The sequence below is a fragment of the Corvus hawaiiensis genome, chromosome 2 (assembly GCF_020740725.1).
Source record: "Corvus hawaiiensis isolate bCorHaw1 chromosome 2, bCorHaw1.pri.cur, whole genome shotgun sequence".
Classification (NCBI taxonomy): domain Eukaryota; kingdom Metazoa; phylum Chordata; class Aves; order Passeriformes; family Corvidae; genus Corvus; species Corvus hawaiiensis.
In genome coordinates, this window is record NC_063214.1 from 105731809 (window position 1) to 105792756 (window position 60948).

The 60948-nt window shown below is 42.0% G+C and overlaps 1 protein-coding gene across 1 annotated transcript; it reads right to left on the reverse strand.

The window, feature by feature from the left end:
* Nucleotides 1–36379: 36379 nt before the first annotated feature.
* On the reverse strand, nt 36380–52658 carry ASB9 (ankyrin repeat and SOCS box containing 9). Its single transcript, XM_048286751.1, has 8 exons — nt 52161–52658; nt 47023–47102; nt 45766–45873; nt 44697–44847; nt 43997–44131; nt 42435–42626; nt 39138–39302; nt 36380–37960 (listed from the first exon to the last, which is right to left on the reverse strand). Exons 1-7 carry the CDS (start codon nt 52252–52254, stop codon nt 39178–39180), a joined length of 885 nt encoding a protein of 294 aa, XP_048142708.1. The 5' UTR covers nt 52255–52658; the 3' UTR covers nt 36380–37960; nt 39138–39177.
* Between the last annotated feature and the right edge of the window lie 8290 nt (nt 52659–60948).

Consider the following 60948-nt stretch of genomic DNA (forward strand, 5'->3'; position numbering starts at 1 on the left):
TTCAAGGATTTTTGTTATTTACCTGCTTCTTCATGCTACTTTTATCATTGTTGCTTTGATTTGTTTTCCTGTGAAAAAGCAGAAGTTATCAGACTGGGTAGGAAAGAGGAGGTAGGGAATGGAGACACTGGAGTACACAATGTGGGAATTGGGAATAGATAGCATTTTTTTCTGTTTTCAGACATAGTCCTCACATTGCTTGGATGTTTTCTATCTCATTTCGATTCTATTTCATTCTATTTCTATTACATATAAGTCAGCTGGTACAGTATTTTGATGCATTTGTTTACAAATAGATTTTAACTGTGAAAAATATGATCTATTCCATGTATAATGTGTAAGCCCCACTGCGGCTTAAAAAAGGAAATTATAAAAGAGGCACCTTTCCCATGTACATTTGATAGGCTTTCAGAAAGTGTCCTTCAAATGTAAAACTTTTGTCCTTAAAATCTTATTCTCCAAGCAGTGATAAAAACTCTGAGATAAGTGAAGCTGGGAGTTTGGGGGATTTTTTCAAATGCAGGCCTTTAAAAGTGTTTGGATAATGGATGAGCAGTTTTAGATAGTCTGTGTAAAGGCAGACCTTGAATTACTTAGGAATTGGTTGTAGTGATTTTGAAAAGAAACTTGAAAAGTACTAGGTGATTGTATGGATAGAGACTTCATCTGGCTGTAATGCATGCAATATTCTAGCAGTGCATGTAGGAATTTTTATTAGACTGTCTTCATTTCCAGCTTCTTTCTGCTGTGAAGGGATCCAGCTGTGTGAGCCAGTGGGGAAAGGGTGTGTTAATCTTCCCAGCCTCTGTAATCAAGTGACCCATGGCTGCCACAGCATCAGCTGAACCCTGTCTGTGGAAGAGGGCATCTCAAATAGAGTACATGTCATTTCAAGGGATTATTAATTACACTTAAACTAGGTCTTGAGTGGTCAGCAATGCCTACATAAAGTCCTGTTTAGATGACTGAATATCTTTGAGGATATAAGCCTCATAAATGATGTAATTTCAAGATCAAAGCATCAAGGTGTTAAGTTGAAAATGGTGATTTTTTGCTGGGGAGCTGAAAAAGAGGTTTAGGATTGTTGTTTCTTACCACTCAATTTAAAATAAGTCGTGGTGGAAAAAGGAATCTCCATGCCAGCTTACTTTTCTTCACCTTTGTGAACATTGCCTACTTCTCCAAAACCTCTAAGGTTTGAAACCTTATAATCATCAACCTGGTGGATTAGTGTTAGTCTCGGGGGGCATCTGGACATAAACTGAGTGTGAGCTTTGTTCCGGAAAGGGAATGAATCACATCTGAAGTCTCAGTCCTAGGCTGATGGATTTCTATGAGGGGTCTCAAGTTAGAGACCAATCTATGGTTATATCTCCCTTCCATCTAAACTGGTGAAGCACCTGGGGGTTACATCAAGCCTTGCAGATCCCTCAGCACTCCAGCTCATAAGCATTCTGTCTGCTTAGAAGCTGTTAAGCACACGAGGGTGGGCTGCCCACAGGCACACACACCACCAGTAAGTGGATTGCCTGTCCACCCCTGCTGTGGAGGGAGAGAGTGAGCAGCGAACAGCAGAGGAGACTCCCAAAGCTCCTTGAGAGCAATGCACCCACTCTGCTGGCCTGAGGAGAGAGCAAATGTGTGCTGAAGCACTGTGCTTGCATGGGGATGCTGCTCTGGCTCAAGGTCTGTGTACTGACAGAAACCCCTCTGGGATATCTTTGCTGTGATGATCAGCCTGGGCCTCAAGGAAAGACTGCAGAGGGAAACGCAGATGCTCCGGAGCCTTTCAGGGAAAGGGGCACACCTTTCACGTCCTCTTGCCTTTTTGCTGACTAAAACCTATGATTCTTGTCTGAGCAGTCTTCAGCCTCTTGAACCCTTCCTACACGGATGTTCTTCTGACAGAGGGTAAATTTCTATCTTGGTTTGAATCCCTTCAGTTTTTATCTAAAACCTTTGCTTCCCACAAATACTGAATATTATTTCAGATTCAACAGCAAAGTATTAAAGGCAAGTGAGATTTAATACAACTTTTCTTTTAATCTCTGACAATTTTTTCTTATTTTCTAACAGGCATGACAAATCTTACAAAATCTCAGTTTCAAGCATAGTTCATGTAGGGATGAGAGCAAACTACTCCAAAGATTGCCTTGTTGTTTTAAAGACATTGAATTAATTAGAGAGATATTCTTGTTAGTGGTGGTTCGTTAAAAGATCCTTCATGCAACTGAAATGTTAATTTTAGCAGAAATGATCTAGGGGACTCAAATTATTAATTGATGCATGTTTAATAGTTTTTTAATTAGAAAATTTAACAGCAGAAATAATACCAAAACTGCAGTGACTGCCACTAGATTTTTAAGAGTTTGTCTGCATGGGGTTGGATTCCCTGACTGCATTACTACTGCCATCTTATTGCCATTCCCAGGCTGCCTTCACTTGTGCCCAAATTGCAGTGACCACTCTTAAAAGTGCATTTACTTTGCAGCCTGTGATCAGCAGGGCACAGTGCTCTGTAAGAAATACTGGGGAGCGAGTCAGGAAAGGAGATGAGAAAGCCAGTAGGTGCAGAGGCAAAGCACTGGTGAGCAAATTTTACAACAGGTATGGGTGCTTTATGGAGACACAGAAGGAGAAGCTGAAGAGGGTGGGTCTGCTCAATCTTAAGAAAAAAAGGCCATGCCCAAGCCATGACAGTAACCAAAGAGGTGGATTGTAAATTTACTTCCCAAGGAGCAGACTTACTTTTGGTTACAAATGAGAGGTCTCAGCCACAAAGATGTAGTACATGCCTTCTTGGGGATCCCACATTACAAAATATCCTTATCACGTGCTCAAAGGTATGTGTTTGTTCACCTGTTGTTGTCACTGGCCATCTCTTCTGGTGTTCAAACATCTGATTCTTAAATGTGCAGGCAGTGGACTGACAACCACATCAGCTCACTAAAATATCCTGGGGGAAATAAATACAAAACAAAACAGAAAAATGCAGTAATATTTTCTGGCCTTATGAGTTCAGGAGCAATGACACTGCTTCAGTTCCTGTGGCCTTGGAAAAAGTTGTCAAGGTCTAGGAAAGCACTCTTGTAATGCAGTATTGAATGTGATGTGTGCAGCAATGAGATTCGATTGTATTGCAAACATATTCTTGGTAGCTTATGTCTCCTCTGATGCTGAATCAGAAAAAATCAATGCCTGTAAGCCAGGACTCCTGTGTCTGTCCTCAAAAATCTTATTTTCAGCATTCTTCAGAAATTCATATTAAAAGAGGTTTGTTAAAAGAAAAAAAGAGTGAACAGTCAGATCATTAGTCTTGTATTACTCAACTGAAGTTAGAGTTGTTCCACATTATCAATTTTCCTGTATGTTCCTTCTGTTTCAGGAGGCAGGGTACAAGCAAGAGTAGTTCCCCATGAGTGTGTTAAGAGTATTTAGGGAAAAGAATAAGTCTAATATTCATCTTTAATGGATGATTTTAGTAGGTTCAGAGGCTAGAGAGAGTATGTCAACTAGCTCTGTTACAGGATACGGGATGGAAATACAGGAAACTGCTCTAGAGGAAAGACATGTATCCCAGTGGATAATTTTTCCCCCAATTGAAAAACTGTGATCTAATTGAGTAATGGATGCAGATGGTTTCATTCAGACTGTGCCCAATATTTGCTATTAGCTGAGGAGAAATTATGTTAATTTCTAAATTGGCACAAGCATTAGGAGAGGGGGCAGTTTGTTGTTCTTTTTGCTGTGGTGCTGTGCAGTTTTGGGATTGCCTGTCTCAACTGTCTGATGGGAAAGCTTTGTCAGACAAGCTGAGAGAGCTGCCTTGAGGGGTGGCCATGGGGGCAGGATGCAGGTCCTGGATGATGATGTGGAGTCTCTCACATGCTTCTGGCAGTTTTCTGTGCTTTGGCACAAGCTATTGATGGGTTTAGGTGGGTAAAGACTTTTGGAAAGCATGAAGGCCAGTGCTTGTAGCACATGTATAGATCTGGCCACTTCACAGAGATCGAGGTGAGGCGGTGGTAACCAGCCCTCCCTTCCTGAGCTGTGATGCCGGCCTGCCCTGGGCCAACAGGACAGGCTTCGTGTGTGCTGAGACCTAAATTTTCAACACAGATCTGCAGTGCTTGGCCACAAAATGAGAGGGTGTATGCCTGCAGAGGCATGTGTACTGCTGTGGCCTGGCAGGAATTCTTGGGGCTGGCAGGGATGCTCTGGGCTGGCAAAATGAGCACCTACCCCTGAGGGGAATAAGCAAAGAAAACAAATATCTTTTTCTCTTACCCTGCCTGAGCCCACAGTAGGATTCTCTGCCCAGGATCTCCCAGACCCCAGGCCATCACGAGTAAGATAGAGGTACTTGTCCCCAGCCCCACCCTTACCCATGGACAGAAGCTCAGCTCCTGTTCTCTCCTTCACCTTCAGAGACTGCCTTGTCTTCTGCTTTTGCAGACTTACCTGAACACTGTCCCTGTAATGGCACAATAACAAAACCAACGTGGGGATTGGCTGATTAAATCCCAGAAAACTCCAGGTAATGATGCACCCGACAACATATACTTTTGTTTATTACTCTCTGTGAGTCTTACGTGGCAGATCAAGTTCTACATTTTACTTTTATCTGCAAGAATATTTTTGCAGCAGCCAGCCTTGGGCATTGGACTGAAACTAGCAGCTGAGGAAATCATTTGCCAATAAATAAAAAAGCTATTCCTACACCACTAGTTAGCAAAGCAATTGATTCAGTCAGTCAAGCAACAGTTTTCATACGCTGGCATCAGAAGGTAAAGCTTCAGACTCATCTGGTATTTTTCCACTAAGACTTCTGAACTCAGAGAATTCCATTTGCTGATCATTTTACCAGAAAATTATCACTTCTGAAGGAAAGTTATTTACTCCAACTGCTGTATTAGCAACTGTAGCACAGGCCAGGTGTGCATAAGAGCTATGAAACAGTGCCATCTCCTGGGCCTCGGGCTGCTCTGGGAAATCTGCATTTGCCCATCCTGGCATGGGCACATCGAAGGCAGCTGTGCAAAAGCTATTGTGCAATTAGTGGATAATGCTGATTCTAGGAGGGGAAGGAGGGCAATTTGTTAATGTCACCATTTAGTAGTGTGTTCACTGGGCAGATAAGCTCCGAGACTGTCTAATTTAGAAAAAAAAAAATTGGAAATTAAGAAAACTCCCACTGTGTTAATACTGCATAAGCCTGAAGAATTGCAGCAATTACACTGCTCATGCAGCTGCCGTGTTAGGGAGATAGGTTGAACGGCAGGTGAAGGGATAGTTTTCACTGAGCTATCAGCCCACCAGCATTTTGAAGTACCTGCAGCAGCTACACCAATCAAGCTGCGGGGAAGTCAGATCCCTGCCCCTTTCTTTGGGGCTTTTGGGCGTGGGGACCTTTTTTGGATGCTTTTTTTGGATGTTTTGCTCTCTTCATTTCTATTAGTCTCTCTTCACATGGCTCAAATGTCCTTTCTCAGTAAGTGAAAAAACACACAGATCTGCTTACCCTCCTTTTAAAATTCCCCAGGTGACAGAGCCAGGCTGGAGAGGAGAAGAGTCCTGAGGAAATCTGTAGGTTTGTGATTTGCAAAGAACAGCTGAGATCTTCTGCCTTGTGCCCGAGCTCATACTGCTGTACTAGTGCAAAAACAGCTGATATTTTAACCCCAGTCTTAAGGAAAAAAAAATAATAAAACCAAAGGGGAATATTATTTAATGAGACGCAGTTGCACTCAGGGAGTATCCTAGTTTCCAGGGAAGTTAAGCTATACTTTTTACTGCCTGTAGTTTGCCCACTTAAGCTTGAGAGGGCAAGCACTTTTCTGTCCCCATTGTTCCTATATGATGGTGGACTTCCCTTTACTGCAATAAGTCACGTCATTATTCGAAACTATAATCACCTGCATAAAAAGTATCTGGTGCCAGTAAGCAGCATAACCTATGTTTAATGCTTCAAAATCCTTTCCCATCCTATCTAAGACATCTGTTACCTGAACAGTTGTTTGCTTATTTCCTTGGATGTCGTGGCTTACCCCTGGTGAGTATCTCAACCACACACAGCTGCTCCCTCCCTCTCACTCTGGGGATGGGGAAGGAAGTCAAAAGGGTAAAACTGAGAAAACTCAGGGGTTGAGATAGTTTCATACAGAAAGCAAAAGCTACACACAGCAAGGCAGAACAAGGAATTCATTCACCACATCCCACAGGCAGGCCGGTGTTCAGCCACCCTCAGGAAAGCTGAGCTCCATCACATGTAAGGGTGCCTTGGGAAGACAAACACTGTGTCTCTGAATATCCTCTCCTTCCTTCCTCTCCCCCAGCTCTCTAGGCTGGGCATGATGCCCCATGGTGTGGGATATTCCTGTGGTCAGCTGGGGTCAGCTGCCCTGGCTGTGTCCTCTCCCAACCCCTTGTGCACCCCCAGCACTCTCACTGCTGGGTTGGGGTGAGGAGCAGAAGAGGCCATGACTCTGTGCAAGTGCTGCTCAGCAGTAACTGAAATATCCCTGCATTATCAATAGTGATTTGGTCAAAAATCCACAACATAACTCCATATCAGATACTATTAAGGAGATTAACTGTATCCCAGCCAAAATCAATATATTGGACTAAAGCCAGCTTTCTCTTTATTTTATATCCAACTTTGCATCAAAGAAAGTATTGATGGGGATTGCAGTTTTGCTGTCTTCACCGTGTCTTTGAATTTCCAAGACTTTTCCTTTACAAGTGATGAAAGATATTAATTTTTTGGGTCCTTTTTTCCTATTGCCATTTGCTTCTTTTTGTCAGATTTTTCCTGAGCTGTTAAGATTTTGTGAAGTAGAAAAAAACCCAGTAGACATGCATGTGCAATGGGTTTGATAGGGAAGACTATTCTGTTTCTAACATTATTCTGTCTCTTCATTTAGAAATTCAGTCACAGTCCATTTGTCACTGCACTTAGCATTCAGGACATAATGAAAAACTTTCCAAGGATGTTTTTTCATTCTGCACTCTCACAGCTGTGCTCTACCCTGCAGGTCCCAAAAATACTACTAAAACAAATCATGGAGTATTTTATTCTTAGAAGATATAAAACAGTGCAAATAAAATAGTATTAAATTATAGTCTTTTCTGATACATGGAAATGGTTAATAATAAAAATATAAGCATACATCTATTCATCAGTATATACTGGATATACATTTCTAGAACAATCTGATAGAAATTTGCCAGGACAGATGTAAAATGTCTTTGCATTTTCAATATTGAAGGCAGCCTCCAAAAATCTGCATAGTTAGAAGTACATCCTCTTCCTGTCAAACCAGCTGGCAGGATCCTCAATTCCAACAGGAGGAAATTTCAATTCATTCCTGAGCTGCACTGAAAAGTCAATTGCATTTATTGTTCAGTCCAGTGCTTTACAGTCAGTGTTCATTTCCTAGAAAAACTACTTGGGCTTCTCAGTCTAAGACCTGTCAAACTCTGTCCAGTCTTGCAGTACTATGTTACACTCATGTACTTACATCTCTTTATTCTTCTGAGAATGATACAAATGGCTTGACTGAGTGAAATAATACAGAAAGTACACTAATACCAATGAATTACATTGGAGTCAGGTTTCTAAATACTTATAAGGAGTTGTCCTATGGTGTGTCATACAATGCCACCTCTCTTGTAATTTATCTTTAGAATTGCTCTGTTGAGCAATTAGTTTTATTGCTGATTTTGTAGAGTTTTGTAACAAAAAATATTAAGATTGACATGGAGGCGGAGGAGTGAAAAGTTTTGTGTTTAAGCAGGGAAAGAAGCAGCTGAATGAGGATTTTTAAGAAGGTCTGTAATGACAACAAAGGGTACTGTGCTTAGCATACTGTGCCTAGGACCTTGTTTGCAGCAGTAAAATGGGGACACATTGTTACACCAAGCACAGAAGGTCCGCACTATGAGAAGACCCCATCCCAGCTGCCTCTCCAGCAAACTGCATCCCAGCAACAGGAGGATGACACCAACATGGTGACAGATTGCATATAGCACATGCACCCTTTCCCATCAGCCTAGCAGGAAAACAGATATTTTCCAGGCAAAGAAAAACAGAGAGTGAGCAGCAACCCTTCCTAAGATTTATAGTCCTGGAGCCAGAACCATGCTGGGGTAGACACTGCTCCATAAGAACTCACGGTTCCTAAGGGGTATAAGAGGTCTGTCTAGACTGTCATTTGCTGTCACCAGGCAAAAGAAAGACCAGAGAAAGACTCAAGAGGAGCTGATAGCCTCAGGCCTTCCCGTTGAGTGCAGGCCACTGGCACACACACACCTTGCTGCTCACTTGACAGGAGGGTGGCAGCACAAGCAAATGAACTCTGAGAGAGAAGGAGTGCAGATTCATAAAAACCGGATTAAGGAGTTTGCAAATAAATATCATCTTCCCTTCCGTACCACCTCACACTGAAGTTTTTCCCCCAATTCTACCTATTTCATACTGATGTTACTGGTTACCAAGAACACCACATTGTGAAGATTAAGTTCTTGACTGAAGGTCCTGATCAGAGCACCTGCACAAAAACTGTGTATTTTTTCACTTTTTGAGTGTTGATGGCTTGGGAAGGAGTGCCTGTATGGACTCAAAAGGGTACAGGAGCCTTCCACAGCATCATTTGGGGTCAAAGCACAGTGGGAGAGCAGTGAGTGTTGTGTCCCCAGGGGTTGCCAGGGTGGAGAATCCAATGATAGAACCTCAAAGATGATACAACCAGTCAAGGGGGGGTGTTAATGTGAACACCAAGAAATATGGAGGAAAAGAGAAGAGAGAAAGTTGTCCATATGTGATAGAGGACACAAAGAATAAGGGCACAGAGAAGTGAAGGAGGTGGGGAATCTGAGGATACAAGTAAATATATCACATGAAGAAGATTACAATACAAAGATTATTAGAGGAAAGAGAAAAATAACCTAGCATAATCTCAGATACAAAGAGCAACTGATAAGGAGAAAGTAAGGAGTGGAAACATAAGTAGCATATGTCTAATAATAAAATGTACAGTTCGTGGCCTGTTTATGAAGTCTGTGCATTTCACAGGAGACTAGGCAAAGGGAAATAGAAAATAGCATCTCACCCTGTGTAGGTCATAGACTCCTTGGAGGATATTTGAGGGTTTATGCATTTATTACTGTTGAATTATGAGGCTGAGTGGATAATTTTTGAAAGAAGAAAAGTAGGAGAAAAATAAAATGTCTGACTGATTTTCTCTCTCAGTCACATGACAATTCAGTGAGGGAGGAGGAGAATCTTGATCTCTGGGGGATATGGGTTTACAAATTTATGTTTTTCCCTCAGTTGATGCAGTGAACCAAAGCAAGATTAATCCTCCCTCTAAACAAGGCAAATAGCCAGGGTAGGGAGGAGGTCCCTCAGCCCTCCCTCAGCTAATTTCAAGCTACAGGTAGATAGGCACTGACAAGAAGACTTCCCCTCAATGCAGCATCAATTCCATTCTGCTTCATTTCACTGCACAGGGACAGGCAGAAAGCAAAGCAAGTAGAGGCATCAAAGAACAGTTTTTACTCCCATACATGCTACCACGAAGCTGAGAAGGGGCCCTATGGCACATGGAATCAGCATCTTCCCACTCTGGAGGAGCTGTGCTGGGGCCTTCCAGAAGTTCACAGTGTGAAGATACATCACCTATGAAAACACCCATGATACTGGGAGAGAGCTGTGTCCTGCCTTCCTGCCAGCTTCCCTGCGGGGCTTCTGAAGTGTCTGGGATTCTGTGTGGTTAATCCCAGCTCAGCCAGGCTCTCTGCTATTAAGGTGGCACCAGGGGAGCTATCTGGTAGCAGATAGGATGTATGTGCCCAGGGCCAACACACGGTTTGAGAGCACTGAGGTTCCCAGTGCTATCAGCCTTCCTTTCCATGTAACTGGTCACCTGTGGGTTTTGGCTTTGCTGTTCTAGGATCAAGTCTGTTTCAAAAGAAAGCATGTTCTCAGACTTAACTTCTGTGTCTTTCCAACACAATATTTCTTGAAACAAATTAATGTTTGTTCCAGTTCAGAATGAAGAGGCAACCTGCCTTTTAACTACTCTGAAGAGAGATGGGTAGCTCTGGCAGGCTAACCATGTCCACGTGCTTGCAGTGCTTTGAAAGGCTTTGTTATTGCCATGTTCCAAACTTATTCAAATTAAGGGGGAACACAGAGTTAGTTCTCATTAATTTTTCATCAGGTAGGTAGACTATAGGTCAGTCTTGTACTCTGTCCACACAGAATTGTTCTATTCATTCCTTCCTGTGATTCATTCACACTCTTTATGAAGATCAATATGATGGAGATAGCAGCTACTTTGTCTAAAGTGGAGTTGCTCCCTTTGAACACAAACCTCATTTCTTTCATAGTGGACTTGAGGAACACTTGGGAAAGCCGATACAAATTAGTAGTGAGCGTAAAATTAAATTGGAATTTAAGCTGGCTGAGTGCAATCAGACATTCTCATAGCGGGGTGATGCCCTCATTCCCCACTACGGAGATGAAGCAATTACTGCAAAGAAGCAAATCTTCAGAGCTTGAGGACTGCAGCACTAAACTTCATTAAACACTGGTTGAGACTCTTGCTCAGAACTAAGGGGGTACATGTGTACATGTCCCTCTGGCCAAAGTGTTGGCACAGAGAATTCCTCAGCCAGGCTCACGAGCCAGCAGCAGTACTGCTGCCCTCCTACAGCAGTTCCCCAGTGCTAATGGATGCTGTTTCCCAGTGAAGCTAATCATCTGGGACAGAGCTCCATGCTGATATCATTAGATATATTCCAGCACCCAAGCAAGCCTGGATACCCTAACGTACCACTGTATTGCCTATGGTACTGACAGGCCTAAAGTAGAATTAATTTAGTTTAGTACAATACATTTTGAAAGTGACTTAACTAAGTCCATTGGGGATGACTTCCATCCTGAAGGAAGAATATTTTCATAGGGATTAACTGAAATTGGACTAAATTTGCATGAACTTTTGAAAGAAAAAGTTTTTTAGGTGATCTGTGCTTAACAAAAAAAATAAACAACAGTAAAATGAAAAGGCCACACCAAAACAAACCAACCAACCACCCAGCCACAATAAAAAATCTCAACAATCAAAAAATGACAAACAAGACCACGTATCCTTTTTTTTTTTGGTGTGGGTAAAGATGGGAAAATACATTGGAATTGATTTAAAATGTGCTCTCTCTACCTGCCTGCCTGTAGAGAATATGAAAGAAAAAAGTCTGGTGAAACAAAGGGGTGAAATGCTCAGGATTTTCAGATTTTTCAGTTCACATCTTTGACAAAAACATGCCTTCTGTTGTTCATCTTATACTCTCTTTGTATTGTTTTCTGTTTCCTTTGAGACAAAGGACTCAGTAAGTGTTGATGGGTGAGGAAGGAAGAAGGCAGGGATTTATAGGCATGTCCAAGAAAACAAGTTTTGATCCCTCCAGATTGCCGGAGGTGTTCCTTCCAATCCTCCTCCATTTAGCAATGATCCTAGGCTCTGAACTTCAGAGATTGAAACCAAACTAAGAGGTCTCAGAGGTGAAAAGAGTAAGGGGAAGAGAGACATTTTATAAACCCTCACTCACAACATTTTAATTTAGCAAGTAGTGAACAAACCCCAGGTAAGAGATAGTGAATGAGGCAAGATTCTCAAGCTTGCACAAAAGCAGCTTCATCTGCAATCTTTATTTTTCCCCCAAAATAGTTGTCCTTCTGATTTGGTAAATAAATATCGACTTTTTCTTTACCATTAAGCATTCCTGTGTTGTTCAGAGAAGAGTGAGAGGAGAGGTAAGGGGAATCATTGTGAAACTAATGAAAGTGAATGCACTGTCTCCCGGTGGCAGAGAATAAAAACAAAGATGTTCTCCTGGAAGGAGCTGGAGGCCATTTGCTGCCCATCTACAAAGAACTGGGGTGGAGGGGTGGTGCTGCTGAGTACTGACCTGTGGGGAAAAAATTACCCCTCCAGCCACCACAAACTAGCACTTATCCTGCAAGGGGCACGTAACAGAAATGCAGTGCTCCAGTAACACCTGAACTGAAGCCAGTTGTAATCCTTTTCACTCTTTTAATGTACTCAGTGGGACAAATTGTTTGGAATTGTGGTGATAAAAACCTTCAGACTAGATTGAGTTCTTCATGAAAGTTTATAATGCAATTTACAGATTTGCTGCAAAATGCAAACAGGCTCTTTCCTTTTGCATCACATCTTCTTTCTCTCAGTCTGTCTTTAGGATACACTGGTGGATGTCTAGGGAGAGTTTGTCTAAGTGCATTTATATCTTCAGCCTAAACTATACCCATGGTCTGAGAAGGACCTGGGCAGAAATCCAAAAAGTGCAACAATAACCAATGATTTATGGGTGAGTGATGTAAAATGCAATAAATGCATTAAATGCAGAGTCAGGTGACATAATTGTTTTGGACATTGAATGAGGAAGGGAGATTAAAGGCTTAATATACTGAAAGGTGAAGTTAGGAGATGGAAATATGCATGACTGAATCTTTTCCAGTAAGGTGTTTGATATAGGCCAACAAAAAGAAGCAGTATTGCTTTTGTTAAAGTGTGTGCCTCCAGAAAAGTTTATGTTTAAAACTAAAAATGTGTGGTATGCAAACTTGGTGTAGCATTTTGCTGGAATGGTTTCTTATCAGAAAATATTTTGGTTTGGCAAATAAGTAAACCTTTTCATAAAAAGAAAAAAAACCTAGGAAATGAAAGTAATCTTTCATTGAGAATCTCGTTTGTATCAAGTTTACAGGAGCAAGGGAGAGTCCCAGTCAGAAGTTTCATGATCAGAGAGAAGACCTACCTGCTGATACATGGAAACTCTGTGTGCAAGAGCCCTTACCTCTACTTCTTTCTGGTGAGGAAACCGTCTGTTTCTTTTGTCTGATCTCAACTTCTGAACTTTGTCTGAAATGTACAAAATTTCACAGGCCTTTTTGAATCACAAGCAGAAGTTTTTATCTGCAGTTCCTTAACACAGGTTACAAGATAATTAAAACTCTTGCCCCTATCTTGGACCTTATTAATTGAAGAAGCAGATACCTATTGCATATAAATTCAAGGTTTTTATTCCTTTTCTCAAATCTTAGCTCAGGATTTTCTCCTCTCTTTTAACTGCAGCAAGGATAGCCCTTTGCTAGTTCCAGGCTATCACTATTCCTTTCCTTTTTCCTTCTAAAACCTGACCACCATCTATAACTGTATTGAATAGCACTATCAAGAGTTATTTGCAGGACATGGCAGTCCCTTCCTGTACAAGCATGTCTGATTCACTTATCATTAAATTCCATCTTCTGAATCATTCAGGCAAGGGTCATAACATAAATGAGCTCCTTCACCCATGGAAAGCTCTGCCTGTGTGGATTGTGTTGTGCTGCGCTCTGTAAACGTCTCTCCTACTGTCAACCAACATTTTCACACCCCAATAAAAGCGTGCTGAGTTTGCTTTGACAGTGAACTCTGGCCGTAACAATGTGTTGCCAGCCTTGGCATTAGCACTGACTGGACAAACCAAGTATTAGATCAGGAGCCTGGAGCACTCCTCATGCTTCCTGCACCAGAGGAAACACTGTTAGTGGTGCAGCACAGACATGGAAGCTGGAATGATCATTGGGTAGTGAACACATCCTTTGGCAAACAGGTCTCTCTTGTCCAAGGGTACAAATTTGTTGCTGATTTCTGTATCTGGCTCTAGAAAAATGTCTGAATCCTCAGGTACAGGCAAAGTTTCTGTTTGCCAACTTCTGCTGGCCAAAAAAGTGCACCCAACATAAAAGACCTCCAGTGAGGAGATGCCAAGAGACTTAACAATGATTATTCCCTTCTCTGTTCTCCTACTACCTTCCCAGACTCTCTCTCCTTATAAACAATCTCAAATACAGACATATGATGTTATATATATATGTATATGAGATTTCTCTCCATGGGTTTCATCTCTATCTGTAGATAGGTTTCATATCTATCTTTGTAATCTATGTTTGTATCTCTCTGCTCCCTTGGCTGGAGCCTAGAGCCCCATGAAGGGTATATTTCTGAGATGCAGAGATTACACTGAAGTCTTCATTGTGAATCCGCTAAATTACAACTGTTGATTCATTCTCCTGGTGCTCAGGGGAAGCAAAGGTAGCCTTTCTCCTTCAGTCAAACAAGAGGTAATATTTAACATGACAAAATGCAGGAAATTGCTATGAGAACCATTAGTCAATAAATAAGAGCATGAGTGGTTTAAAAGTTTCTCTTTACCTTCTAGAGGAAGAATCCATCAGGCTATCTATACTTTCATTAAGTGGTGATTACAGGATGAATATATTATAGAGGAGTGAGAAAATGGTGAGCCATGGTTGTTTATGGGCAATAGATTAAAATAAATGTCCTGAATACCAAGTAGTCAATATTTTTTACATTTTTAAACTAAGATGAAATGGCTTGATCACATCCAATTACCTTATGAAAATGCTGATTGAGATAATGAAAGTGAGGATCAGAACCCATTTTCATTCCTCTGTCCTTGAACCTGTCTTCATTCAGAGTTTTTCATCTGCAGATATCATCACCCATATTAATTGCTGAAGTTAAATAAGAGGCATAAGATTTCTGCCTATATATATTTTTTCTTCTTTTTAATTTCTTTATCAGGTATCCCTGATTTATATATCTACTTTTCTCCTTTTAGGATTGTTTTCATTTTCAGTCATTATGCACATCATTATTTTCAAACATTTTCTGCGTGTTGTTGCAGAACCAGAATTTGTTAAATCATACAAGCAAAATTATTTTTTCTCTGGACAGAAAATCCTAGCAGGGTGGAGAAACCTCTGTGGGATGAACTTATTCCTCACTAGTATTTGGGAGTCAGCACTGAACAAATATGCTCAAAAAACCTTGAAGTATATTGGCTAGCAAAATAATTTCCATTCTAGCACTGATCATTTAATCTCCATTTTTTCCCTCCACATAAAAGTCTTTGACATCCAAGAAAGATACCATTAACCTGAAAAACAATTTTGTAGTTCTGCACTGTGCCTTCTTCAAGTGGGGTTGTCAGAGTTTACCAGAGTTTATCTGGTATTGAATATATTTATTGACCTCTTTTTATATCTTCCAATGATCCTTAACCTCTATTTGGAACAATTACTATGTGTTATTACTCTATTTTTTATTTTATTTTGTATCTTACGTGGGAATACAAACAAGTAGTTTTAAAAATTCCTATCTAAGGTTATGCTTTCTATTTTAACTCACAAACTCCAGAAATGCTCAGAGCTGATTTAAAACAAGTACAACCAGAGGAGAGAAGAAAAATTAGAACAGAAACCTATAAACTAATTTTTTAAACTCCATTAGGAAAACAGCCCAGAAAAAGCCAGAGGGGCCTCATGTTATTTGACAGTGATAAGAGAAATTGAGTATGTTGAGAGTGAGACATTATATAGCAGAAGCCAGAGAGGCAGCTTGAGGGGTAGGAAACTCATTTATTCTCCAACAAGAGTGTGCAGCAATTATAAAATATAAACATGTTTATTTTTTCAGTGAGTTTTCTTATTAAGAATATAATGTTTCACATGAATCCCAGATCAATAAATTATCACACCCCTTCACTGGAAAATAGCTCACATCTTTCCCATTTTCTTCTCACGTGGTTTTAAATCAACATCCATGACAGAGACAAAACAAGCTTTAGGTAAGATGAGAAGCAAATATGACTGATGCACACATGCACAGGTACTCATGCACACAGGTACACACTGAACACTTTTGCAGGTATCAATAGCAAATTAATGTTATTAATATTAATATTAATAACAGCATCTTTTAATTAAGAGTGAAGAACTCTGGAGAAAGTAGGTCCTGTCCTGACAGTCTTATCTGCCCATGACATCAATTTGTTGGCCTGATTTTCAGCACACCATATACGGGACATAAGTACCAAGAAGGTAGAACTTGCAAAGGAGCAATCAGCGTGTGATTGTAAACAAGTGCTTACCTACCTACTTTGCTGGAGTAAGTAGGCTCAGTAATAAAAGTCTTATTGAGAGAAAGAATTGGGTTTAAAAATTATTCAGCGGGAGTTCTCCTTATGTCCTTTCCCCCATCAAACTGCAGTGATAAATTCAAGTACAAGGGATATCAGGTGTCAGATCAGGGGAGACAAATTTCCCTCTGCTCTTCACTGGAAGTGGATTTTGAGGAGACAGTCTATAATTCGGGTTGCACTTGCTTGACTCATCCACTGTGACTTGTGGAAATGAAAGTTTCTTCAGAAGGTGTCACTTTCTGCCAAAATTTAGTTTCATAGCAAAACAATGAAAAGGAGAATTGAAGCTACCAAAATAAGCATCCTGAAGGGTTTTAAACATTTTTTCCTTTCAAAGTTGCTGCAGATTAATTATAGAAAAAAATTTATCTTTAAACTTAAACTAATTTGACACTACCACAAAGTATTTGTTTATCTAATGTAAATCCAATTTTGCTGATTAGGCTGATTTTTTTTTAAAGTTATTATTCCAGTTTTGGATGGAACAGAGCCTTCTCTGACAGTATCAAGGAATGACAGCAGCAGAGTTCTGCCACATTCAAGTTTCCAGATGGAAAAGGGCAGACAGTTTGGTTTATTTGTGTGAGAGCTGAGTTCAAGGCTTCAGTGGATCTCACAGGTAGATCTTGTGATTTCTCATGTAGAACAACTTCAGTTGCCATTCCTTAGTGCTCATCGATGCCTGGACCTCAGCAGTGACAGAGCAAATGTGCTCTACTCCAGCACTGATGTTGGTCATAGAGGTAAAAATAGACTCATTTAAAGCCTTTTTTTCCAGCTGTGAATTCAGCTGTTGCCAAGAGAGCTCTTAGTAATTCTTGACTTATTTTAGCTTTCATTAAACTTATCAAGACTTTCCAAACAGTCCTTGTAACAAAAGTAGCATCTTGTAATTAATGGCAGTTTGATGCAGTCATCTGAAACTGATGGTGTTAAAACATCTGGAAGTTATTATCACATCCGAATGAATATCACACTAAAAATTAGGATGAGACTAGTATTATATTAAAGTCATTTAAATAACAGGTTCAATAACTGGTATTTTCTTCCATCTTAATCTAGAAACCTATAAAAGCTGCATGTTCTTTAGTGTGTAATGAATTTTTACTGCATCAAAACACTTTCTAATCAACTCAGGCTGGATGATTTATCTACTTTTTATGCTTTTCAGTGCTTTAATACAGAGCAGTCCTCTAAAATAACCTGAAATATTGCATACTTCCTACTTATGTTTTATTTAGGAGGTTTATTTCTGTTTTTTGCTCTCCCCATTCCTCACTCAGAAGCATTCCCAATGTAGAAAAGTTTACTTATTTAAGGCTTGAGGGAGCTGAAAAGGCACTTCATTAGATTTACTTGAGACTCTTCTAAAATAATGGTCATACTTGCACAAGTGTATTTATATTAATGTTCAGTCCAAGGTACCTTGATGATAATAATTTTGAAAGGACAATTTGGCTTACCCACTGGTTAAAACTCAAACTGGAAGTGCCTTGGCTGATTCACTTCTGCAACAGTACAACATATTTGGATTAAAGTTGAGGCCTTGGGATATACTGGACGAGAAAGGCCAAGAGATATACGCATTAGAAATAAACAATTAAAAATTCTCATAAGGATTCTGCGTTGGGGTTTTTTTTCTCAGACTAAATGTATATTTCCAATAGAAAAGAGCAAAAGATTAATTTGAATAAATGTTTGGCTTCACCTCTCCTTGTTTTCCTTTTGCATAAGTGTGAATTGAGCAACACAGCTGAGGCCAATCCAGCTGCACCAAAGGCATTCTGGTCTGTGTACAGGCCCTTTTAGAGGGGACCATACTTTTCCTGTGGCTGCAGGCATTTTTTTCCTAGTGCTGGTGTTCTTCCCCAGATGGCTCATGTATGAAGCTCCACAGGTCTATGTTAGATGATGTCCCAAATGTCTGTGCGGACAATCAGTGTGCTGGAAGCACATGGCAAGAAGAGATCTATGTTTAATGCAGAAGACTTCCTCTGGGATGTGTTCCCAGCAAAACCTGGGGCATGCAGACCAAGTCAGTCTGCGGATGAGATTAGCATTCAGAGAAATGAAGACAAGAGGATGCTTAGCTTTTCTTACATCTACAATCCTTACCGAGAGTGATTAATGGGAAACTGCTGACCTTCTACACATATTCTCTTATGCTCTTCTTTTTCCCAGGAAAATAGGCAGCTAATTACTCCAAATGACTTGGGAATAGACCCACAAAAGGCTTTTAGTACTTAAGTCTTTCCTAAGGCTGAAGTTGTGATCCTTTAAAACCTGTCTTATCTAGCGCTGAGAGCCTGGGCATGTGTATGGATATCTAGTGCAGCATTCATTTGAACTCTAGCTAGATTTAAATATTCCAAGTAGAAATTATGTTTCCAAGCCTTGCAAGCCAGTGTGCCCCTTTCTTGGCCCATCCTTGCATCCTGCTGGCACCCACAAGTTAGATGCCTCTCTGTGTGCTGGTAGAGGAGCCCAATCTGCCATGTCTTTTTACACCACATCAGCCCAAGATTGTCCCAGCATAGTGACAGTCAAGTGGCAGGGCCAGCATGCAGAAGCTGTGTTCTCTTCAGTCATCCTATGGCCTCCCTCTCCAAAACCAGCTGTCCAGCTACTAGATCCAACATCTGCTAAGGCTTCCCCAGCACAGAGGAGTTTCAACAGGCATATGTCCTCTCATGTCCAAAGCACATCTCAGATTGCATTTAGCCTTTAGCTTTATGATTAGAACACTCTGGTTGGAGGGCCCAAGAGACCAAAACAAAAAACCAACCCAAATACCTTGAATTACTTTGAATACCCTTTAACTAACAACCTGAATAGCCTTGGTCTTATTGCCTTGGAGAAAAAGATTAAACCTTAATGATCCAGCTGAGTTCTTATGGCAAATCTTGGCTAAGCATTTACCTGGGGAGAAGGGAAGAGTGGAGGGGTGGGATGTGTGCAAAACTGCCAGGTGGGGATTTGTGGCTAAGAGGTAGGTGCCCATATCCCAAAGTAGGTTGGGATTCATTCTCTTCCCTGTATTTCTGAGTGGTGATATTAAATGTCTCAATGTTCAACATACTAATCCTGATTATCTGACTCTGAGACCTCTCATTTTTTTCTCTCTTCTGCTTTATGGAGAAGTACACCCCATTCTGGTGGTCGGGCTTGCAAAAAGTCAGGTAGAAGAGCACACAGCCCTGAGACACCCACACTTTCTCATTTTTTCACAGGTGGCATTTTCACAATATGGAAACTGAAGTGTAGAGATGAGCTGCATTCACCCATGACCTTGGATGCAACTTTATTGAAGGTTATCTAATAAAACATCATCTCTAATGAGCACAGGCTCACAAAGCATTAGCCCACTATGATTGATTAAATAGATGAGGAAAAGACAGAAAATGAATTTTCTAACAAACGAAGTTATCCTTTTAAACAAAAAATCCCACGAGTTGCATACTGAACACAAGGTGGCTCTTATCCTGGAGAAAACCCTTGGCAACCTCTTTCTGAGCTTAATTTCCATCCAAGTCGGACACCAGCATGTGCTGAAACAGGACATCAACAAAAGAAAAAGGATGTCTATGTGCCTGCAGAGCAGCCCTCAGTGGAGATTTCAGTGGCTATCCTCAACCTGGCAGAACCAGAAAACTCAGGTTAAGTGTGCAAAGGGACATGCAAGAGATAGTGACAAGGTCCTTTACAAGATATTGTCTATTTTTCCTCTTTCTCACTATATAACTAGAATATTCTTGGCTTGTTAGACTCATCTTGATAACAAATAATCTACACTGTCCTTTTTTGCAATATAATACCCTTAAACAAACCTCTTCCCTGTGCACTCACAGAGGTCTACAAGAAAATTATCTTCAAGATCTTCACCAGATAATAAGCCAGAGGGAAACCATAGACTGAATAAATAACATAACACCCAGGAAAAAAAAGGATTAAGGACAGAAGAAGGGAAGAGAAGGATATCACAAAGCAGGCCAAAAAAATCCCAAAGAAATATGCAGCTGAATTAATTCACACATGGATTCATCCTCTTAAAAAGAAAATCAGCTAAAGGAAAAGTGCACTTTCATTGGGGATTATAGAAGGTCAGGTTGTCATTGATAATGATGCCAAGGTAGCAAGGCAAGTGAGGTGTTCAGTCAGAGTGAAAAATGCCATCCCCAAATCAAGAAGTAGGGGTAACTTTTCTAGTCGGACTGCAGGTAAGTTCTTGGTGTAACTCAAAAGACAGTGCTGGGAGCTGCATGGCAGAGCTGGTTAGACCTGTCCTCCAGAATACACTTTTGTGTTTTAAGGCTCACACGAAGAGCTTCCTGCTCTGAGACCAATCTCAAGCTTTCCCTATACACAGTGTTCCCACACCACTATCAGCACAAACAGGGAGAGGCAAGAGTGCATGTCCCTGCATCCACAGAAATGTGTGTGCTGCCATAGCCCTGCTACTCTGCATGCAAGGATCCTTTTGTGCTTTCACCAGGGAGGTGAAGACATCTTCGGTTTTCTTTGGAAAATAAATTCTCATTTTTACCTGACTGCCAGTTCCTCAGGGTAATGTAATACTAATAAAACACTGACTTGTGGATGGACACTAGCCATTGAATTAGCAGTGAATTAAAAAATGTTTCATTCACATAAAAAGTACTGGTGTCCTATTGTCAACCTCACATTGTACATATGCAGTATGATTCCATCTTCCTTGGGATAATCTCTCCCTGGAAGCTTCTCTACTTTCCTGCTGTTTAGCCTGAAGGAAGAATGAGTCAGATGTTCAAAAGACCATGTCCTCCTTTTCCTCTTGCTGTTTCCCTAGGAGAGGAAGAGAAGTCTGAGTGTCCCTGTAACCCTAAGGTCATGCAGGCAGTGGTTTTTGCCAGCAGACACCATTTTATGTATAAAACTCAGGGGCTTTGTCTGCATTTTCAGCAGTGCTCTGGAGGGGACCCAGCTGCAGAACTCTCACACAGCCTGGGGAGACCAGAAGTGCCTCGGGCTGGCCCTGCAATGCTGGGTCACACTAGTGGGCACAGCGAGCCCCACTTAGGCTACTCCGGGCTTTGTGGCCCCTCTCCATGTCCCAGCAGAGACAGGGATGCAGGAGGCTGCTTCAGGTGCTGCTTATGAGGGATGAAGTCCCTCTGAGACACCTGATTCAATGCATTAGGCTTTGTTTCCTGCATGTAACATCAGAAAGAGTAACAGAGCAATGCCTGGCAGGAAAATCAGATGGCAAGGACCAAAGTCTTGTTAGCAAATGTTATACGCTAAAGACAAACTCCACAGAAAACATCAGAAGGGGGAGGGAGGAGGTGTTTTCCTTGTTCTCCCATATCTAAATATCTGTCAACGAAGGTTCTCTCAATCTGACTGAATTACAGGATTTGAACACAGTCCTTAATGATCATTGATAAGGGCAAGGCTGTGCAGACCTGTAAACAGGAAAAAGAAGTCAAAGCTACTATTGCAACTTTGCTACTGGATAGTTTTCCTGGGAAGATTTCACAGTAGAGGCTGCAATTTACTGCACCTTTCCTGGAGATCATTTTCCTCCCAAAGCACACAGTATTGATTGCTCCTCATCCCCTCCAAATCCCATCATTTTGAATGAGTCTTTTACATTGTTTCCTAAAATAAGTAATGGTGTCTGGAAAGTGTGGGAGAAGGAGGCCTTGGAAAAACACATTCTTCTGAAAGCAGAAGCTAGGCAAATTCAACTTGAAATTGAAGTGTAATTAATCATCAGTGAAGCATTGCAACAACTCAGAGAGAGATGTCTGTAATTTGAAATTTTTCTCACTGTATTTTAAATCTCTCTGGAAGAGACAACTTAATGAATTCAAGTCAAGACTTTTCATGCAGGAGTTGATGAGTAAACACTAGATATGGTTCATACTGTTAAATGACCATAGATTTTGTAGATTTAGAAATTATTATTTTTCTAAAATCAATGCATGAACTCCCACAAAGATTTACTCTGCAAATCAGAGGAGCATCAGGGCTGAGAACAATGCATGTGTATGGTCAGGCAGCTCAGAATGACAGCCACAAATGTGTAAAGGACCCCAGGCACTCATGAACTCTTGCTTTGTTTGCTAGCCTGGACTAGACATGTGGTTTGCAACCTTTTTTCACCTGCAGACCCCTACATACTTTTCTTTAAGCCTCTCTGCTGTGTACTGCAGCTTGCTTAGAAATGGTGTGCTCTTCTAATTACTGTATCTGTATGCTGTAGAAATAGCCACGTGAATGGGTTTATGGATCTGAAAGTCCTCAAAACCACTGACTTTTTTCTCATCCCATGATTTTTCATGCCCTGTTTCTGTTCTGCTGCTCTCTTTAGTCTTCAGAAGGCATCTATATTTGCCCATATACAACAGAATTCATCCAAATCCTGTTGGATTCTCTGAAGTCCTAAAGTTTTATTCATATAACAGAGAACATCTTGTAAAGAGAGCAAAAATATCCCAATAAGCCTGCAGAAAGCAAAATTAGGTGATTTTATTCAAATTGGAGGAAAAATTCATTCTGCTTAACTCTGCTTGTCACATTTATATGTCTCATTTCCTAGCTCTATAAAAGCTCCAGTGTGTACTGAGGGTACTTTGTTGTTACGTTGTCTGCCAGACTGATATAAACAAAAATACATTCACTAATTACTTCTTTTTTTGGCTGAGTGTAATGCCTGCCAAGACAGTGATGCACCCTTGCTGTCCTCTCCCTTTTGCCTGGTCGGTTGTATCTGTGTAGGAAGTTGATATTTAAGATGGCCAAGATGTTGTAAATGCATAAAGCAATTAGAACAAATGTATCCTGTCTCTCTCTTAGACTTTTTTTTTTTTTTTTTTTTGCCAGGAAGCCAATATTTAATGAAGCTTAGCATTATCTGACAGCCCTTCAACTTTCCTCTAATTAACTTGCAGCTCTTTGAATAAAACCTTTCAACACAGTGGGACTGCCTGTAAATGCAGTATTTTGCTGCCACTTCAGAAGACTTTGACCTCTTTGGTGTGGCTGGGAGGCCAGCTCTTTAGTTTCTCCATGAATTGTTCTTTCCCTTGTGAGCTGTATTGGAGCACTTCTCTAAGCAGAAATTTATTGTCCTTTCATGAAAATGCTTAGCAGGATATTGCATATGGTCCATAATTCAAAATACTTTTGTGTATCTTACGAAGCCAGATCCCTTGTATTTGCCTGCTGCAAATCATGTTCTCCCTTCTGAACAGTGACCAAAATAATGGTGACCAACTTCAAAACCTAGCTGGAGTCTCTGGGATCCTCTGTTTTTTCAAATGTGTGTTGCTCTCTGGTCCAGATAGAGCTGAATGACAACCCTTGGATGATATTTTGAGAAATAAATATCTTTATCCCTGCTTCATCATATCCTATATGTAAAAACCTTCCTAACAGCAAAAGGATCAATTAGAGGAGAGTATGCCCAGTAATTGTCCCCTGCAGAGCAATAACTTTTATGCTCCTTCTTAGTGACCATTTCTCTTTGAATTCTGCATGTAATGTAGAGGTTAAAAAAAAATTCAGTGAGGATGGACTGAATCTCAACAGATGCAGAGTGCTACCTATTTTCAGCAGTGAAGACCAGCTATCCTTGCCAATTACTTGTATTTCAAGGTAGGAACAACTGTGTACATTCCTAAAAAATGTGGTTACTTGACACCACCTCTCACAGCACATGCTACTTGCTGTAATAGACAGGTGAGGCAGACTGTAAAGCTGTTTGCTTAATGGCTTGTTAACTATCCCTTATCAGTCATGTTTCTCTTCAATATAGCTTAAAACTCACCCTAAAAGCTAGCCTTAATGTTTCAGAAAAGAAGCCATGTTGATAGTTCTAGCATAGTTCCCTGATACCACATTTGCCAACACCTTTGCCATAACAATGCTTTAGTATTTTGTCAGTCCATAACCACTAATGTACAGCTCAGCTGTGTAGCTTACTGTGTTTATACTGGAAAAAAACCCCAAACCTTCATGGATATTTGAAAGTTCTTTTTGTGGTTGTTCCAGTCTCTTTTGAGGATATTGGTTAATAAGTCATGCTTATACAGCTCTGTTTTTCCTTGTAAAATTCATCCTACCTTGTCAGCTTTACTGCCAGTGAGACACTCAAATTCTTGAGCATACAGTTGTTTTTAAGAATTACAGCCTTCTGTACCATCAATATTCAGTGCTGATATTCGACTCCTCTTTTGGCTTCTCAGAGTATTCCCTTCCAGGCAAATACTGCTTTATTTGTCATCCAACAGCTGAAGTCACTAGTAGACTTCCCATTCAAAACACTGGCATGCTTCAGACATTTTTTGTTTTCTAGGAATTGGTTTTGCCACACAATAGACCCCTTTTTCTTTTTCCCTCTTTTCTTTTTGGGAACGGACATGGTCTCAGAGCTTTGCTGGAGTTCCCTTTGATGCAGGTTATATTTTCCCCTACTTTCATAGCTGAATATTCATGTGCAGGGTGAGAACGTAGAAAAATAGATCCTGGGCTAATGAGCTGAAATGCAGGAAAGGAAAACAAGCCTGATACGAGGAAGTTTTCTGAATACTGAGGTCCATTGACTCACAGAACAGTCTTCAAAGACAAGGATAAAAGCCATGATAAATGACACCTTTAAACTATTTAGGAGTAGAGTTTACTGAGAGTTTTTCTTATGAAAGGCAAAATGTGAGCCCTCTGAAGGCAGGATTCCTCACAAAAGTGCATCAGCTGCGTTTGGTAGTTTGGAGTTTCCGCTCAGACACTGCTGGAGAAGTTGTACTATTGATCTCCTCATGGGCAACAGTTTTGGGATTGCTCATCTGCAACCACTTTCCACAAATACTAGATATTGGTACAGAGTTAAACAAGACCAGGACGAGAGGACACACTGGAAAACTTGGACCTGAGGCTCAGGAGATCAGTGTGAGTGTCTGACAGGAAGTCTTGGTCTGTTTCAAGCATAGCCAAGCCTTGAACAGAATGGCAGAATGAAGGAGGTCTGGAGGTCATCTGGCCCAACCTGTCTGCTCAAGCAGAACCATCTAGACCTGGCTCCCACCACTGTGTACAGACAGCTTTCAAATATCTCTAAGGGTGAAAACTCCAAAACCTCTCTGAGAAGCCTGTATCGGGGCTGGGACATCCACACAGGAAAAGGAATAAAATTTGTATTTCTGACATTGCTTTTCCAGCTTGCCACTGTTTTTCTTATGTTCCAGTAGAAAGGTTTCTTGTAAAGATAGTATCCATCTAGCTTCATGTTGAGAAAAGTACTTGGAAGGTACAGAAAAGTAATTTAGTCCTCATGTTTTCAGAACTTCAAGGACAATTATCTCCACAGCAGTGGGATACAGGCGCTTCTTTCAAGAATATCAACCTGGCCATGCATATGAAGAGCCTGGGAATGAATAGACAGACCAAGGGATCAAAAAGAGCAAGCATTGCTTGAATGAGCAACTCTGCAACATATTCCCTGTTCTCCCATAATTCTTTAGCCTCAGATACTCTGGATTTTGGGTCCTTTGTCTTATTCTCAGATGAGAAACTGGATTATGGAGGCTTAATACTAAAGTAAATATGCTGGCAAGACATAGGATCCCATTGAACAGTTGTTGAAAGCAGAGTATTCTTGTCCTACTATAGAGGGGCTCAGTCAGAGTAATTAATAATCTGTCATTAATGCCTGGTTGCATTCTGTGTAGAAATCTAATAACATTACAGAAACTGTAAGATTACTTGAAGACATTTATAACCAGCAGCCTGTACAACATTTGGTGTGAGTTCATCAGGATCACATCCCGCCGTCAGCTTCAGAAAGAGCCTTCACATTATTTTCGTGGTCCATATACACAGTGCTCTTTTGGGGATGAACCTAAAATCTTTGAGTGAAGAACCCAAAATCCAAGCCTCTAAGCAGAGCCACCAAATACATTTACATTCCAAATCTGAATAATAAAATGGAGAAAAAAATGCTGAGGTGCCTGTCCTGCAGGAAACCCTATAATGAGAACTGAGGGCATCATTCACAAGAGAAGCTCTTGTCATTGGTACTAAAACTCTTTTGGCCAGGAAGCATCCTGAGTGTATGAGAGAAAATGAGCACCAAGAGAAATACACCATTAAGAAACAATTCTGACTGTACGTATTTAACATGTAACCTTCTATTTCCTAGCTTGCAATGAGAAACTTGATCTTGAAGTCTCAATGTACAATTCTTGGGGTTATTTTAGTACTATGCTTCCTTATTGCCATGGTTGCACAGTCAATTATGGACCAGCATATAATTGTCTGTTTTCCCAAAAGCTGAGAATTCAAAAAGAGTAGTGTGTGCAGGCACTGCAGGGTGTTCTATATGACAAGTATTTTATGTTTCCTGATAAATTGCAAGGGAAACCTTTGAGGACTGCTACTAACAAGCACAAATTTTGGAAATTCCCTTCTGCCTTTGCCTTAGTTGGCATTATCTAATGTGTGTCCCACAGGAAGAGAAAGAAAAAAGTCATCCCACCTTTTTGAACAACCCTATGCATCACACTTACCTAAACAACAGATCATATTTCCAAAGTGATATGGTTATGATAGTGGTATCAGCAGAGGAACCAGTGTGACTCACAATTTGTCTTTGGGGATGCTGCCTTCAAGAGTCACTTGCATGACTGGACACCTTACACAATCACAGTCCTTTTCCTACAAAGGATGCCCTTCAGAGAAGGTGTTACTCAGAGAGCTTTTCATCCCACAGGATGACTCAGATCTCAAACTGCTTAGGGAGCCCAAACTTCCCAACAGTGATGATGTCACCTTGTTGCCAGGGACAAGAAGCCATGGTAGAAGAAAAACATGGATAGAGAGCTACTGAGAAATCAATATGTTTTTACGTTCTACCTCCTCAACCACTAAAGCATCCCCCTCTGCAATTTCAGGTAATAGCAAGGATTGTTGTTTGGAGGCAGAAGGACATGTCAATTCTTTTGTTGCCCAGATCACACTTTCCTGCTTTTTGAAGATAGATGCAGTGTCAGCAATTCTCCAGTTAAATGAATTCTTTCTATCCTTGATAGAAGTCTTAAAGCTTCTTATGGTGAGTATGCCAGTCTGTTAAGGTAGAGGTGATCTGACCCCTAACATGAGGACATTAATATCTCTGAGTACTGAAATCACCTTAGCCCAATTTTTTCATGTCATCCAAGGCGAACAATAAAAGGAAAGCTATGAAAAGGTTTGCAGGCTTTTGCACTAAACTCTTTCAAAGCTTACCTGCATGGGAAGTTGTAATGTACAACAGACTTACTGGGTTTACAGACCATCTGTCACTCCTTCCTGACAGCTCAGCAACGTGACAGAATGCAGAAACCAAAGTAAAGCTTTTAAAGATTTAGAAAATGAGTTAATCTTTGCAACAGTCATCACGTTATTGTGAATTACTTAATTGTTAACTGTTAAATTAAATAGCATCTGAAAGATGCCATATGTTTTCATCTATTTCAGATGTCATGGACTGCATGGAACGTGCACATCCTTGAGATTTCTCAGGTGCCAAAACAACAAAGATGATAGATGAGCCAAGGATAAAGAAAAGGAGGGACTATGGGCCATTAAACAGATGTGTTGAGGTTCTCCTGCCCTTCTCTGTAAGGAGCTGTGGCAAGAACTCAGATCAACCCACCCAGCCAGGCAGACACTGGGAGCCAGTCACCCTCAGGCCTGGTCTTCCTCAGGAAAGAACCAAGTTCTAGGAGACATAACTGGATGAGAGCTTTGGATGTTAGGGGTGGGAAGTTTACTGGACTTAACCTGAATACTACTGTGAAAGGCAGCACCAATATTTCATGACTCCTATTCTTTCCTTAAAGTCTATTTTCTTTTAAACACACATGAAGCAAGTGGAATAATTCGAAATAATTTCTTCTTTTTTTCTCCATTTTAGTGCATTTCTTACTAACCTATATCAACTAATTATAAACACAACAACTAAAACTTCATGATGAATCCCTATAAAGCTGAGCAGTGCTAGGAGTAAGGCTGTCACTTTAGCTTCAGTTCAGTCTCCTTAGACCTATGAATCCAGCTGTGGTCTTTAACTATAGGATAGCTGTTCTTCCCCTGGATCCTGCATTGTCACTGCAGATATGTGTGGAGTAATGTGGCTGCCTCTCATTGCTCAGTGTGTTGGCACTCTGCCTCATTCATCATGGGCTACTCAAGCCATGCCCTGGTGATAAGGTTATTCATTTCATCCAGCGCTTTTCTTTAGGGCTGATCACTGCTGTGACACAAACATTAGTCAATGCACTGCTGTAGCTCCTCATCAAGGAGTCTCTGCTGTACAATCAGGGAGCAGAGTCACAGCAAGATTCCTAATTTTGGATACCCATTTGAGGTTTATGTTATAATTTTCTTCCGCAACTGTTTAAAGTTGCATAACACTGTAGATACTTAATACGCAGCTGGCTTTCATTTCAGCTGTAACTGTAAGACAGTTGTTGATAATCAGGCTGGATGTAGAGAAAATACATCCAGTATGGCTGCTTCTTTTTAAATGCCATGTTTATGTATCTTTCCTGGCAGTATGCACAGAGCAGTTGGTAAAGGCAGTGCAAGACCCCCTTTTCCAGGACAGCCTACATGTTTTCACTTCTCTTCTCTCGGAGAAGCATGTTATCCAATATTGATGAAACAAAACTGCCAAATTGTTCTGATCCCTTTAACAGCACTCTGACACCCTTTCCTTGCACATCCACCAAGTGGATAAATAAGCCTACAAAAACTTTGGACTCTTTAGATAGGTAAGGGCTGTGAACAGCATCCTATGATTCTCAGTGTTGCTGGAATAACATCTACAGTCTGACCATCTGACCATCCTGCTGTTCTAGGTGTACACAAATCACCATTTTGCCTCTTCGGCGGGTGACTTTCAGGTACTTTGTAACCCCCTTCCTTGTTATGAAAAAGAACAATCCAGTCCCAGTGGTGTGAAGGAAGAAAAAATATTCTCTAGTCTGGTACCTGATGTTGGCAATGTGTGGAGCAGAAACCAGGCTGTGCTGTGACACCCAGATGTTGTTCAGCCTTAGTGATGCCAAATCAACTGTGGGTTTCTTCTTAGCAGTTACGAAACACCTGCAGGGAATCCATAATTCCAGTTTCATCGTGCACTGTGTTTGCATATGGATGAGATGCTACCACGCAAGTGCAGGTATGTGACTCTAAACCCCCAGCTCATCCACACATTGGAGGAAGGAGGTGCCCTGTAGCCATGGAAGCTGGCTGTGTGACACCCAGGAACTACCACAGACACGGAGGGTACCCTTGTACACCTTGCACCATGGAGTAGGAGGAATGTGGGGACTTCTCTGAAACTAATTAAAGAGATATGTTTGAAAATGCAACAAGATAAGGTAGTGTACATGCCACTAGACTAAGGGATGGCCACCCATGAGACCATAGGGCCTCTCCCTCACACTCTGGCCCAAACAAAATTTCTGTACTCTGGCATCTGAAGCTTTGAGGATCTGGTTGTAAAGGGAAGTTTTGTGACAGTGTCCTTTGAAGCATCAAGAACAGCTATCAAAAATTACAGGTGTCTATTTTGGTTTTTTTTTTGCCCTGGATGTGGATGTAAAAGTACCTTTGAGCCAATGAATAATTCTCAGCTTTGTGTAGGACTTTTTTTGGGTTTTTTTAGGTTGCTGGGTTTTTTTACTCTACCTTTTGCTTTCAAAATAGTTTTCAAATTCCCTCAACAATTTTCACATTCATGCCTCATAATTGTGGCACTTTAAAAATATTAATGATAACTGTCACTCATGAGATGAAGGTTACATAAATGCCTCTTAGGTAACTACAAAATTCTGCAAACAAAGAGCTCCAAGTTTTTCCCCAATGAATGTTTCTTTGGAGATTCAGAAGCTGGTATTTTTACTGAACTTGTTCTGCCTGTGGACAATCATAATAGCTCTCAAAAAAGTAATCCACACCAAAGCTTTATAGCTCAAAGCACAAGGCTGCAGGAAATCAGCTTTATTTTGCTGTTAATGGAAAGAGGCAAAATCCTGCAGTAACTTAACTGGTTTGGGTTTTGGCTGTTGTTTATTTTATTTTTATTTTTAAATGATTGAAAGAGATTAATAAAATTCAGGAGACAGAATGAACTTGTACTTCCTGTGAACATGAAAGGGCACTGTATACTAACAGCAGATTTTTGTGATAACCATAAAGCAGAATTTAATGAAATTGCTTCAGAGAAATGCAGCAATAAATACAAGTAATGAGCCAGGAAAAGAAGCCAGGAGGCAAGGTGCTTCCACAGATATGAGTCTATAAGTGCATTAGTGGAAGGAACAGTGGGATCTTGGAGACAAAATTGCTTAAAATTATCAGAGATGAGAACAGAAGCAATTTGTACTAAACTCCACCAAGAAATCTTCTTTTTTTCCCTCTGGTTATATTTGAATATCTGCACTTTAACAGAAGTCTGTAAAGACAAAAATGGTAGTTAAGTCACTATGTTTTTACTGTCAGCCAAAGTATCTTCAAAGGCTGATGTGTGAAATGAAGTGAGCTTTCCACACCTCATGCACTGTGTTACCAACCAGCACACAAAATACAGCTCTCCTGAAGAAACATCAGTCTCAAGATGACCATAGCTGGAGTTTTGCATTAAAATATGCATCAGTTTGAGATGGGACCTGCATTAAATGAACCAGTAGCTCTCCAGTGCTTGCATCATTCCCCTCTCACAGAGACACTCCAGAGGTATACAGGTGGTAGAGAGCAAAGCAGAGTGCCAGTCTCCTTTCTTCATGGCTTTTGTGGAGACAGAAGAGATGGGTGAAGGAGCTGTGCACCCTCTATATTTACACCCACTAGTTGCAATTTGCTGAACAGAGGTAGCACAAACACATCAAGTTTGTGATGCTATCCCTACCCCCTAATGTTTTACTCGCTGATACTTGCAATTTTCTAGGCAGCTCCTGTAGAAGATTCAAAGAAATGAGAGGACTGTCAAAGTAGCTGCCTCCATTTGTGCAAAGGCAAATGCACATCTCCATGCAGTCATTTGGATATCTTACTAAATTACCTTATCTGGAAGGATGTGTGAAAGTCTGCATTGATAACTCACAGCATATATTACACTTAAGATGCCTAGCCCATATGCAGTCAGTGTGTGAAGGCATTCATTTCTACGACATGGAGCTGAATTAGATCATCATATGCAATGCATACATCTCCTGGGCTGTAGACTGTGGGAAGCAGAATAAACAAAATATTTTAGAGAGGACATGGAAATAAGACACTTCCCTGAAATCAGAGTCACTGCACAGCATGGGGCACAGACGTGACAAGCCCTGGCTGTGACACCAAATGGCTTTGTAAAGTTCTGTGCTACATGATTTTTAGGAGAAGACTCCAAGGATCACTCTCACCCAAAATAAATTATGGGAAGGACTCTTGCTTAGAACTGCTGTCTAGAAAGTTATAACAGCCAGCCTGTGAAATTAGGAAGCCAGCAACAGTAATTATTTTCCTAGAAGAGAGAAGGGGTTTTGAAAGGCATTATATGCCCGTAAGCACTCCTGAAAACCGAGACAGGTTTCTGTGTCTAATTGGTTAATTATATGTAATTTCAGTAGGTACGGATGTTCCATTTTCTGGAACTGATCTTTTTTCTGTGGAGTGCTAATGGAGGTTAGAAGAAAAATACATTAAGCAAGCTGCTGTGTAAAAACCTAAGCAGACCCTTCAAAGACCGGGAGTGCTGCAGGATACCTCTAATTACAGATCACTGACAACCAGGGACTGAGAGCGCTTATGTTCATTCTTTTCAGACTTCTCCAGTGGTTTCTTCACAGTATGTATGAATGCTAAAAACTTTAGATTTCACAAAAAAAGAGGAAGACAAGCATTAAGTACAGTTAATCTATCAGTTAAGACAAACCCTGAGCATTGTATGCATCCTGCCACTTTCAGACAACCGATGTAGAAAGGTTGGGCAGTAAGTAGGACAGCAAAAAAGAAAAGTTTCCATCACTCTCAGATGGAAATGGCGATGATGGGAGATTCCCTGGTCCTTGTGAGCATGAGGCTGCATTCACTCCCAGCACCATGTCTTTTCTAGCTCGAGGTTTCCACTGATTATTCCTCTCGCACAACTTTCCTGCAGAGCCGTGTGCCAGCGATGCCATCTGCTGGCTAAACCTGCACTGTCCGCAGGAGTGAGCAGAGGCGGCGGGGCCGGCAGTCCCCATGGCAGACCCTTTTCTGCCCCTTGCCTTCTCCCCCGGGAGGGCTCCTGTGCCTGGGGCAGCAGCAGCCGGCGCTGGGGAGGGAGCTGCTGTGGCAGGGGTGAGGCAGCAGATCCCGATCTCAGTCTTCGAGCCAGAAATGTGTCCAGTTACTCCTGTCCCACGTCTCTCAATGTTCTGTCTTTCAGTCCTGGTTCATAGGGTTTGGGGGCTTTTTCGTTGTCATGCTTAACGGGAAAGAAATGCCATGCCTGTCCACTGCTCTGCTCAGCTGTCCAGGCACACGGAATAACAGACAAAAAGTCCAGACTGTGCACAGGGATCAGGCACAACCCCCTTTTCATATCTCAGGAAAAGAGGACCTCTCTGTGCTGTGTCCTTTGTTGGAGCTTTGCACGTAGCAGTCCCCCTTTTATCCAGGATAAGCATTCAAAACAACTACAGTAATTGTTATGGAATGAGGTAACTGAAAGTGGAGAGCATATGCAAAACCCCTCCAGGAACTGAGCTGAGGGTGTTTGCATCAGGTATTTCTTTTGGACTCAGATGTCTGTATACATGAGCCAAGAACAGACAAGTATCTCAAAAACGGTGAAGGGCATTCAGGGAAAGAAGCCAGGAAACATTAGGTAGCTCTGGGGTCTGGATTTTTTTTTTTTTTTTTTTTTTTTTTTATGGGGGATACATGTTTTACAGACAGACAGAATCACAGTATTTTGGTCACCCACATCTCTGTCCATGGAGTTGCTAAAGAGGCTGGGAGCCTGGTCTGGGAGAAAGAGAGGCTCAGAGGCAGAGGTGAGAGGACTATCTAGGGAGTAATGTGGAGAGATTAAGAAACAGTTGTTTGTTTTCTTAGGTAAAATTGGAAACTCTTGTAGGACAAAGAGGGAGGGGATCAGGCATACAAAAAATTATGTGGTGGATTAAAATGGATTAATGGATTTCTTGCCATGCTCATGGATGGTATGGATGCTGAGAATTTGCTTGGCACCACCAGCACTTACTGCCCCAAGGCAGCCCCCTGGGGCTCCCCCTGCCCCTGTCCCATGACCCCATTTCAGTCACCAATGGCTCCAGTCCCTGCCCCAGGGATGCCCTAATCCAAACATCTGGTCTTATGTCCTTAGGTACTGAGGCACAATCAGTGAGAAAATATTAGTGAACTGAAGTCATACAGTCTTGCTAGATAAATTGGGTGAGAGGAAGGCTTAGATTCACCAAAAACAAGAAGGATCTATCCCAAAGCACCAGGGATAGCAAAGGTAGAGAATGAATTTATTTCATTCTAGGAGGGAATCTGTACTTGCTTCCATCACCTCTAACAAATATATCCCAGTAGCCCAACTGGTAGACAATATTTTTCATGTGTTTCCTTCTGTTCCTGCACGAAAAATAAGCAATTTCCTTGCCATGGATTGAACTGTTTGGGGTTGTGTTTGTTTGTTTTCTAGTCTGAGAAATAATAAAAGCAGTTATAGCTTGAAAGAGAGAAAAAGCTACTTCTCAACTTTTGCTCTATGAGGGAAAGGTTTTGTTTACAGTTGTTTCGCTGACTGAAGAAATGACTGGGAGCTGCAGACAAAATTGCCCCCTTCTAGTGGTCAGCAAACAAAGGGACTGAGCTGGTACTTTCAGAACCTGAGCAGTGCTCCATCTTTTCTATGAGACAAGTGAATAGAAATAATCCCAGGGAAGTCAGGAAATGCTCGCACCTTGTGCTCACCACTCTGATTATCTGAGGAGCAGAAATACACTGGTCAACTATTCTGAACCGATGGGTGTGGACGGAGTTATTTCAGAAAGGGATGTCCATAGTCCTCATTGAAGAGCCTTGGAAAAGCAGAGGTTCTGCCTACCGACTTGTAGGAAAAATAATGTATATACAGTTGTAAGGGACAGAGAGTCTGTCAGTCTCAGTCACTATGCTTGGCTGGAGGGTGAAAAAGCTGAATCAAGCACAGGGGTGATGCTCCTTCAAGAGAGGCCTGGGGAGAGCAAAGCAGCTGCTGGGAGCTTTGCCCCATGCAGAAATTCCCAAAACCAACTGTTCCTGTTTTGGCACAATTATATAATCAGAGAAAAATCCTGCAATTCCCTTTCCTCAAAATAAGGTAATAAAAATGCGGTCTCGATGACAAAGAGACAAGCCTATACTTGTCCTATTCATAACATCTTTCCAAGGTCTGTATGAACTTCTGTGATTCAGAGTCAGTGCTTTCATGAGACAAAGAGCTGCTTTAGCTGCTACTGCTGCATTTTTCAAACCACAGAAAGAAAAGCTCCAGGGATTTCAAAAGCCGTAGACTCGGCAGAGACTCCACTGTTTAATTTGTGAAGTGAGACAGCTGACAGATTACAAACTCAATTTTACTTCACAGTCACTAAAGCCATGAATCTAGTGCTGTGTCACTTGAATCAGTGATGATTAATGAGTTTCAAGACCTTTAAAAGTGGAAAGGGAAGTAGTTTAGAAAGTCAAGGCTTCACCTGGCATAGAAAAGAGACAAGACCTTGTTGCATGGTGACATGAGTCAGGTATTCTCCAGCACTGAGGTAGGGCTTGAGTAAGGGTTACTGTGTTGAATGAGGATATAAGAATTTGAAATATTTCTCTTCCCAGAAATAGTTCACTGCTGTCATTTTAAAGAGAAGTGGACTCCCCTAGGCATCCTAGAGAGCAGTTTTGCATCAAATGTTGCCTGGTGCATGAAAGTGAGTATCCCTTGGAGCAGTGAGCAGAGCAATGTGTCAAGGAATGACAAATAATTGCTCAATGTGCATAGAAATAACTCCTGGGAAATTTTACCCAAAGCCTGCAGGATTCAGGCTGGAACTGCTGAGCAAGGCAGTCTCCATTTTGGCAAATACAGTGCATGTGTTAAGCAAGAAAAAGTGGATGCAGGAGCATCAAGTCTCAGACCCATGATACTCAAGAACATGCGTCTGATGGGAATTGAGCATATCCCATATTAGGCATAGAAGTACTCTCTTTTTCACCACTAACCTGCTGTTTTGCAGCCAGTCTGTCCCATTTTGTTAAATTACTAAAGTAAAATTTATTTCCTTCTTAGTCATCTTGAAGAGAATTCATGTCAGCAGACAGGCAAGAGGACATTCTGTGCATACGCCCCTAAGCTGTGCGTTACATTTACTAGATTTGCATGTCTGTGGTTTCCAGTTAAGAGAAAATATAAAACAACAAGAAAGGGACAGGACAGCTATGGACCTTTGCACACTACTGCAAAAAGAAGAACTGTGTCCTGGGATGTGGCTGATCCCACCTAGAAACTGCAAAGATTTATTGCATCAGACATATTCCAGTAACACTAAAGATCATTTTCTCCCTTAAATCCATTGTTTTGTTTTGTTGAGGTGTTGGCTTAGTTCCACAGTTTCCATAAGCAGTTCTGTATCCAGCAGAAACATCTTGTAAAGCAATTTGCTGGCACTGCCCTCGCCCTTTAAGCTGGTCTTTGTGGGCAGGGACTCCCAGAGCTGCATCCAATGGAGAGGGAATGGCTGTCCTTCCACACCTCCCCAGCCCGACAGCGTACCCAAGGGCACTGACAGACACCTGCTGGACTTCTGACCACACAGGGACCACCACTCTCTCACCTCCAGTAAAGGGTTCCTGCTGTGTAGGAACACACAATTGCACCAGAGCATTGCATGTGCCTTTTGCTGAGTTGGGAGGAGAAACAAACTTATGCAAATCAGTTTAAAAAAAATCAAAACCAAGCTGAAGACAGTGATCATCTTAATTTACATCTTTTCCTACTCTGTGGAATCTCGATCTCCTTTTCACTAACCCTCAAGTGAGGAAAGAAGGAATTTCAAGAGTCCAGCTCTACATTAAAACATCAACAAAAGGCAATATTTGCACAGCATTGGCATTTTAGTCTCATCTTTACTATAGTTATATTTGAAGAAACTATTTTGTTCACTGCCTGCCTGCAGGTGGGATTGCAAGCAACTAGAATTCAAAACTCCATAGTATCAGTCAATCCACAAAATTAGGGCTATCATTTAAAAAAATAAATTAAAAACTAACAAGCAAAAGAGTATAAACTATTTATTTCTGAGAAAATATCCTACAAAACCATGGCTTAACTACCATTAAACTGTTAACATAAAAATAGGAAAGAATCTGATAAAATATATTCCTGACAATCATTTAAGTCCTGTATTACATTTTGAATGGTTTCAAATATAGAAAAAAATCCAAACCTCACCTATAATGAGCTTATTCAGTTTGCACCTTGTACAACTTTTACAGTTTAAAACTGAATAAGTGTTGATGCATAAAGCTGTAATTCACTAGTGTTGATCACAATTTTTATGAAAATAAATAAGTAAACACAGTGAGATGATACAAGCTGAGCTTACAGAATTCATCCTAATTACACTTGGGCAGAGGAATTCAAGTAAACAGAGTCATACCATGAAATTTTCATAAGAAAAGCAAGCTGGAAGCAATACCCTCACCTGGTTCTCAGAGCAACTTCCTCCTGGTTTTAGCATTACTCCTCTAAATCCATTGCCTGAAGTTACAAAATAAGATGCCTAAAGGCAAAAGTAAAATTAGTATGTACAAAAATGTTTCTTCATCATCTAGAATATAATAAGATGGATCTCCAGCTTTCCACTGTGTCACCAAAGCAGGGATTCTTCACACTTTAATCTCCAGAAGTTAACCACTAGGTTCATTGTCCATTACTTGCCTGTTCAGTGCAGATTCAGCTTAACCAAGACACTGATTTTAGAGGATATACCTTTCCCATCCCAGATACCTGCTTTTATTCAACCTCTGTGAAAACAGATGTCTACTTTTCTTCCTGGGCAGGAGGGAAACATTATAGAAGGCCACCTTAAACCAGCCAGTTAATTTTTACATGGCTCAAATATGTGTGGTGGATTGGGTCAGAAAAGTGACACATTCCCATGTGTCTCTATCACCAGAGGAGTTACAGACCTAACCACATTTGTCATTTTGTCCCATTAGGGTATAATTTAGTGTCCCACAACCCAAACAGAACTGTCCTGTATTTGGTCAGCACAAAGGAATCCAGCCACTACACTGGATACTTACAGCCAGCCATATGTTGTGCAGACAAGGATTTTAATTGTGAATTACATCAAATAGCATACAGGTAGCATTTTATCTCTCCTCTTTAACTTCCCACATGCACAAGGAAGGCTGGCACTGCGCACACTGGCACAGTGGTGAACACCAAAATAAGCTTTCATATATTCAAAGGCTGCCAGTCTCTCCACTTCTGAGATGAGGACTGTATCTCTCACTGCGGGTGTTAGTGATGACATCAGTATTTGCACTCCCAGCCCACTCTTACGGAGTCTCCACAGCAAAGTGGAAAAGGATCTTCAGAAGCACGGACGTGCATGGCTGCCCCTTCAGCTCAGGGGTGACATGGCAGCCCCTCAGTGAGCTGGGCATGCTGCTGCTCCCAGGTGATGCAGATGCACTTTGGTTTAGAACTCAAGAAGAAACAGGGTGATGGGAAGAAGAGCTGGAGTCTCAGCACCCTTGCTCCTACACAGATCAAGCATCTGATGTTCCATGGAGAACACCCAAGTGGTCACAACTGCACTTTGGCTTGGGGCAGCAGGACCCGTTTCTGAAAGGGAAAGAAAAATGCCCAGTGTTAAAGTTTAGCTGGAGGAAATATTTGTTCTTATGAGCTCAGTGGAATAAGAACCACATACGTCATACACTAACTGCTCAGCAACGGAGCAGGGGGCAGAAATTGTCCACTAATTTTCAAATTTGGAATGGACTTTGATTTCATTGTTAGTTTCATGATCACACATTAGAGGTGTTATTATTTCCACTTCCATGGAAAATGCTATGAATGAGGTAGCAACTCCCTAAGAAAAAAATATTATCTCACTCTTAATTTTTTCTTGGGTGGAGAAAGGGTGTAGAAACTTGTTTTTCTGATGCACATTGAAAAATGCTTAGGAAATATCACCTAATTTTAGTGCAGAAATGGGGAGCACTCAATGCCTGCTACTGATATCCTGTTAGCCTGTGTCCTTAAAAAATAACATGCTACAAGGAGAAGATGTGTAGTTCTGAAGTGTAGCTCCTCTATGTCTCAAAGTATCAGGAGTAGTTGATTTTAATGGATAATTAAAAACTTTTGCCCCACTCTTATTGCACTGTAGGGAGCTGACATCAGCAGTGACCTACTTGCTGTCATGGCAGAAACGCTTGTTTCAGATGCTGGCCTAAATGCAGATGATGGTTGGTGCTTATCTATCTGCAGTGTGATACCCTTAGAAAATAAATAACTTCTGCCTTACTTGCCAAGTGGGTTCAGTTGAGTTCCCTCCCCTGACCCGTGGTGGCGTGGGCACAGCCCTCACCCCTCACAGATGACAGGCGCGTGAGCACTGCTTACAGAGAAAGCTCTCTGTAGCTCACCCTGGTGTGCCTAATGTTTACATGAAATGCTGTTAGTGCTGGGCTGGGATATGTGTTTTCTTTGGAAGGGGTTGTCAACCACAAGACCTCTGAAACTATGCCAGAGAATCAAGAGATCTATTTTAAAATGTTATGCTAATTTTCTCTGCTTTCAAGGGGGCTCTCACATCACATTTCCAAGCTTCACCATGCAACCATGCAGGATTGTTTCTTTCCAAATGGATTTGGTGGGGATGATGGCAGTGAGGACTGAGTAAGTTGGTCAGTTCTGTAATTCCTAGACCCGAACTTTACTAGAGACCAAAAATCACCATAAATTATCATTGCAAACATTGGCAACACTAGTGATGAAAAAAGAGTCAACAAACCTTGCTGTTATTAAAGGCACCATTTTGAACATTAAAAGGATCAAATGTGGAGTAGGAAATGTTTCAGCTCGTCTGGGAGGAGAAGTCCAGTTATTTTTTGATGCTGCTTGTATCCAAAGCACCTCCTGATGCACAGGCGGCACAACTGCATCAAGGACAGTGGCCCTGGAGAAAGATCCAGGGAAGAGGTTACACACATGGCTTTATAATGCCAAAACTATAAACCTGAAATAGCAGCTGTGCATCACTGCTCCCTCCACCTCCTGCAACCCACTTCTCACCAGCTTTTCACTCTCAGCAGTGAAAAGTCAAACCTGCATCCCCCAAAGGACACCTGCCCACCTGCAGTCCAGTCCATGCCTAGTCACTCTGTCATTACTCAGCTGGCATCAGCAGCAACAGTCTTTCCCTTCTAAGCTGCACAAATGTTTGCACTGTCTGAGAAGAGATGATTGATGCTACTTTAAAAGCCCTTCCCTCCTCTCAGTCCCCCAGTGAGATCAAAATTTTCAGTTCATTGCTTCCTTGAGGCATGTTTCATAACAGTGATGAACACAAAGCAAAAGAAACACTATACAGTTCTTTATTTAAACCTTCCACGTTAACCAGTCCCATGTTGATAGATGGGAGCCCTGTTGAAGAATCTTTGTCACTTTATAAAAAATCTAAGTATAATAGCATTATACACTGGTTTGGGTCACTTATCCTTTTCAGGAAGAGGAAGATCCTATGTGAAGTTTTACCTGTGGCACCTGTCAGTGTTCAACCCTCCAGAGCATTGATTGCACAGAGGTGATGAGTGTGTAAGGTGGCTGAGGCTGTGGGAGGGCAGGTAAGAGGATGGGCACTGATGAGGTGTTTGGATGGAGGCAGTGGGGAGGACATAAGAAGAGACTCTGCAGAAAGAGACAGGGAGGTGAGTGAGATGGTAGGGAACAGTTTAAGTGCCCCCTCTCCTGCAGAGCAGAGGGAAGGAAGGGAGGCCACAACAAAAATGAGGTGAGGTGGCGGCTTTGATCAGCTTTTGAGACTTCCCTCAGGGGAAGGACACCACATCTCCAGCAGCTCTGCAAGGCTGAAAACTGCTCTGCTATCGCAAGAGCCGTGCAAAGGGCTGTACCCTTCTGCTAGGAGCCAGTTTATGAGTTGTTACCCTGTTCTTGGGTACAAAACAGGGCATATGGGGCTAGTTAAACTATTGCAGTATCACACTGCGCTTGTGCTTGACTCTGATCCCACAGATAAATGCTCTGCCTGCAAATATCTCATTTAAAAAAAGCTTCCATTAAAAGAAAAAACAACCAAACCCAAAACATGAAGGCTTATCAAAACACAAGCAGTGACACTACACTGGAAAATATTTAGCAAATGCAAGAACGCTGTTCAAAAACACAGTACATTTTTGGAGCATTCACTAACTCTCCCACCCACATGTAGGACTGTCCCTGAGATGTAAGCGGGGTATGGCGTGGTCCAGCAGCATGGTGAGCTGCTAGGAAGGGAACCACCACAGGTACTACACCTGCTCTGCACTGGTCCTGGAAGGGCAACTGGGTCAGCACGCTCACCAGCTCTTCTCCAAACACACTTCCTGCAGCCTGCCTGGCCATGGGCTGCAGGGCTCCAGCAGCTGGGGTGTGGGGGGAGAGGAGCCTTGCATGGGAGCAGGGCGGCAGAGCAGCTCTTCCACCACTCTCCTGGACTGCAATTGTTCAGCCAGCCAAAGAAGCCAGACATCAGCGTCCGCAGGCATGACCCCACTCAGAGAAGGGCGCGTTGGAGAACATCAGAAAAACACTATTCCACAGGAAAATACCCTTCAGGCATTTATTGTTTCTGATTTTGATTGCTGAACTTCACTTAGAGGAGTTCCTCACTGCCCATGCTGTCAGCTCAGCCCGAGCAGTGTTTCTCAGGCCAGTTCCACAGGGTGTGTCTGAAATGTTTTTCTATCTCAAATAAACAGGACACATGCAGTGCCATGGGAGTCACAAATCGAATGCAGCAGGGGCTGGAACTCAAAAAGATCACTGCTCTGTGTGCCACAGATTAGGCTGGGAAACTAAATATATGTTGCTCATGCATAACATGCACAGCACAGTTGTTTCCACGCTACTTTCATGCTATTATTTCAAGCATGGCTTGATTCATCACTTTGTTATTCCAATTTTACCTTTCTATGACAACAATCTCATCAACATGTAACTGGCATGGACGACACCATCACCAATTTGTTTAAAACAATGAAAATCCAGATTATTTAGTAATGTGTATAGCTTGCTGACTGAATGAGAAAATCTAAAGAACATGATGAGTAGACACTAGAGATCTTATTCTAACTTCCCTCAATAATAGTAAGCAGCATTTCTCTCCATACTTCATTAAAGATTTCATAATCAATAAAATAAAATAAAATAAAATAAAATTACCTTGAACTATTTAATTTACAAGTACAAAACAGGCACTTCCTAGAGTTTAAGCTTATGGTTTGACACTGCTGTAATATTCAGCACGTAAGGTTGGTCTTTAAAGAAAGTCTAGTGCATAAATGAATATAAATATATAATTCCTTATATTATTCCAGCACAATTTTCCTTAATGTCAAAAAAAAAAAATCATCTAGTGTTTCATTTTAAAGATACTTTTGCATCTATGTAAAAGCTTGGCCCAAGAATAAGAGTAAAGGGCAAAGAATTAAAAAAACAAGTTCTTCAATATACTTTTTTTTAGTATTACATGCATTCAAATTTTTAGGGTTGCAAATCTACATTTATGCATTTGTGCTGAGACAAACCTGACCATTGGCATACTGTATAACCAGAGATCCCAAACCTCACCCTCACCACCTAGCCTCAATTCCCATCAGAGGTGATTTGCTGCCTGCATTTGTCAGCACATTCTGTAGAACCCTCCTGGGCCTACTGCTGTCTGACACAAGGGAACTGACAGATTCTCACTAAATTCAATGTTTTAGGTAATGAAAAAAGCTACCATTAATTTCTAAGGAATCTTTCACTTGTTTATTCACCCTAAACTCTATTTTGCATCATATGGCAAGCTCCATACGATTGCTTCCTAATGCAGTAGATTCAAAATCTGGAGGTTCAAGGTGGGTTATTTTTATTACCATTAGAAAGTTAGTGCACCACTGTATTCTGGCACTTGAACAATGTCCCTATGTCAGCGAGTGGAGGCAAGCTGAGCTATTCCCAGTTTTCTAGTGCTAGCGACCTGAAATAGCATAGCCTTGTGCAATAGTCTGTGTGGGGTTTCCCTAACACAAGCCCTAAGGGGCACCTTCTCTCTGCAGGAACAGCTGGCCAGCTGGGCTGCCAGGTAGGACCAGCTCCACTGGCCTCTTGTTTTCAGCATTCTTCACCCAAATGTCCGCTCCAAAGTCAATCAGCAGCTTCACCAGCTCCACACTGCAATTCCTGGCAGCCATGTGCAGAGGGGAGTCCAGGCCCTTGCCGCTGTTCACATTTGCTCCTGAACAATAAGAGAAGACAAAGAATAATGACAAAGAACAATCACTATACAGTAGCTTATTTTCATTCACTGCACTAGCTGCTATTTCTCTGAATAACACACAAATGCTGTAGTCTGCACCCAGAGGTGGGCTCCTTTACACGGGGGCTTGGTGCTACAATTTGCACAAGTACAGCTCTCACTGGTTGAGAAGCAGTGGGGTTGTGACTAAGAAAATGATCCCAGAGGAGCAGTGCATGAGGAAGTCCTTCACCCACAGCCCAGTCCATGGATATTTTGAAGCAGGACAAAGATATAGTTCCACCTATAGCCCACCTTTGCCTCCCATCCCATAAAATACATGCAGGATTTCAACATGCTCTGTACTGGAGGCTTAAGCTGGTGGGATTTCCAAATGACAAAGTATCTGTTAGAGAAAAAATGCAAGGATGGAAAATTCTAGAGGCCCTTGGTAGAAGAGGGCATAAACACCCCTGATCAGAGTTCGCCCATTCATTACTCTGTAATAATGGCTCCTAAAGGAACCTAAAAAAGGTGAGCTTCAGAACTAATTCAAAACTATTTATAATGTTTTTATAGTACACATTCCCATATATAGGAGGCAGCAAAAAAATATTAGGAGAAAAAAGAAAATAGTTGCCAAACATTTAATGTTTAGATTAATTTGTATTTGACTTCTCAAAAAAGGTCATCGTACTAAACAGTGACCTACCTAAAAGGTGATATATATGGGTTTTGCTTGTTTTTTCTAAAGTAGCTTTGTTGATCCATCATTTTTGTACCAGTTATGTGGCTACTTTAGGCTACATGGCCCATTTGGCTAGAAGAACTGTACTGTTGTAGATAAGAAGAAACAGTTTTGTGTAATTATCCAAGTGTTTAGACTTACAGCTAGGTTTGTGTGATGCAAAGCATATAGTACTGAACCTTCTTCTGTGTTGGAAGTGTCTTGAACTTTTTATGAACTCATTGGAATGTAAAACGTGTTTGCAGAAATACTATGTATAAGTGGCTGAGCCAATTGTTTTGGGTAAAGAGGGAGTAAAATAAAAAAATTCAATTTCTTCCTGTCCACTTCAAATAACTGCAGCATCATATGCATGTACACTGGAAAGAATAGTCTGTTCCAGGCACAATCAGCCATGTGAAATCCAGGATCACGCATCATTTTGTTGGGAGCTATAAAGCTGAATTCCTGGGTCAGGAAGACCATGATCACCCTGCTACCACATTTAACCCAGGGCTGCTATTATGAGTGAAACATCTCCAGGTTCCAAAGCAGGAGCTCCTCTAAATCTTTGATGCAAAGATAATCCAAAGATAGATGTTGCAGGAAATGAAAGTACCCCGTTCTTTATTTTTGTTTTTACCTGACTCAAGCAGCTTCTTGGCACAGTTCAGTTGCTGGTTCTCACACGCTACATAAAGAGGAGTACCCAGGTGCTTGATGTTGTGATCTATATTTACCCCATGGGATACGAGGCGTTCAACACATTGCACATGACCTTAAAAGGGATAAAGGAAGAGTCAACTCACAGAAATCAGGCTTTTTTTTCCAGCAAATTCTCTGTTGCAGCAGTGTAGTCTGGCAAAGATTCAATGTTTTGTCAAGTGATGGTAGTGTAATAACTTTCATCCACTCCAGTGGATCCAGCCAGCAAAGCCGCGTTCAGCAAAACAGGCTAAAGCCTCACGGGCTAAAGCCCTCACATTTTATCTGACTCATTTCAGATGTCTATTGAAGGTGAGATGAATCACTCAGTGTTTCTCTCCACTCCTTTTGAAGATCAGCCAGATTTCTCCCTCAAATGTCCACATTGTAGGCAGCTGACTTGGACAATGCATCCCCTTCCAGGTGTCACCGTGTGAACTCAGAGGATCTGATAGCTGAGCTGACCTGCCCTTGATGAGCAATAGAGGTGGGAAGAACTGCGCCCCTCATGATGAGACCAATTAGCAAGGCATCTTACACTACCCAAGACAAGAAAATTATCTTCTTTATCTCTCTCTTCCACTTCAACATGCTGCTAGCAACATGGAAAGGAGGAGGGCTGATGCCTGTGGGGTTACCTCTCTTAGCAGCTTCATGGATGGGGGATGCCAGGTCACAGGGTGGTTGTAGGCTGGCTCCATGCTCCAGCAGTAAATTCAAGCAAGCCACACTGCCACTGACACAAGTGTTGAACAATGGTGTGTGCCAGTCAACAGTCACTCCATTCACCTGGTGGAAAATAATCAGGCAATTGTTTTAGTCTTCTCATTATTTCAGAATTAATGACAATTAACCAGTTTCTCAGCAGAAAATAGGGTTCTCAATAATTTTTAATTTAATTCCATGCCAGAACTCCCCACTGCTTCTGAAGACTACAAATTTTCATTAAAATGATCGTTAAAAAAGCATTTTTTGTAAATTGCCTGCAAGTCTCTCTTACTGAAAAAAAAAAAATAAATAAAATTGATCAGTGCCACTCCAGGGTCTCTCAGGAGTTACCAAGCTAAATGTATGCCCATTTTTCAGTTATCTTAGCTGAAACACACCTGCCCCTAGCCTGCTCGTGAAACAGTCCATTTTTGGCTGAAAGTGTGCAGCCCTTCCTTATTTTAATTTTTTTTTTTTTTAATTTTAAACTGAAAGGTAATGTATGGTAAGGTAACATATGTATGAATTAATTTTCTTATTTGTTATAATTTTGATGTTAGCTTGAAAAGCAGTGGCCATGAGATACCATTTCACCATCTTACTTGCAGCTTGTTTCCATTTTCTTCCCATTTTATTGTCAGTTGATCCTAACATTCCTATGCCTCTACTTAAGACTCTGCATATTAATACTGATAAGATTCATGCATGCATAAAATAAAACACACCCTTAACTGCTGCAGGATTATAAATCCTTTGCAAGATGAACTTCCCCATGTTCTTGTAAAACCTCATCCTCATCTAAAGAACAGTAATAACTGCTGCTCCTATCTGTGCTTTTTGGATTGCTTTATTAGGAAGTGCATTTCATAAGTACCTTAAGCAGAGCTAAGTACAGAGTGTAAACCACAGAGACATTCTGCCATGACATCACTTAGCATTAAAGTGTGGTAATACACCATACTAACACTAGAGACAGTGGTCTGTCCATCACATACTCACCTGAGCACCATGTTTTAACAGGACACTGGCACAGGCAGCATGACCCCCTAGGCAGGCTTCATGGAGAGGAGACACCTGGTCTGCTGTAACAAGATTGACATCACTCCCCTGATAAGATAATGGAAAATATCATTACAACCAACTACTAAAACCACCATACAAAAACCAACAATAAAAAAAATCCCTTCTGTCTTTAAAGCTTTATGTAATCAGACCTTCCTCAACTGCCTAGAGCTATTCAGCTCAAAAAGTAAGCAGATGAAGGGGATGAAGGGGCTGTGATGTTTTGGCCGGAGTGGATACTGGCACAGCATACCCGAGGTCATGCCTTCTACACACTGATAACCAGCACAGAAAACTTAGTGGATTGTCCAGTGGGACAATACATCCTGTTAGGACCTCAGCATGATTTTACTACACGGTGGATAGCAAAGTCTGTAATAAAAGAAAATGATGAAAAGTTGCTACTGGAGTTCTTGTCAGGGTAGTGACTGCTGCCTTTTTCTATCACCGCTTAAGTCTTCTGACTTCCCGCCCACTGAGTCTGTGGTTGTTTGACTGGGCTGAATCCTGAAATGCTCTTGAAGTGTTTTCTGCTCTTTGCCTCAAGGCACCCACTGATGGAAAGAAATGCGTTGGAAACATTGGTTTGATTCTACAAGATCTTTTGTTTCTAGCAATCTTGGTGCTCCAGAAGACTAAGCTGGAAGAGTCTCCAATGCCCCTTCCCTTTCCACCAGCTTCACAACTAACCCAAAGATTTTGAAGAAACAGAGCAGTGAGGTTCAGAAATCACTTCTACCTATCCCTGACCTTCTGGAGTGGGACCACAGCCTTTGGATACGCTCAGGCACTTCAGAAACAAATGTCTGGGTGACTGAATTGAAGCCTCAGCCAGACCCATGCCTGGGTCCAGAGCTGGCCCTCAGCTTGGTCACCAAAAACTGCTCACAGGCACGCACAGGAGCTGCAGAGGAGCTGCCCGCAGCCATGCAGAGATCCCAGTGATCAGGGTCCCATTGCCTGTACCAGAGTTGAAGTATCACCCAGGATAGTTCAGTACATCATCAAATTAGTGTACAAAGCTTGTGCTGGGCAAGGAACTGATTGTAGAAACAAAAAGCCTGTTGCATGCAGATTTCACTGTGGCCTGGTTAACACGATTTTCTCATCCTGGAAGTTTCACAGTAAAGCAAGGGCCACATTCATCCACTGAACAAACCCTGAAGAGACCACATGAACCCAGCGGAGAGGTACCTGTTCAATGAGTTTCTTCAGAGAAAGCAGACGCCCATGGATAGAGGCTTCATGTAAAGGAGACCAGTCTGAAACAAAGTCTGTATGAAAACAAAGACAGGAAAAAGGCTAAAAACTCTATTTCACTAGCATACTTTACTTCAGCTGTGTGACCTCTCTTCTACTTTATTTGAGCTGCCAAGATTTCTTTGGAGCAGATGCTGTGCGGGAGACAGACAAGAAGATGGTTTCTCTGTGGGTGTGTTTTTAACTCATCCCATGTTTGCACTGTGCAGCTGCACTCCCCTTCAGAAGACAGGAAAGGGATTTGCAGAACATCACCTGGCTCTGGCTGAGCTTGTCCCTCTCCTTGAATTATTTCCAGTGCCTTTGTTTTCACAAAGCTTATTACATTTTAGCAATTATCTCAAAAGGAATATGTTTTGAAGAGCGTTTGGCTAATCAGTCATTTACCCCTGCTCAGAGCTGGACTAGAGTCAACAACACTTGGCAAGAGAAGGGACCAAAGTACAAGGAGACAAATTGTGCTACCTGTTGATTTTGTCTTTCAGTTTTCAGTGTCTGGCATGAGTGGTGCGTTTTAAGTAATAGGTGTGTTCTCTGCATTGCTGAAACCACAAAGTGAGGTACAGCACATATATACCGTGCAATATTAATAGAGGGAGATCTCCAGTATTACAGATTTTATGGTTCAGAGCCAGCTGACAGCAATAATCCCTCTGGGAGATATTTACATCCCAGCATTCAAAACATAGTGTCTGCTCTATGTCAATGTCCCAGGTTCCCCCTGGGACGGAAGGGAAGCCTTTACAGGGGGCACTTCACACAGCTTCTTGTGGAAAGACATTTTGCTGCTCTCTGGAGATGTCCCACTCTCCTTCCACTAACTACTGAGAAAACTCCAGTGACCAAGTTGCTGGCTGAGTTGCTGAGGTTCTCAGGGACTATAACAGAGCACGTGCCTGGAATGGAATCCTTAACAGCGAGAAGTCTGCCTTCAGCAAAAACCTTAATAAGCCACTATAATTCTTTAAAATAATGTTTACATATAAGCTGATGATCCTAGAGGTTTTAAATATGAAGAATGTGTATTTAAACTAGATATAAAAATGAGATGGTGAAATAAAGGAACAGGTTGCCTAGAGAGGTGGTAGATGTCCCATTCCTGGAAAGATTCAAGGTCAAGTTGGATGGGGCTCTGAGCAAGCTAGTCTAGCGGAAGGTCTTCCTATTCATTGCAGGGGTGTTGGACTAGACAGCCTTTAGAGGTCCCTTCCAATCCAAACTAGGCTATGAGTCTATGAATTAGCTTTTAAAGAAATTTGTATTCTTTGTTATTAGCATTATTTGAGCTCTGCATGCCTCCTTCTATGTTCCATGGCTGCATCCCACAACAGTTACACAGTTAATCATTAAGTTCACAAACATCCTTTGGCTTTAGCAAATGGACAGCCAGTTCTGGAAGCTGTGATTCTGGTTCATAAGGACAGTCAAACTAGGGCTACAATTATTAAAGCACAGTACTATTAACTGATTAAAATAGCTTTGCTCTAAGTGATGTGTGTCAAATTGATGCTTTTCTGACTGTGCTGTTGTTCTTGCTGATCCTGCCTGTTACTGGTGGTTGTGTTTCCAGGGTATGTAAAAAGCTTTTCCTCATTTAGAAACTAATGCCACTGCCTAAATTGCATGAGTTATAAGGGAAGTATATTTATAGAAATTCTAAAAATCTAGATTGAAGAACAAGTTTTTTGAGCTGCAACTTGAACTTTTTTTGACTACACAAATATAGGCAGGCATTTGTGCAATCTACCAACTTGTGATATCATCATGTCAGAATTCTGGTTACTAAGAGGGACATATCCATGTGTGGATTTGATCCATTCAGTCCTTGCTTGAGAAAAGACAGGTTTCTACTGAAACTCTAAAAAGAGACAGACCAGCCCTCTGTGGACTGGCCATTAGCTTGCTATTTTTCAAGTCTTAACAATGAATTAAAAGATTGGCCATATAAGCATCAAAGATAAATGTCAGTGAAAAATAAAAGAGGTATGTGCTAACATGTAATCTAGCTGGGAGTTCTGTAACAGAGAGAAACTGAGTGTTTCATCCTAGGTGGAAGTGGAGTCCTGTGGAGTCCATCACACCAGTCTTGGATGACTTGGGAAGAGGGGTATTAAAAGCCTGACTGATGACTAACTACAATGGCATAATTCCAGATCTGCTGCCATGAACTGCACAGCCCCAGGCTGATGTCTCTCCTGCCCTACCGCCATCTGCAGCAAACACCTCTGCCCTGAAGCAGTGCCAGGGAGGCAAGCCCCCTGGAAGGGAAGGCAGATTTCCCCAGTTTCTTGACCCAGGGCATCACCTGCTGTCAAATGACAATATTTCTATTTTCTGCCCGCTGCAGGCTGGAACTCATGTTTCTTTCTTGGAAGAAGAGGGAGGTGCAGTGGATTTCCATGTCTCACTGCCCTCTTTTACACTTCACAGGAGGCACACCGTCAGAATATAAAAGATCTGTATTTATATTTTATTAGGGCCTAAGCAAATGCCAGTTGCAGCTGACCATGGGCTTTCAAAATCCTGAACTAGTGACTTTCACGAACGTGCTCAAAATACTGCCCACCAGAGCTGCGTGTGAAGTAGCACGGCTGGTGTATGTGGGGGACACAGCTGTGTTCATTGTATGTACCACCGCTGCAACAAGGATTCCTGATTGTCAAAAATATCTACAACTGCTCTTTCACAGAGAAACAAGATCATTTGTCCAAATTTGAAATTTACCCACACCTTAGTCCACAAGGAGGCTGAGTCAGACCCCAGCTGTTCAGCATCTAGACATCCAAATCCCACTGGCTTTCAGTGGCATTGGGTCACCTAGCTCCCCTTCCACTGCAGAAAACTCCAGCCAGCCCAGGGGTTACATTAAACCTCTGGTTATACTTGATTGCTTTGCCATCACTTGGGCACATGACTGGCAGGGTGGTGTATGCAGAGGGAGCCTTATAGTAATAAGCATGCACGCAAATTCTGGCTGCTCCCTGTGCACAACAGAGCTTTCACAGGACCTTTCTAGAGCACTGGTTTTTGTGGTGATGGCTGAAGCAACTTTTTCCAACCTCTGACCACGTGAGGGCATTGCACCCTCCATGCCTGTCCCTAGGCTGGTTTCCTTCCATGCCTCTCACGCACAGTGCAGCTTGAAAGGGGCTCTGAAGTCCCTGCAGTGAAGGTATGCTCTTGCATTCATATTTGCAGACACAAATGCCTAAGGCTCTATACAGAACAGTATTATAAATGGTGTTTTTCATAGGCAAAGGCCTCCCTTAAAGTTTGTGATATACATAGCCTGAGCCAAATACATTCCTGCTGGAAATTACCAGCAGAGTTTATTGACTCCACTAAGGAACAGGCAGACACAAAAGGAATGGACTGAACTCTGATTTTAAAAGGACCAAATGATCTGTGTCCAGTAGTGTGCCATGTGGGATTCTCTCCTTCCACCCTCCATTTTGCTGGACCTCATCTCCAGTGTGCACTGGTTCTATTCCTACTGTTAGTAATATCTCTGTGCCTTCCCTCTCACCCCAGCCTCAGGCTGTACATATGTGACACACATGAGGACAGGCAGGCTACACTGCATATAGACTGATCAGCCTTGCATGGTGGTTTTGTGGTCTTAATTTTCTATTTGGTATTGATGGAAACATTCTGAACAGCCCAGAAAAGGAGTGAGGACAGCGTAAAGTCGCATTTTCTGAATTTACCTCGTTCCCTCTGCACTCACCATTAGATGAAGGAGTAACTTCATAGAAACAGAGCTACATGGAGCACATCCAGCTAAGGATGTGAAGTTAAATTACTTTTTTTTTTTTCTATGTCATATTTTCAGTGGCTCTGGGCCAGACAGAGAGCAACGACCAGAGTGAGGCCATTTGTCTGAGTAGCTTTTCACTGTTATGTGCCCACAACAGCATTGGTCACAACAATGCCATTGCAGAAGAATCCAGTAGGTTTGGTGGCTCAGCCCAAACAACACTACTTAGGTCTGCTCATCCTCAAGACAAGGGGAAATGATAAAAGATAAAGGAAAAAAGGAAAAAAGAAAAAGAAGAAGAAAGAGAAGACAAAAAATAAAAGCAACAATTAAAATAATCAACAGAAAGGAGAAAAAGCAGAAGGAAAATAAGGAGGAAGGGAATGAAAAGAAAGCAAAAGCAAAAGAGAAAAAGCAAAAAAGAAAAAGCAAAAAAGAAAAAGCAAAAAAGAAAAAGCAAAAAAGAAAAAGCAAAAAAGAAAAAGCAAAAAAGAAAAAGCAAAAAAGAAAAAAAGAAAAAAGAAAAAGCAAAAAAGAAAAAGCAAAAAAGAAAAAGCAAAAAAGAAAAAGCAAAAAAGAAAAAGCAAAAAGAAAAAGAAAAAAAGAAAAAGAAAAAAAGAAAAAGAAAAAAAGAAAAAAAGAAAAAGAAAAAAAGAAAAAGAAAAAAGAAAAAGAAAAAAAGAAAAAGAAAAAAAGAAAAAGCAAAAAAGAAAAAGCAAAAAAGAAAAAGCAAAAAAGAAAAAGCAAAAAGAAAAAGAAAAAAAGAAAAAGAAAAAAAGAAAAAGAAAAAAAGAAAAAAAGAAAAAGAAAAAAAGAAAAAGAAAAAAGAAAAAGAAAAAAAGAAAAAGAAAAAAAGAAAAAGAAAAAAAGAAAAAGAAAAAAAGAAAAAGAAAAAAAGAAAAAGAAAAAAGAAAAAGAAAAAAAGAAAAAGAAAAAAAGAAAAAGAAAAAAAGAGGAGGTAAGCCAGTGCTGAGATTCCTGCTGGCACTAATTTAAGTCAAACATGCCACATTGCAACTGATTTTGCAGTGTGCTGCAGTCCAAGTGCTGCATTTGTTTCTGCTTGCACATACTGCAGTACAAAATCAAACAATCTTCTATGATACACAAGAAAAACAACCAAAATTTCAGTATCAAACAGAAATAGGTTTTTAAAATCCCCTCAGAAGTACAAAGGCATGGGGGCATTTTGTGGGACTGACTGCGGACCTGTCCTGGAAGCAGGACACAGGGAGCAGCAGCCACCGAGCCTGCCCTTAGCCTTCGGTGCCTCCGGCAGAGCTGAGCCTTGCGGCGGGGCAGGAGTGTCACTTACCCCTCATCAGCGGGCTCGATGGAGACGCTGCAGATGCCTGGCCTCCAGCTCCTTGCGATTTGCTGGCATTTTGATTTGTTCTCTCATCATCCATCTCAGCCCTGGCTGCCCAACTGCTGTTTTTTCACTCTGTGGTTGGTTTCCAGAGTTCAAATTCCATCGTCCCCGGTGAGCCCCCAGCGGCCGGACTGATCTCTGGAGCAGACTCTGCACGCATGAGTCGAGCAGCCCTTGCAGCAGCCCGGGACGTGGTGCCGGCGGCTCTCTGAGCAGAAACTCGAGTACCTGGGTTGGGATTTAACAAAACAGCTCCCGGGCTGCCCTGGTCGGCAGCCAGCGATCCAGCGAAGCGAGAGATGTGCCTGATGTCACATCCTCTCCATCACGACGCCCAATCGGGGCGCCCGCCGTTCGTTTTTATCAGGAAGGAAATTCTTCGTTTGCCAAAAAAACAAGACAGAAAGAGCCAGTTCAACTAGTTGAGCAAACTCTGCCTGCAGGGGATGCTCAGAGAGAACCCGCAGAGCCGCTAGCACAGCCCTGCTCCGCTCCCCAGCCAGGGCTTTGCAGGCAGCTTGGCTGCGCCCAGTGCGAAGGCACCGCGCTGATGTGCCGAGCCCGGCGGGGACAGAACGGCAGAGCTGATAGAGCTGATGTGCTGCTGAACGGCAGAGCTGATGTGCTGCTGCTCGGCTCTGAGCGCTGCCTGTCCCGCACAGGCTGCCCCGCATCCCTGCGGAGCTGCGCTTCCCTCCGGGGCCCGTGCTCTCTGCCTGGAGTGGAAACTGCAGCCCGCGCAGACTCGTGTCCCTTTACCCTGTTCAGCTGATTTCACTGAGTCACAATCACACCAGAAGTTTTGTACCAGAACAGTGTTCTTTTATTTTTGAACAATTTCTCCAGTAAAAAGGGAACATGTTTTAACATTGACCTGGATCTCGAGTTAAACAACACAGAACTTCAAATACAGATTAGAAACTTACACAGCTTACACTACAGAGACACACCAGAGCTTTTAAGCAATACAGTACTATTTTCCATTTAAGTAGCAAATACATCTCTAACTTCTACCTGAGAAGGCCTAGCTACAGAAATTACTTTACCATTATCCAAGTGCAGCCATCCTTGGTGGACAAAAGTGCACAGTAAAGTGGAATCTACAACACTTAATATTACTTTTTTTCTGTTGACAGCATATTTTATGGAAGAAATCATTTTTTTTTCATCCTTCAAAAATGTAATTTTTTTTGTAAGTAATTCAATGGAATTTTCTACTATCTTGGTTCTTTTTTTCCTTCCACTCGATAATCAGGTTTTTAAATTGTTCAGATAAATTTTATAACAATTTTATTAGTAGTAGTAGTAGAAATATTGCTACAAAAGTGAAAATGCTCTGCTGATAAATCTGTCTTGGCATGAAATTTAAACATTGATTTCTGAGGATGCAAACCACAGAATTACAGAAAATGTTTGGAAAATTGGACACAAAATACAGGATTTGTTCAATTTACCTTCAGAATCAGGGACAGAAATTCTAGATTTTCTTTAGTGCTAATGAAGAAATATAGGCATTTTCAAACCATGATTTGTCTCAGCTATTTTAGATGTCTGCTCTGGGAGAACACATATTGGAACTAGAGTCAGTCTTCTCTGACTGTAAAAGGGATCCCTAAATCATGAGCACAGAATTAGGTGTGTACATGCAAACAGCTGAAACCTACTTTAAAATAGGGCTGAATTCACAGCCAAGTGTCCCAGCTCTGCCACCCCTGAGCTCTGTCATGTGCCTTGTCCTGCACAGCCTCTGGGTGCTGCAGCTCAGGGTGAAACATCTTCAGTCCAGACAAAGGCCAGCATTGCCCAATGCCTGAACCATAGAACTTCAACTCTGGAGTACCTATACCTCAGAGGGCAGGGTTTTGACAGACAGTTCAGACAGATTTATCTGCATTGATCCAAGCTGTTGCTCCCTGCCTGGCTGCCGACTCTCAGCAGAGGTTACCAATACAAGGGATGGCAGCACTGGCCACAAACTGGTGCCACAGCTGTCTCAGCACATGGTCCATTGCGTCAGCTCAAAAACCTGTAAAAGCAGTTTTCTTCTCCAGCCTGTAAACTTGAGGCTTGAGACACTAGAACACGCCACATCCTCATCTAAGAGGATAATTTCCAGCCAGTGAGCAAAGCAAACATCTGGGGCAGCCATGTTTTAAATCACAGCAGTTAAATCTATCAGAGCTTGCCCACAGGAGTTCTAAACCACTGGCATTGTTTCCAGAGGTACCTGGGTTCTTTGGAAAGCTGCTGTGAAATCCTTGAGCTGACACGAAGTGGAGAAGTTCTCCCTTGGAGAAATTAATAATACTGTCCAGTTCTTGCTTCTCTATTTTCCTTTCCTCAAATCAAGTCTCTCCTCCGGTGACTTTCCTTCTTTTATAGCTTTTCTGACATGAAATGTTTTCGTTTTCCTTCCTCTCATCCTCACAGAAACTTGCCTTTGCAAACATCTCGTCAGCCTGGCTGGGGACCAGACAGACCTCTGCAAGGAACTGTTCCCTTCTGCAGGATGGCAAATTTACTTAGCAAAAGGGACTCTAAATCAAAACAAACAAGCCAGCCCTGAAGAAAGCATCAAACACATCTTGGTTGCATCTTGGTTACATCAGTAGCACCTGGATCTGTGCTTTAATTCATTGCAGATGTGCAGAAGCACTAAGATTTCCAAGGAGCAGGAAAGACTTTGCATGAGAGCTTGCAAACAAGGTTATTGTATTTTCATTGTGGCAAAGAGGGGGTTAGGGGCATTCTCCCCACAGAGAGAAAAGCAACAACAATCCATTTTTCACCTCTGGTGCCAGTTGTCTCTCAGTGAACATCTGTGTAATCATATTCATATGTTACAAAATATATCTTGACATTGCTTTCTGAACTGGATTTAAAACATATACACTCCTGCTCAGGCAAAAATAATCCAAACCCTGGAAGATGGTGGGTTTAATTTTGGTTTGGATTTTGGGGTTTTTTTCCAAATAATTGTGATTTCTATCATTCTTGGGATGTTTTTTGTCCTGTCTCGTGGGCTGCAATCATGGTTTGCCCACACTGCCAGGTGAATAGTGTAGTGAAACATCTCATGTGACAAGTGCTCACCAGCAAGCAGACAGTAGGTGCAACAACAGCAAAAGTGTCAACTCAGTATTTGAGAGCTGTGGTGGTTTTTCAGCACAGTGTGCCAGTATCTGGCAAACTGTAAGGTAGTCTTGTCCAATACTAACTTTCAGTGAAACCCAAATCTAGGCTGTACCAGTTTGAAAACAAACCAGTGGGAGGCACCAAGTCAGAATAACAATTTAATGGGGAAGTCAAAGAAAAGGAAAGAAAAAAAAAACTAAAAGAAAACACTGTTTCAAACTGACAGAGTCAAGATACAACCTGAGTCCCTGCTAGGCAGGGTGGTGGTAGCAGTCTGGTAGAATGGTGGCTGCAGTCCTCTGAAGCGGTGATCCTGTAGAAAAAAGGGTCTGCTCTTCCTCAGAAGGTCCAGTGGTAGCTGTGTAGCTCCTGTCCTCTGGAAATCCAGTGGGAAGGGTTGTCTCTGGTGTTCAGAGTCCCAGCTTATATCCACGATGGGATGCTTGGTTCCTCCCTCTGGGTGGAGCATCTCACAATGGGGTAATGAGTCATGAGGCCAAGTGTTGATTAGGCTCATTAACAGAAGATAGTCCAGAGGGAGTTATCTCTGAGTCAGGCAGCAGGACAATGATGGGCAATTAACAGAAAGATAGTCTGGGGGGAGGAGGCAAGGACACACTGCCCCACCTGATTTCAATGGCTGATGGGGATGGTAATAGAATACACTGCAACCCAGGACATAGGCATAGAGCAGATTTCAATTTGTCTTTCTTCCTCTTCTGTAACTTTTCATTATTAATTTTGAAAAACAGTGTGAATTCTTTGGTTTGCTTGCAAATCTTTTTGGTTCCCAAATTTTCCAGCGTAAAATAGCCATTTCTGATGAAAGCAAAATGACTCACTCAAAGACATTAATTCTGTCAGAAACTTCGCATTAAAAAAAAAAAAAAAATAGAATTTTCCACTAATCCCACTGGTTAGACCAATGTGGAGAAAACCCAAATGTAGCACAAGCAAGCTCAGAGCCACAGAGGTCAGCTGTGTTGGCCCTGCTAAGCAGCACCTATGTGGCAGGTCACTGTGTGGTGGGTCTTCCCAAAAAAGCAACTTTCCATGCCTCCCCTAGTTTCTGTCTCTTCCCACTGCTTATCAGTACCAGAAGGCAACAGCACTAACAGCTAAGGAGTATTGGAAAGATGGATGGAATGGTGAAAAAGGCTTATGGGATGGAGGTATCTAATTAGGTGTTTCCTCTGCCCTGGTGCCTCTCTTCCCCAGTTTCACTGGGGTTAGATGTTCACTGCTTATCAAGCACATTACATTTCAATAAGCTCTTCCACCCACACTCATAGTCTGCTTTCCAGACCTTGGAACTCACATCTAGAAATGTCCCTCATGTGGCACATCTTTTCACACTTCTGGGTATGATGGGAACAGCCGGCACATTCCAGCTGTTCTCACAACCATCACCTCCCAGGAACTCCCCACAGGGAAAGCTGCCAACACCTTATCACTTCTACAAAATGTAATTTGTGGACTTACACTAAAGTTAGCCCATGGTCTCCTAAACCCTTGTCCAGAACTGGAACTTCTGTTGGCTTCCAAAAAGGGGCTTCAGAAAGCAACACTGACAGCTCAACTGCTTGAGCAATAATGGCAGCCAAAGAAAATGTCCCAAGACCCTGCATCTGTGTCCGTTCCTTCCAGCATCCCAGGCATAGCAGGTGCTCCCATTTTCTTTTGGTAAAGATTGTTAGCATATTACTAAGGTGTGTGAACTTACTCAACTCCCCTGAACAACATACTTATCTCCCTGTCCTGCTTCTGGAAGATGGCATTCGGTGCAGTGGAGAAGAGGGTGTGTAGAATAGTCAAGCCCATAGGATCTGAACTGTTCCCAACATTATCTTCAGTTCTAAGAAATCCACTCACCTGTTGTTGGACAGATAAGCTGCTTGGATCAGAAGCTATCCATATTTTTTGTGTTGAAAATGCAATGTTGGGACTGCAGTAAGCAGCCATCTGCAGCACTAGTGTGCCTTGGTAGAAGTTTCCTTTGCTGTCCCTGAGCACAGCTTGGCTTTTGTTTTGCATGAGGCTGGAAATCCTCTGAAACAGCCAACGGATGCTGATGCACTATGCTAATATTGTAAAAATAAGAGTTCCCCTTCATAAAGGATTATGAGCTGAGCACAGTGACAAGTATACATGTTTTTTCTCAGTACAATATCCAGCTTGGCCACTCATCTGGATATCTGATGGTGCTGCAGAAGGGAAGCCACCTCTGGGGACTGATGTACAGAGTGCAGGGCTTACCTGAGGCATAAAGATGGAAATGTGTGGCAGGGCTGCCTGACCCTCCAGCTGTGGGACATCCGTGGTGCACAGCAGACTCCAAACGACCTTTCCCAAGGCTGCACCTAACCTGGTGTGGGCCACTCCACATCACATCCCAGGATCATCTCCATGTCCCAAGAACCTCCCTAGGACCCCAACAGCCCTTCAGTGGGTGGTAGGCAGGGAAAGGTCTGCAGGCAGCTCTTGCCCTGGCAGGGCTGCAGGGAGGCAGTGAGGGCCAGACACGTATGCTCCTGCACCCTCAGAGCCCACACACCCCTCACACCCCTCATACCTCTCAGACTGCTTAGAGGGGCCAGTTCTCCACACACCTGCCCTCTTCAGAGCAGATCTGGGAGCTGTCTGCACATGCAGACCACAAAACAAGAGTTTTCTAACTCATCTCCAGCTTGAAAAGGTGGTTATTATTTTCTCATCACCTCTTCTTGTGACAGCATTGGGGCAGGCAGCTGAAGATCTGAAACCTGCCCCTCACTCAAATTACCATTTCTTCTGATGACAAAGTTTGCTAGATATTTGTACCAGCAAAGAGAATTATCTGTTAAAGTGTACCAAGGATGAATCTTTTTGGTCACATGCTTGAGACATATCCAAAAAAATAAAAGAAAAAAGAAAGAAAAAAAAAGGAAAGAAAGAAAAAAACATCCCTAATGAGTAATTTAATGGTCAATGGCAAAACCATATATTTTCCCAAGCTGCTGCAAGCATGAAAAACCCAGGTATTTCTCAGCCCCTTACAATGGATGAATAGCGGACGGGGACATTTTCTGCACAGTAAATAATTTCAGCTCAAAGGCTTTCATAAATATCAAATGAGGTGCCATCCTGCCAGACACCCAGCAGAGTAGCTGTGGTGTCCTGCAACAATGGCTGTCCACAGTGAGTGGGAGGGGAGCATTTTGGGGGTAAAGCTGGAAAGCACTTTGAGAAAAAGAGCTGTGTCAGCTCAGGGGGAAATGTCTTGCCTTCTCTACACCAACAGCCTGTGGAAACCTGCCTGTGGAAACAAGCTGGCATTATTTTTACTTGTTGGCATTGTTTTAGAGGAAAGTTCTCATTGAAGTCTTGGAAATTCCCAACCCAAAAAATGTGTTCCTCAGTCAGTGTAGTTATTCAGGATACCATGTTTCATATCTATGCCTCACTGTAAATCTGTCGTGACCCTGAAAGCACAAGTAGCAAAGAAAAATTATGACATTCATTAATTAGGAGCTGCTCTGGGATGTTTGGGGATAAGTGGTCTTCAACAGGTACTCAGTAATGAAAGGCACAAAGCTGCTGGGACAAAAAGTATTTTTATACACATCAGGCTCCAGGCAGCAGGTACTCACGCTCTGAAGCAGTTAAGAGCAAACATCTCCCTGTAGGATAATGAAATACTAATAATATGCAAAGGATGAACCTCTGGGTCAATGTCCTTAAAAGTATTTCAGCTTACTTACATTGTGATGGAGATAGAATGAAAAGGGAGCACTAGTTTTTACATAGTTTGAGGAGTATATATTTTTTGGTTTTAATGCATAAAACATGAAAAAATATGCCTTGTTTCCACTGTTAGTAAACCCTATCACCCTCATGGGGATTGGTAAAGCAGGCTTCAAAGAAATTCAGGGTTACTGTCACTGCCTATAACAATTTGTTCATTGTGACCAGAGTAAAATAGGTATTAAGTCAGCATCTAGTGCAAGAAAAGTGCAGAGAACAATACCCCCTCCTCCCACCAAAAAAAAAGATAATTTGGAATCATGTTTGTGAAGCTGCTGGGGAATTATATGGGCAATAAAAAGTGAGTAAGTCATAAAGTCTGTGGAGTCTTTAATTGTTCTCTTCCTAAAACAAAAACTCCCACATTTCCCTCACATTCCTAGGACAAAAAATAAAAGTTGGAACAAGTTTTTTCTGGAAATCTCTACATCTCCCTCCCTTCCCATGCTGTCTAATTTCTATACCGTTAGGGCATGCTAACCTCTATAGCCAGCAGGTAGACCTGGCAAAAAATGAACCATTCACCACAAAAGTATACTGCTAGCAAGTAACAAACAGCTGAAAAAATGGCAGGATGCTGCAAAATTCACAGAATCACAGAATGGTTTGGGTTGCAAGACACCTTAAAAATCATCTAGGTCCAAATTCCCTGCCATAGGCAGGGGCATCTTCCACCAGACCAGGTTGCTCAGAGCTCCATCTAGCCTGGCCTTGAACATTTCCAGGTGCCCTAAGGAACTCTACCATTCCATGGTCACTGCAGCCAAGGCTTCACTTTGAGTTTCACATTCCCCACCAGCATCTCCTTGTTGGTGAGAACAAAGTACAGCACAGCACCTCTCCTCATTGGCACCTTTATCACCTGGAGAAGGAAGTTCTTATCAATGCATTCCAGGAACTGCCTGGTTTGCCTATGCCCTACTGTCATGTCCATCCAACAGATACCAGCTTAGTAGAAATTCCCCATGAGGACCAGAGCTTGTGAATGTGAGGCTCCCCCTGTTTGTCTGTAGGGGCCTCACCCATTCAGTCTTCCTGGTCAAGTGGCCTGTAACAGACCCCCACTCTAATGTCCCTACCCTACCTTTAATCCTGACCCCAAAGATCTCAGTCAGCTCCTCATCCATACCCAGGCAGAGATCCATGCACTCCGGCTGGTCATTGACAGAGAGGGAGACACCTCCTCCACATCTCCTCTGCCTGCCATTTCTAAAGAGCCTGTATCCTTCCATTCCAACATTGCAGCCACAGGAGCCATTCCACCACATCTCCATGATGCCAGTGAGATCAGAGCCCTGCAGGTCTGCACACATCTGTAACTCACCTTGTTTATTCCCAATGATGTGTGTGTTTGCACAGAGGCATTTAAGTGTGTTAAATCCCACCCCCAGCACTGGGTGCTGGATAAAGCTGACTTACTGGCTGGAGAGGGGGGAATTCCTTTGTGCTGCACTTCATGCTCTCTGCTGACCTGTCATCCCTCTCCAGGCTCTGTGCATCTCTTATTGGCCCTGACATCAAACTGCCAGGAGTGGGATGGATTGAGATCCCTCTCCTCCTGCAGCTGTAGTTTAAAGACTGTTCCACAGCTTGGCAACCTTGTGACTGAAGATGTTCCTCCCCTTTCCCTGAGAGAATCCCTTCCAATAGATCAGGTTTCTTAAAGCAAATTCCACATCCTAACCAGCCAAACCCCTGGCTGTGGCACCAGCCCTGTAACCATGTGTCGTTTCACTATATTCATCTGGCCCTTTCAAACCCTGCCACTCCCAGGGCTCCATTTATCCTTCTTGATACTCCTCAGGCTGCTCCT

Excerpts from the sequence above, each read along its gene's own strand:
- ASB9 (XM_048286751.1), bottom strand. The coding sequence starts at position 52,254 with ATGGATGATGAGAGAACAAATCAAAATGCCAGCAAATCGCAAGGAGCT. Across the intron at positions 47,103-52,160 it reads ATCGAGCCCGCTGATGAGGG|ACTTTGTTTCAGACTGGTCT; the intron begins GTAAGTGACACT and ends GTTTTCATACAG. Across the intron at positions 39,303-42,434 it reads GCTGTTCCTGCAGAGAGAAG|GGCCACTGTCCTTGATGCAG; the intron begins GTGCCCCTTAGG and ends ATCTTTCTCCAG.